Consider the following 72,089-nt stretch of genomic DNA (forward strand, 5'->3'; position numbering starts at 1 on the left):
ATTCCAAAGTCACAAGTCAATATAAATAGTTACCAGCAGGATCCAAGGAATTATCACTTATTTATTAAGGCTGGATTTCTTCTCCCAAAATGTTCATTAATTCTTTAACTGGAGAATTACTACAGAGCAACTAAAAACACAATTCAGTAGCTCTCACAACTATACTGCCTTCTGTCCTAAACCAAGGCCATACCAGTTCAAAATATGATTTCTTGTTCTGTCAACATTGGCTAGCTGGATTTTGGATTCGTGGTGCTGGAAGAGCACAGCAGTTCAGGCAGCATCGAGATCGGTGTTTCGGGCCCTTCCTGAAGGGCTTTTGCCCGAAACGTCGATTTCGAAGCTCCTTGGATGCTGCCTGAACTGCTGCGCTCTTCCAGCACCACTAATCCAGTATATCCTCTGCCCTCAAGAGAGTTTGATACCAACTCAACCTCCTGCTCCTTTCTCCTTTGGTACCTTGTGATGTTCTACCCACTTCAGGTCCTCTTCCCATTCCAGGCAAGATGTCAGAGACCAAGAGAATTTCCAGAACATAGTTCAATAGAGAATGAGTGATGTTTTAAAAATATGTTAAAGAAAATCTCCCAATGTTTTTCAAAAGTCCAAAGCAAAAGATAGTCTTACATTAGGTAGAGCTAGAGATGTTTTAGCAAATGTTATTAAAGAGAATGAAAAGACAAACTGAGCAATGGTGGTCTGAATTCCACAAATCTCAAAACACTTTAACTGGAAATGGGAAAATTCAGTCTCTTCGGTTCAGAATTCAGCTCTAACGGAGGGTCACTCGACCCAAAACATCAACTCTGATCTCTCTCCACAGATGCTGCCAGATCTGCTGAGTTTTTCCTGCAATTTCTGTTTTTGTTTGTGGGAAAAATTCAGCCATTTGATTCAAAAACTTAGAAATGTTTTATTTTGCAATTTCAATCATACTTTTCCACATTCCACAAGTCAGACATCTATGTAGGTGTTACAAGGAAACAAATTGTCACAATGTTTTAGTTTCTCCAACAAATTGTGTCCTTTTCTCTAAAACAAATACCGAGAAGCAACAATGACATAGTCTTATACTTTTGTTTTTTCTTGATTTAAATTTAACAAAAATCTCAATTTTATAAATTTATCTTCAGTATATCAGCACCAAAGTCGGAACATTTTCACCATTTAGAGCCATAGAGCCATAGAGATGTATAGCACAGAAACAGACCCTTCGGTCCAACCTGTCCATGCCGACCAGATATCCCAACCCAATCTAGTCCCATCTGCCAGCACCCAGCCCATATCCCTCCAAACCCTTCCTATTCATATAACCATCCAAATGCCTTTTAAAAGTTGCAATTGTACCAGCCTCCACTACTTCCTCCAGCAGCTCATTCCATACCCATACCACACACTGAGAGAAAAAGTTACCCCTTAGGTCCCTTTTATATGTTTCCCCTCTCACCCTAAATCTATGCCCTCTAGTTCTGGACTCCCCAACCCAGGGAAAAGACTTTGTCTATTTATTCCATCCATCCCCCTCATAATTTTGTAAACCTCTGTAAGGTCACCCCTCAGCCTCCGACGCTCCAGAGAAAACAGCCCCAGCCTGTTCAGTCTCTCCCTGTAGCTCAAATCCTTCAACCCTGGCAACATTGTTGTAAATCAAATTAGTTGTAACATGGATTAAATTCAAGGTGAAATGTCTTCTAGCCTTTCTCAAGAATAAGCATTAATTTTGATGTAGGAAAATATGCTAATTGAAATAATATGACAAGTCTATTTCCATAGCTGTCAACTTTATGTCTCAATCAGACTCTAAGGTTAGTTCTGTCAATTTTGGCTGTTTACCATGCTGACTAAGGACTGTACTGTGACTGCAGAAAATAAAATCACCTTACTATCACGAAATATATTCAGTTGATGAGTTCCAGGCTGAATTTGAACCCAAGTTACAAAATGAAATGGGTAATGTGCTTACTCATGCCCATTAAATAAATGTGATCTTTCTTGCAAATGCTTGTTTATTAAGAAAGTAATGAATACTATTCTCAGTGGTCTTTGAAAACCACTGCACAGATGCAGAAGTTATGTGACAGCATTTGGACTAGTGCACTTACTGTTTGTGTTAAGATATAGCTTTTTCATCTTAGTTTTAATGCAGCCACTCTAAATGTTTGCTTACTTTCAAATTGTACTTGTTTTGCACACCCTAATGTACAACTTAGCATAAGAATTTTTTTTGTTGTGAATGACTTGTTAAATCTGCAGTTAATGAGGACCATGTGAATTCATTCATGCTTGTCTTCAATTACACAGCGTGGTAATGAAACACTAATAAAATCAAGAATTAAAGAGGGGTAGATAGCTGACAAATATCCAGTTCACAACAGCATCTCAGATTCCTTAGTCCATATAGCAGAAACCAGGCTTCTGCAAATGTCAGTCTGTCATACATGTTGGAAGAGGAAGAGAAGCTGCAGCATTCAAAAGTAATTGAGGTCAAATACAGTAAAAGATAAGCCATTAGCAATAACGTATTCCCTAGCCGGTTGGTCTTCCACTTATGATGAAAGGTATGCGATTTATATACATGATGACATGATTGTTTGGAGTTTAAATTAGTTGCATGTCAAAGTCCGTAAGATGTGGGGTGCATGAGATTGCTGTCAGTGGAGCATTCCCCAAAATGTTGGTGCTGAGTGCCTAAGATGAACATCTGAAGAAATGAGCTGAAGATGGCATTGTCAGGTACCCACTTAGATGTTTGTGTCAAGAGCTTTTGGTATTTGGCTTCTAACCAAGTAGATGGGAGTCTACAGATTAATGAGGTGAGATTAGCTGGTATTGAGGGTGATAATAACAGGTAGTCCCTTTCAATAGGCCTTTTATCACTCATGAATGCAAATCTCATCTTGATATCCGAGACTTGGTTGGGAAATACAATTTGTCAATCTCAACATTGGGAAATGCCAAAGACTACATTGCACATAATTCTCCAAAATTAATCATCATATTCCATGTCATTAAGAGTCTGGGAAGTTTATGCCATGGGCATGCGAATCTTCTTTAACAATCAGACATTTATTACACAAAGCGACAAAAAATAAGATGAAAGACTAAGCTATCAAAGTACCAAAAGCATTATGAAATATCTTAAAATGCAATAAAATAAAATTTAATTGATTCCCCACCATCATCACTTTATAGTATTTCAAATCCAGGGAAATTATCCTTCTGCGTCAAATCTCTGGATTTGACCTATTTGCTTCTATCCAGTCCTTTTCTGTGAACTCTGAATTCTTCTTACATGAATACTCACAAATCCGACAGCTGAGACTTTTAGTCTTTTAATAATCTACTGATTGCTAGCCAAGATCTCCAGGTCTGGAAGATTCACAAATTAAACTTTTATGCCAAGATTATTGAGTTTTCCCTGAACTGTCCTACACTTTTTTCCAGGCGAGAAACTACATTTGCTTCTTATCCCAGTCACGTCTCCTCTAAAACTTACCCTAAAAGCTTCATCTAAGCTAAAATCAATTCTGGATTACTCTAAACCAAGAGCAAGTGAATGCCTTCAATGTTTAATCCCTGTCATAACACCGTATCAACAAACAATTTTCCATTTACCCTTCAGGTGAATTGATGTCACCTGCCCTCTTACACTTAATGGATTAGGTCACAGTTCAGGAAAGAACTCTCTGACCTTGTATTTTTTTCTAAACCCCACAAAAATCAACACTTATATGCCATGAGTTTGGAACCCAAACGCTAAAAATTATATGTATGTCATATAGAAGTTAACCATTATTACACTGTTGCAGAACCATTTCCTTTGAAAAGGAATGTGAAAATATGGATCACAAAGCAAAGGGTTCACAGCTCTGTTTACATATGTTTAGATAAGACAAGTGCATACCCAGTCCAATAATGGAAAGTAGAACAGCAAATTCAGCGTCAAGAGGCTTATGGGACTATAGCTGTGCAACATCAAGGAGCAAATGAAGGTTTTCTTCATCAGTGAACATCTCCATTTCTGATTTTACAATGAAGAGTAGATCATTGATGAATCAGCTGATGAGAATTGAATCTAGCACACTATCCTGAAGAACTCCTTCAGTGATATCCCACAATATTAAGAGGACAGAATGATCTAGACATACCGTACTTTATTTGGGAAAGATATTTTGGTAGTATAAGTTAAAACACTACTATTTGTTTAAACTAAAACAAAGAACTGCGAATGTTGGAGATCTGAAACAAACAGAAATAGAAATTGCTAGAGCAACTCAGTAGGTCTGGCAGCAGCTGTGGAAAGAAAATGGAGTTAAAATGGAGTCCAGTGAGTTCAGAAGTGAAGAAGGGTGACAGACCTGAAATGTTAAACTTCTTTCAAACTTTTTGACACTGGACTCCTTTTTGTTTGGGATAAGGATTTCACTTTTCATTCCTGAAATACTGGATTTAAATTTTTAAAAACAACAGGAGTGAAATATCTTCTTTCTGGGCTTAACTCACAACAACTATAAAGGTAAATCCTGCTACTGAGAATATCTACATATATTAAATGTTTGCCGTTGGTATTGTCCCTGATAAATCTGTTGTGGTTTTTGTCACAGTGAGAAAGAAGAATATTGGGACATATTCACTATTTTGATGTTAACTTTGGAGGGAAGTAGAAATTATTTATTTTTTCTACTGACAGGTTAGAGATTTTTGGAATGATAAAAAGGAATATTTTGGAAGCAAAGTTTAAAAAGTCCAAGCCATAAAAAAAAAGAGTTTGTCTCCATCTGTAGTGAGTAACACAACATTGTTAAATCACTGCCCTTATTTAACTGGAGTTGTGGAGATGATTCTTTGTTTAGCCCCAAAAGGTGGAAAAGATCCAGATTGGTTTACACTCAAAGAAATAACTGAGATGAAGGCATGAGATCCATATTAGCTGAACTCACCTCATCTTAAAGATCTGAAGGTTATCATTGTATTCATGAATCATTCTTTATTACGTGTGCCACAGTAGGCTGTCATAATTGGTTTCTTTATGAGACTGCCAGTGATGAAGGATAGATTCACAAGTAGGAAGTGGACATGCCAAAAATCCAAAAAGTACAAAAGCAAAAGAAATATAATCAGGAATAGATCCACTTGGTCCTCTGAGCCTGTTCCATGATTGATTATGATCATGGCTGATCTAATGGGGCCTTAATTCCATTTTCTTGCCTGCCTCTTTTAACCTGTGACTATATTGCAAAACATGCCATGCACAGTACTGACGCATCACCAATTTCATCAGGATAGCTGAATTCATATTGTCAGTTATTAATTAATGGAATAACATAGCAAGATTGAATATGTATTGACCATATTCTCCTAACTGGTTGCCTTATGAAATACAGAACCATATTTGATTATTAAAACATTTAAACTAACCCCAATGTACTTTATTAGACATTTGCAAAGCACTGTGAACTGTCATCTGACAATACAATTATCCTGTTAGACAATCCAGCATGATTAATCTACAACTAAGCAAAGTAGAACTTCCTTTGCCTGATGCACATATCACTCAGTAAAACTTAAGACATTGAAACAATAACCAAACATTGTTCAACTTATACAATCAAACCAACAATAAAACACTTTAAAAATACATTTTTATAGCCTGCCTACCAAAAGAGAGCCAATGATTTCAGTCAATCAATTCCTGATTCAAAATACATGCAGTGCTGGTCTAGGACCAACTTTCCACCTCAGCAAGCATGAGGTAGGTGGCAAAGAGGGAACAAAACCACAGCAGAATCTAACAAAAATTACATATGGCTTTCCTTTTTTGGACAGTATCTCTTCTGGATCCAATTTCCATCAGGACAGCCAGCTGGTGAAGACACAGATGTTTTGACACCCTGATCTCAAGCCAAGATTGCATTGACATCATCAAGGTTTGATGTACATTAGAAAACCAGGCTAATAACAGGAACAACAGGATCAGAGGAAGTGATAATTTCAACTGCCAATCCTCCCTGTTTCCAGTGTCCCCAAATTACTCATATAGAGTTACCAGAGTAAATCAGCACTGCTAATTCACTGTAATTAGCAGTGTAAATCGCTATTGCTAATTCACCATTATTAGACATGTACAGAGGAATCTCAATTATCCAAATATCAATTATGTGAATTTCGGATTATCCCAAAAAGATCCCAAGGTCATGCAAAAACGTTACATCAAAGAGGTAAGTGTATTCGATTTACCTGTACAGAAGAACTTGTGAAAACGCTGGCAGAAACAAAGAAACACAAGCACCTTAAGCATCAGCAACTGAATATTTTTTAGGTAAGGGTTAGTTAGATAGCCCTTTGCAAAAGTAAGTGTTTTAAAGTATTCCTATCACTTTACCAGGCGATTCATGAAAAAAATGGCCAAGAAAGACAACGCATGTGCGAGGCAGTGCTGCTGTCTTTATATCGTGACACTGAGTTCCCGAAAAATAGCAAATGCTCTTGCGATCATAGAAACTGTTCAGGACCTTGTTTAATACTGGGATTTCAGATACAATACAGTATTTATGTGATGTTAACGGTATGGTCCTTTTCAGTTTAACCTGTAAGTCGCAGAATACAAAGATTAGTTTGTTTAAATATCAGCCTCATTAAAATGATAGATTTAAACAAATTCTCTGGTAAATCATAGTGTTAGATCAGTTTGGCTTCCCTTATTTAAGATAAAATCAATTATCCAACTAATCAATTATTTGAATGAAAAAGTACCCGCCCATCTCAGTCGGATAATCAAGGTTCCTCTATAAATCAGTATTACTAATTTACCATAATTAGCGATGTAAGTTAGTATTGCTAATTCACCATAATTAGTGGTGTTAATCAGTATTGTTAATTTACCATAATTATCAGTGTTAATCAACATTGCTAATTCATTATAATTAATGTGGTAAATCAGCATTGCTAATTCACTGTAATTAGCAGTATAAATCAGTATTGTTTGTTTACCATAATTAGTGGTGTAAATCGATATTGCTAATTCACAATAATTAGCAGTGTAAATCGATATTGCTAATTAGCAATGAAAATCAGCATTGCTGATTCACCACAATTAGTAGTGTAAATCAGTATTGCTAATCCACCATAATTAACAGTGTAAATTGGTACTGCCAATTCACCATAATTAACAATGTAAATCAGCATTTCTGATTCACCATAATTAGCAGTGTAAATTAGGATTGCTAATTCACCGTAATCTACAGTGTAAATCAGCAGTGCATTTCACCATAATTCTCTGCACATATCTGGGGACAGGATTGCAGTGCAATTATAGAAAACACAAACTTGCATTAATATTGACATCCTCATGATATCCTAAAGACTGTATAACTAATAAATTATTTTGAAGTTCATCACTCTTGTTAAATTGGTAAATATAGCAATTGATTTGTGTTTAAGATCTTGGAATGAGATAAATGGACAATAAACCCATTTTGGAGGTGTTTGGTCAAAACGATCAAGTATTTTATACCATCTCTCTGGCTTTCATTGATCATCTATCAAACCTACAGTCTCAGATTAAAATAACTTTGTAGAATTTCAAGACTTAACTATTTCTTTGAACTGTTTTATTGAAATAATTGTTTGGTCCTCAAAGTAAACTTTCATCTGAATGATAGTGTGAGGATTTTTTCCAATTCTAATGTTATGTCTGGTTTAAGGTATTTAATGACTGGAATTAGTTCATATTTGGTGATCCGTGCTATTATCTCGATACATGCAACAACACACGATCTTCTATTCTGCTCATCTTTATTTATCTAAAGTAGAGAAAAACAGCTTTCTTTATTGACAAGTCAAAATATTGTTATTCTCAGCAAAAGAGTAGTTAAAACGCATTGAAAATGTTTTTATTGGAGCATATTTTGCCTTAATCACAATTGCTCATAATTATAGTTGTCATATTAATGAACCTCCTCATTACAGTGGAGCAGTAACACAAGCAACATATCTATGTTTTAACATAACTTAGAAGACCAACAGTATTTAAATTTGAGCCTGTGCTCAAATAAATAGTAATATAGGGACAAGAGGAGACCACTCAGCCTGTCAAACCTTCCTAGTCATTCAATTTGATCATAGTTGGTCAAACACAATAATGCCTTTTACCCATCCCACCCCCTTAACCCCATACACAACAGAAAATCAGAAGTCTATTAATCTCAAGCTCGGGCGATTTACAGTTCTCTGTGTAGGAGAATTCCAAAGGTTAACAAGCTTCTGAATAAAAAAGAAAATGTCCTCGTCTTGAACTTAACTGGCAACTCCACTAATTTTAGATTAGATTCCCTACAGTGAGGAAACAAGCCATTTGGCCCAACAAGTCCACACCGACCCTCCAAAGAGTAATCTACCCAGACCCATTTCCCTCTGACTAATGCACCTAACACTATGGGCAATTTAGCAATGCCAATTCACCTAACCTGCACATCTTTTGACTGTGGGAGGAAATCAGAGCACCCGAAGGAAACCCACACAGACACAGGAAGAATGTGCAAACTCCACACAGATAGTCATCTGTGTCTGGAATCGAACCTGGATCCCTGATGCTGTAAGGCTGCAGTGCTAACCACTGAGCCACCGTGCCAGCCCACAATTTTAAATTGTGCCCCCAACCATGGAAAACATCTTACCTCCACCTGCCCTGTATATCCCTTCAAGTATTTTTCATGATTTGATTAGATCACCTCTCATTCTTTGAAACACTAGTGAATACAAGCCCTGTTTGCACAAGACATAAGACAGCTTCACCATCCTGGCAACAAGTCTAGAGGACCATTGTTGCATTCCCTTGATGACACTTATACCCTTTGTGAGGTAAGGAGACCAAAACTACATACGGTGTTCCAAGTTAACCAAGATCCTGTACCATGAAGGAAGACTTTTTTATTGCTGTACTCAAATCCTCTTTCAGTAATCTATCATTCCATTAACCTTCCTAATGGATTGCTGCACCAACATGTTAGCCTTCAGTGACTTATCAACAAGAATACCAAAGTTCCTCAACCTCATGCCATTTAAGAAATACTCAGACTGCTAACACAAGGTCGATCCATTTATTCCTACTGCCTGTCTTCTGTCCATGAGTTAATCATTAATCCATATTAGTACATTATGTCCTATCCCTTATATTTTAACTTTTCTAGTCAGCCTCTTTGGAAGGCTTTATCAAAAGCCTTTTGTAAATTAAGAATACTATGTCTGTCAGTTCCCCTCCAAAAATATTATTGGTAACACCTTTGAAAGATTAGAAAGGATTTGTCAAATTTCCCATTTGCAATTCCATGCTGACTGTGCCAATCAGATTATCATCATCATCCAAGTATCTGTTATTCCTATATTCATAATGGAAAATAAATAAATAATTAATCAATATGCATTTCTCTACTACTGAATTAAGGGTAACAAAATTTACAGTTCCCTGTGTTTTCTATCACTCCTCTTATGCAGCGGGGTGACATTTGCTACCTTCCAATTTGTTTTCACTTGTGGGAATTGGCTATCTCCAGCTGACTAGTATTTATTGGCCATCCCTAGTAGTCCCAGAGAAGTTGGCAGTGAGTTGTCTTCTTAAACCATGACAGTCCATGTGCTATAGGTAGACCCACAGTGCCACTAGAGAAGGAATTTTATGTTTCTGACCCAATGACACAGAAGGAATGGTGATATATTTCCAACTCACAATGGTGGAGCTTGGAGGGGAACTTGTAGTCGGCATTGTTAAAGATGCCGGTGTTGGACAAGGGTGGACACGTTTAAAAATCATACAAAACCAGGTTATAGTCCTTCATCAGGTGGTTGTGGAGTATAAGATTGTAATGCACAGAATTAAAGCAAAAGTTTACAATGTAATGTAACTGAAATTATATGTTGACAAATACCCGAATTGTTTGTTAAGTCTCTCATCTTTTAGAATGACCATGTTGGTTTCAGTTCTTTCATATGTAAATCACAAAACCTTTTTCTTAAAAGTTACATTCTCAAGTGAACTTTAACAATTGGTATCATGTCAGCCCAGATAATGCATTTAAGGTGTGAGGTGCCCTGTGTGAGACTGTCTGTGCCACAGTGTTCAGACTAATTCTAATCTAAAAAACGGATTTACAGAATCTTACATGGATTCATGCAGTTTTTGAGCAAAATAAAATGTAATTCTGCAAGTACAAATTCACCCCACAAATGTGTGTGTGTGTGAGAGAGAGAGAGAGAGTGTGAGTGTAAAGGGGTATAAGTCTGTGAGAGGGTGTGTGTGTGTGCGTGTGAGTGTGGGAGTGTATGAGAGAGAACCTGTGTGTGAGAGAGAGTATGCAGGAGTGTATGGGTCTGTAGGATTATGTGTCTTTATTCCCATGCCCATGCCCTTGTCCTTCATGAGTTTGGAAGGTGCTGTCTAAGAATCTTTGATGAATCTCTGGAGTGTGTCTTGTAGAAAGGACTGTGCATTGATGGCAGAGGGAGTGGACGTTTGTGATTGTGGTGCCAATCAAGTGGGTTATTATCCTGAATGGTGTCAGAACATTTCTGAGGAAGGATTATTGGACTTGAAATGTTAATCCTGTTTTCTTCCCACAGATACTGCCAGCACAATACAATCTTTTAACCGATGGCAAGCACAGATATAGTTGCTGCCCATCGTGGAAGAGGCAATGGAGCTGCTGAAGGTGTGGTCCCTTTGCCTGGACTGGTCTCAAGGGGGCCTCTAGTATAGCCCACCAGAGTGCACTGCATTATCCTAGTGGGCTGTGCTCTGCTCAATTAGAGCAGGAAATGAGGTGATGTACTGGATACTGAGAAACTGGGAGAAAGGAAACAGTCTTCCAAGCAGGAGGATGAGGATATGGAGCAGGAGGACGCTGACATGATATGAATTCAGATGCATCGGGTGTACAACCCAAACTTGCTCTCAATTATCAATCAATGAGAGCTGGGTGTATCTGACTATTGTGTACTGTAGTATATCTGTTGGTCATGATGCTGAAATCTGGCTTGCATTGTCAAGGCAAACTTTAGTCTCAATTTGTTTAGTTTGTGTTTTTTTTCATGTCTGCATTTAAAAATTCATGTTTGGATTTGTCTATTTGCTTACCTGAATGTGATGTTCTCCGACTGAATAATGACAAATTGTAGGTCCACAGTGGGCACTGAGGACAAAGTAATAATACCTTTGGGGATGCTTAGGTGTGATGTAGCTATGGCCAAATAATATAGAGTCATAGAGCACGGAAACAGACCCTTCTGTCTAACCAGAGTGTGCTGAACATAATCCCAAACTAAACCAGTCCCAACTACCTGATTCTGGCCCATAACCCCCTCCCCGCTCCCCATCCCCCCCCACCCCCAAACCTTTCCTATTCATGTACCTATTCAAATGTCTTATAGACATTGTGATTATATCTATATCCACCACTTCCTCAGGAAGCTTTTTCCACGTAGAACAACCCACTGTGTAAAAAAAATTGCCTCTGATGTCGTTTTTAAATCTCTCTTTTCTCACCTTAAAAATGTGCCTCTTAATCTTGGAAACCCTATCCTAGGGAAAACACAACTGCCACTAACTCAATCTGTACCCCTCATTATCTTGTAAACTTCAATCAGGTTACCTCTCAACCTCCTACACTCCAGTGGAAAAAGTCCCAGCCAATATGTATGGTGTGGTGGTTAAACAGTGACAAGTGAGAGAGAAGAGGGTTATCTATTTGAAAAAGTGTTTTTTTTCAAGTCAGCCATGTGCCAAGCATAATGCAGCCTTGTGACTGCTGTGCCTTGATGTTGCCAGAGATGTGCAACCTCGGATTTGCTAACTCCGTGTGCACCATGGCCTTTGAAAGATAGCGTGGGTGCAATGGATCTTGGTCTTCTTGCATGTATCTGATAAGTGGTTAGCTTTTATGAGCTAGGGACTTAGTGATTAGATGTAAGGAGCACCATAGGAATGTGATTAGTTGTTAATGAGATAAATTTGGTAAGATATGATGAGAAAGCCCATTAGGCTTGGAGGTGGAAAACCCTCCAAAAAACACAACACTACTTGGACTTAAAAGTGAGATTCAGCCTTTTTGTTTCCTGGCAGCTGATCAATCTTCCCATCAATACTATTATGTTACTCCAAGCTCACTTCCACCCCTGTCTCCTACACCATGTTATTTGGTGTACCTACCTTTGACATGGCACTTTATCAAACACATTTTGGAAATCCAAATAAACCAAATGTTATGGATCCTCTTTATCAGTGCATGCAGATTTTCTGAGTTCCCACAGCTTCCTCAACAAAAAGTTCTTCTTGTTTCTCTATGAAGTTAACAATTTTTTGATTAGAAATGTATCCACACTACATTTATTTTTCAAGTCTATGTGACATTCAACCTTTGGATTTATAATAAAATATTGTTGTTTATGTCCTGAAAATGTTTTTTCAAATTTTGATGGGTCAAATTAATTTCTCGCAAGATATCTTATAGTTACCTTGCCTTGCAATGAAATTTGGATTTGAGTTTTAATGCTGAAATTCACTTTCATTCAATTCATTGCCATACAAATTAATTTCTTTTTATTTGCTAAGTTTTGCCAGTCTTTATCAAAGCTGCAAAATATTTGTAGCGCACAGGCATTCTCAGTGAAAGAAGAAAATTGTCGAACCACAATTAACTGCATGGAGTTTCACACTGGGTTGCATATTCACAAAGAGAAGCATTTCAACCAACCCACCACAGAAGACATGGGGGTTAAACCGCCAGTATCCACTCAATGAAAAGATGATGATGGGTCTGAATGATTAGAGATGCAAAACGTTCAGAATTTTCCTAAAGAGCATGTAATTAAAGCTGCTGCAAAGACTAACACTACTTTGGATTGTGTATGTAGGAAGATCAAGTACAAAAGGAAAAGACAAATGATAATTTGATATAAAGGATCTGTTAGACCTTTGTTCTGGGTGGCCCATAAATAAGACCTATCTTTAAGTTATATAAAGTGTTAGGTAAGTCAAGCATGGAAAACTATAGTGATACAACAAGATGATGACACAAGAGCCATTTCTACTTTAACAGCAAAGACTTACAGGAAATTTAAAACTAAAGATCTATGATAAACTAAGATGCATAGTATGTATATTACATACACAAGACATTAGTTTATACCATATGTAGGCTGAGCATTGAAACCTAATCACAAGTCTTGCTTGATTTGTATTTGTATTATATTGTAACTGGTTACTTGGTTGAACAGAATTTAAACATTACTATATAAAAAGGCACAATTTGTGGTACCTTTCCAATTACACTCGTCAAGATGATTCACAAGGAATACCAAAATATTTTTCGATATGAGTGGGAAAGTAGCAATTGACATAGATGCATGGCCATTAAAAAATGCCCAGCTGATGATGATCGACAGTTAACAGCCATGATTTGATTAAATTTTAAATAAGGCAGGTTGAATCTAATAGGCCAAGAAATTGCATAGGAACATGCAACAGAGAATAGCTGCACCAATCTTATTGAGTTTAACAACTATATGTGTGCATGTTCTTTCTGTCTGCTCAGAGCTGGGCTGTCTGTTAATATATACAGCTTCGAGCACACACTGGTTCATTCTGCAACGAGCCTCACTGACACTCCAAACTTAGTTGTCATTGCCAAATAAGCACATAGACATTGCAGTGATATTTCAGGCCTGACAGCATCCAATATTAGATATGATTCTGCAATTGGACAATGCATTCTATATAATCCTGAGTGTACCGAGAATTATACTGGAAACAATTTAATGTTGCTAGTTTTGTTTAAAATTTGATAGTTATCTGTCAATCATCATTAACTAATGCATTATACATAACAATGCTCTACCAATCTGAGACTATTTGCCAACCAATCCATGCTATCTTCTCATACAGTATAAGAGTTGTTTTCCTTTCACATTGCACTTTGTTGGGGGTTTTTCAAATGAGTACAAAATGAAAAGCTGTCATAAAATGCATCTTTTTTTGCAACAAGATTAAATTGTACTTGTTCTGAGGGAATATTTAGCCTTAAATGGTTAAAATTACAAATCCACTTTAAACTCACTGATTTTCATCTTAAAAATAGCTGCATTATATGACTGAGACAATTGAATTAAATTGTAAGCATTTCTTGAATGTTGTGATTAATTTATTAATGTTCTGAAATCTTGAACAGTAAAATTCCCTGAAGTGTTTTATTAAATTTTTATAGCTTTCTTCAGAAGATGAAACTTGTCTTAATTATAAGGCCATTATAATAAGAGTATATATAATTAGATTGTTCATTGTATTGTGTGATGTGTGAAGGTTCAAACATATTTCAGGGGCAGGATATTTTTCTCTATTTCTAAGTTCACATATTGTTTAGACCTGATTCCCAAAGGCAGATTAGTTAATACCATAACGATCTGATTCATGCTGCTGAATAAATATATATGAACTAATTAACATGTGTACTGCTGAATGGAGCTTTATGGTATCACTTACAGACCACCCAGCTGTGACAATGTATATTGAAGCCAAATTGTGTTCTTAAAATATAAGATTAACACTCTCCTTTCATGCTTAAAAGATATCCTGGATAACACAATCTGTAATGGACAATTCTATTCTGAAGAAGGGTTGCTGGATTTGAAATATTAGCTCTGCTTTCTCTCCACAGGTGGTACAGACCAGCTGAGATTTTCCAGCAATTTCTGTGTTGATAAAGGGTGGCACTAGAAAAAACACTGAAGGTCAGGCAGTAGTTAAGGAGCAGAAGAGTTGACATTTTGACCCTTCATCAAGCCTGAAACATCAACTCTCTTGCTCCTCAGATACTGCCTGACCTGCTGCCCTTCTTCCAGCATCACACTTTATAGACTCTGATTCTCCAGCATCCGCAGTCCTCACTATTTCCTAGTTTCAGCAATTTCTGTCTTTGTTTGAGATCTTCAGTATCCATAGTTCTTTGTTTTATATTACTGCAATGGGCAATGCTTTTCTCAGATGCACGATTGTAACCATATCTCAACATGAAGCAAAAAGTCATCTGTGCCACATTTCAAATAGAGAGATTAGATAGATGTATGCCTGAAAGTTATAGCACATGACCAATAGTAAACTATGTACGCTGGGAGTTTTGATTGTTCCACATTAAGTGTTTCTTAAATATAGAAAACCTTAGTGGGATTGATACATGGTGACATAACAGCAAAGATTGTTAATCACAATGGCTGTGATTACAGTTACCTGAAGTACCAGGTAGTGGTGAAGCAAATTGTCAGGGTTTCCAGAAATATTCTTCATTACAATTTCCTTTAGAACATCAACTTAAGACCATAAGACCATAAGACATAGGAGTGGAAGTAAGGCCATTCGGCCCATCGAGTCCACTCCGCCATTCAATCATGGCTGAAGGGCATTTCAACTCCACTTACCCGCATTCTCCCCGTACCCCATAATTCCTTGTGACATCAAGAATTTATCAATCTCTGCCTTGAAGACATTTAGCGTCCCGGCCTCCACTGCACTCTGTGGCAATGAATTCCACAGGCCCACCACTCTCTGGCTGAAGAAATGTCTCCACATTTCTGTTCTGAATTTACCCCCTCTAATTCTAAGGCTGTGTCCACGGGTCCTAGTCTCCTCGCCTAACGGAAACAATTTCCTAGCGTCCACCCTTTCCAAGCCATGTATTGTGGCTACATTGAGTATTCTTCATCCAGATATTGTGAGAAAACATATTATTATCCATCTTCATTTCCTTGGCTGATAGATTCAATCAGATACTGAGGTGGCCATGAATTTTAGGTCACCTGGATGTTATTGTTCCCTTCATCGCCATAAGAATATTTTAGATCATTGAGGTCAGCAGACTGTAACCACAAGATCACTGAAATGTTATAGCCCAGAAAGGGGTCATTCTGCCCATCAGGTGTGCACTGACTCTGCAAGTAAGCCCTTCTTTTCTTGAGCCTACACATTGCTTTTTTGAACAGCAACAGTCTCCCCTTCGTAAGTGATCCCTTGGGATTGAGGATGATTCTTGCCCCCCATCCGTCCCTCACACAATACCTGAGTTATAGGTTCTGAGGTGACTGAATTGTCCAGACCACCCTTCCACAACTGAGAGGCGGACGTTGTTTTCTGAGGTGGGAAGGGTGGGTTGCTTGTGTTTTTCCAGGCTTCTACCTTGGCCTCCACCTGAGCTGTTTGAGATGCTTGAAATGATTGTCACCTTCACAGATGCAACTTCTCCAGTTTGGCATGAGCCAATGGAGATGATGCATTTTTTTTAGGGATGGCTTTGCAGATGTTCTTGAATAATTTCCTTTCATCTCTTAGTAGCCTCTTACCCTGACGAAGTTTGGAGTGAAGAGCTAGTTTTTTTAATTCTTGAGCTTGGCATGTGGATATTGTGACCTGCCCAGCACAGTTGGTTGGTCACAACCAATGCCATAATGCTGAAAGAATGAAAGCAGAGAGAGAGAGAGAGAGAGAGAGAGAGAACAGTCTTACTTGAGCAAATCTCCTGCCATTGGATTTTCAGGATTTTGCCATCAGTGGTGATAATTCTCCAGAAATTTAAGACGTCTGCAATACATTGTCCATGATTGTGATATATTGTCCATGTCTTTGATAGACGTAAATGAGTTGTTTGAAGTAATTCTACTACTGCCCTGTAGATCATGAGCTTAGTGCTCGATTTGAGGTGTTCGTCATCAAGCATTTTATTCCTCAGATGGCTGTGGACCAAGCTTTCACACTGGAGGTCATGTTAAGTTTCATCAGCATTGTTGATCCTTTCTGAAAGAAGACACCTAAGATATGATGATTGATCACATTCCCAGTGCCTTACTGTCAATTCCAGTGGGGAAAGGGGTTTGGAATGGAGCAGTATTGTATCACAAGCACAAATGGTAGAAGCACTTTGTCTTCTAAATGTTTAGCCCAAGGTCTATTCTGTTAAATATTCAACGCATCAATAATGTTTTGAAGCTTAGCTTCAGTGTGCAGCCACGCAAATATCATTTGCATTCTGGATGTTAACAAAGAGGTTGGCAAGGTCTTAGTTCTGGATTGGAGGTGATGCAAGTTGAACAATTTCCCACTCAACTGACAGAGATGCTCCAGTCCAGTGGGAGCTTCAGGCAAACAAGGTGGAGTGTAAATGCATGGAAGATGGAAGAGCGTGTTAGTGCATTGACCACAACTTTGATTGACTGCAGTTTAGGCTTATATTGAAACTATAGTGGTTCTCATGCAGCAAATGGGGAAAGGTGACAAAATTATGAGGGAAATCAAATTTAAGAAAGGCATTCTATAAACCGTCCAAGGGTGACAGAGTCAAAGGCTTTTATGAGATTGAAAAAGACCATGTATAGAGGTTGCTGCTGCTCTCTGCATTTTTCTTGGACTTGTCTTTCTGAGACAATCACTACCACTGTGCCTGTTGATGGTTGGAATCTGCCTTGTTGCTTTGAGCATCACTTCAGTTGCTTCATCAATAACCTTCCCTCCATCATCTGGTCAGAAAGCAGGGATGTTGTCTGATGATCACTCAATGTTCAGTACCATTCTCGACTCCTCAGTTACTGAACATGAAACTGGTGTCTATGGGAAGCTGGCAGGTTTTCTTTCCAGAAAGGGCATTAGTGAATCAGTTGGGTCTTCACCATATTCTTGGAACATTAAACTAGCTTTGTTTTCAATTGTAGATTTATTACTTGAACTCAAATTTCCTCCTTCTGTTGTGATGAGATTCAAACACAAGCCTCAAAGAATTAGCCTGGGTATCTATATTAGGTGTTCAGTAATAACATCACCACACAATCACCTCCCAAATGTATAATATCTGAAGTGCAATCATGTTTGTTTGTCTAGCAGCATCTGTGGAGAGAGAAACAGAATTAATGTTTCGAGTTTAGAAGAAGTCCTGAAATTCTCACTAAAAATCATGAACATTAGCTCTTTTTCTCTCTCCACAGATGCTCCCAGAACTGCTGAGTTTCTCCAGTAGTTTATGTTTGTTTCATGTTCACAATATTTTAAGTTGCTTCTGTCATATTTGTCTGTATTGCCAACCCCAAATCCGTCTTCCTTCTGCAATCTTGGAAAACGGTCAGAATTCCACAAGAACTTCTATCTTGAAAAATGTCCTCATTTAAAGTGAAAAAAAATGCTATTACCAAGAGCAGTGTGGGGAAGAACTGGTTAATAAAAAGCTCAAAATTGTAAATTAATAGAGCACAGAGGGAGGACATTTGTTTGATCGTAGCTGTGCAAGGATGGGGGGCTGGGGGGAGAAGACTCAGCTGAACGCCACAATGAAGAAACAACTAAACTGATCTAGGAAAATCAAAAATAAATTAAAAGTTTCTGTCCATTGAAAACTTCAATACAGCTTGAAGCAACCATCTTCTGAAAGCCAGGCCAACATATATTTCACACAAGCAAGTTCTGCTCTGGGAAAGCAGGTGGTGAAAAACACACAAAATCCAGTAGGGGACTAATTGGCATCATATTCAAAGGTTTAATGAGATTTATGTTGATCAGTCTCAGAAAAATATGAATGCTCCTTTACCACAAAATTCATGCCACTGCGCATCAGGCATTCAAATGCACAACCAGCATCTGTTCGGGTTGATGCAGAGTCCAACAAGGCTGCTGGATCACAGTATAGTCACCAACTACACTCACCTATCACATTATGTTCTGAGCAAATACTGGCCATTTACTACTGAACCAATCAGACTTTCTACCACCGATCCACTGAAATACAAAGCAAAAAGGAAGTACCAAGAATGGGGAACAAATGACAAGCTAAGTGTAGTAAACGAATAATTTTGTGCCATATGCTTGTAAACACCAACTGTATCAGAACCATACTTTGTCAGAGAAGTAAATTAACTAGAAACTTTCAAGTACCTTAGCCAAGGAGTAGCATTTCATCTGATGCACTCTGAATTTCTTCTGAATTTCTTTATAATTTTCAATGGTTCTGAAGATCCACTACACTCAAACATTTAGTCTCATGTTTACTATACAAAGTGAAATAGTTTGAAGTTAAAGCCTGCAGAAACTGAAATTGAGTGAAGTTAATTTTCTAATCAACAGTGTAAAACAAATTGTTTTGTTCACAAAATATTCGAAAACTATTTAAACTCCTTATCATATAAAATCTCGGGACCCCAAAACAACCAGTACACCCTACAGAAACAAATCTGCTGAGTCCAAAAATGCACAGATTTTCTACAAATTTGCTTTTCTGCTCTATTTCTAGCCACCTTTTTTTGTTACAAATATTTACATAGAACATTGGAAAAATCAACAGGCCTGGCAGCATCTGTGGATAGAGAAACAGATTTAAGTTTTGAGGGCGGTATGGTTGTTCTTCACTTGTAAAAACATGTCCCATTCCCTAATGACCATTCGGGAAGGAAAACTGCTATCCTTCTCTGGTCTGAGTTGCAACTGACTCCAGATTCAGAACAATGTGGTTGACACTTAAATGACTCAAAATGGCCGCAAAAGCAATTTGATTCATAGGCAAATAAGGATGGGCATCAAACACTGGCCTGGTCAGTGAATTCTGCATTACATTTAAAACAATAGAAATAAAGCACACAGTTCAGAACTGGAAAAGATCATTTTGACACTCCACCATTCGAGAAGATTATGACTGATGTGATTGTGACCTCACCTCCACTTTCTTGCCTTCTCCCTTGTTAGTTAATAATTAATCTACCTTTAACTTAAAAATATTCACTGCGCTGCCTCCACCACTGTGTAGAATTTCAAAATTTCATGACACTCCACGGAAAATATGTTCTCCTCATCTGTAATTTTACCAACACACATTCGGTCCCTTCATCCAAATTGTTGATATAGATTGCAAAGGTTTACTAGGATGTTGTAACAAATTACTGTAGATGTTCGAATCTGTACTGGAAACAACAAATGCTGGAGATCACAGCAAGTCAGGTAGCATCCATGGAGAGAGAGCAAGTGAACATTTCACATTCAGATGACTCTTCATTAGAGCTCTGATGAAGAGTCATCTAGACTCGAATCATTAGCTTGCGATTAGTTTAACAGCATTTCCATGTGACACTCCACATGTTACAACTGACAATCCAATTGTACACCTACTCCCTTTCCTTTTAACTAACTGATCCTCTTGCAATGTTCATAGGTTACATTATTACCTCGTAATTTATCAAGTTATCTTTGATATGGCACCTTGTCAAACACATTCTCAAAGTCCAACAGCACCAAATCTAAGGGTTCCAGTTTAACCACATTCATTATTATTTCCTCAACAATATGAATAAATTAGTTAAGCACCATTTCACTTTCATGAAACCGTGTTGATCCTATAGTTTGCATTAAGATTAAGTGCCCTGTTGTAACCTTCTTAATAATACTTTCCAGCATTTCCCCAGTGACAGATGTTAAGTTCATTGATCTGCAATTTCCACTTTCTTTCTTCTTCCTTTCTTGAATAAAGGTACTATATTTTCTATTTTCCAATCTGAAGGAGCTTTTTCAGAATCAAGGGAATATTGGAAAATTAAACTCACTTGGCATAATCTTATAGGGGTCCAAGCAAAATAAGCTTTGGCAAGATTTGTGATAGAATTGGACAAATCCTACCTCGACATTGGGAGCATCGTGCTCCATCTTTTATGCATTTGGTGAGGGTCAAGGTAAATTTCTTGCCAGCCAACAGGGATTCGCCAGTTAAGGGGAATTGCAGTTTGTTAAGCACATAGTAATGCCACATCTCATCTCATTAACATTCAAGTTCCCATCTTACAAAACACGCCAAACAAGTTCATCATCGAGAAATGTCATCCTGAAAGTCAGAGCTGCTACCTAGTGACTTCAGCTCATAGCTGGCTGTAACCTGGGGTAGGCAAAGGCCTAGTGAAATTATTACTGTACTATCAATCCAGAGATCCAGGTAATGCTCTGGGAGTCTGGGTTCAAATCCTGTCAAGGCAGCTGTCAATAATAATCTGTAAATAAAGGTTTCATGATGACCATGAAACCTTGCTGATTACCAAGGAAAAACCCAATTAATGCCCTATTGGGAAGGAAATTTGACACGCTTACCTGGTATTACATGTGACTTCATACCCACAGCAATGTGGTTGACACTTAACTGCCCTGTGGGCAATTAGGGATGGGCAATAAGTGATGGTCCAGCCAGCAATGTCCAGTATGGAAACAGACCCTTCAATCCAGCTCATCCACGCTGACCAGATATCCTAAATTAATCTAATCTGTCAGCATTTTGCCCATATCCCTCTAAATCCTTCCTATTCATATACCCATCCAGCTGCCTTTTAAATGTTGCAATTGTACCAACCTCTACCACTTCCTCTGGCTGTTCATTCCATACACTCACCACCTTCTGCATGAAAAGGTTGCCTCTTAGGTCCCTTTTAAATCTTTCCCCTCTCACCTTAAACCCATGTCCTCTATTTTTGAACTCTCCCATCCTAGGGAAAAGACCTTGTCCATTCACGCTTTCCATGCCCCTCATGATTTTGTAAAACTCTATAAGGCCACCCCTCAGCCTCTGATGATCCAGGGAAAATAGCTCCAGTCTATTCAGCCTCTCCCTATAGCTCAAACTAATCCCATGAATGAATAAAAAGAAACAGCCTTCATGTTGATCAGCTCCAAGCGTTATGTCAGGGCACCAGTCATTTGCGCCAACTGTGCACATTCCTCATCAATGTACTTCGACATTTCCCAAACACCCACGACTGTCATGGCATCCCTCCAGTACATTTGCAATATGTTTAGGAAGAATTGCAGGGTCCAACAAAACTTGTATTGAAAAGCCACAGCCCAGTTCTCAGGGCCACTAATTTGCCATCTGCATGTTTCCTCATGCAGCACCTTCCTTCATGTTGGCTTTGCCTGCCTTGCCATGTCACACATTGGTACGTCAACAAGAACCATTGCACTGCCATACTGATGGGCACTTTTGCTCAGATGCACCGACAGTCTGCTTGTAAGTAAGGATCTGTCTGGGGTGAAGGGTCACTTTAATGAATGTCACACTGAGAAATCAATCTCACACCTATAGCATCTGCCAGCTGTCTCCGTGCCAAACATGCTGCATGCTTTTTTCAACCAAATGGTCATGTCAGAAAGTGAATGGGGTCTCATCCAAAGTAAAGAAAGTCCACTCTTGACCAGGGTTCCTAGTACCATCTGTCAGTGGTGTAGTCCACACATAGACCAGGGGCTTGACCATATCAACATGGGATATTCAACTTTGGGGAATCTGTCCATCTGCAGTCCGGGGAGTGGGTAATAGCCCATCCTGTCAGGCGAGCAGCAGAAGTTGGGGAGTTGTGTTTCATTCGTCAGGGAGCTGCAAAGACAAAGGTCAGGTATCTGGTCAATCATGTCTAGGTGTTGCTTGTTGAGATCAGTCACAGTTCTTGGGTGAATGCAGTGGGTTTGCCCATCAATAGTTTCAGAGGATGCAAAGAAATCTGAGCAAAGAACAAAGAACAATACAACACAGGAATAGGCCTTTCGGCCCTCTAAGCCTGCCCCATTATACTTTGCTCTTCCATACTAAAACTACCTACACTTACATAATCCATATCTCCCTGTTCCTTTCCTATTCATGTTCGCATCATGTTCGCTTCTTGAATGCTGCTATTGTCTGCTTCCACCATCTTATTTAGCAATGCATTCCAGGCACTCACCATCCTTTATGTGAAAAACTTGCCTCACACAACTCTTTTAAACTTCCACGCTTGCACCTTGAACCTGTAACTCCCCAGTAACTGACCCCTCCAGCCTGGGGAAAAGCCTCATACTTTCCAATATATCCATGCCACTCACAATCTCATAAAGTTCTATTAGGTCACCCCTTGACCTCCTGTGCTCCAATGGAAACAAACCCAGTCTATCCAACCTTTCTTCATAGCTAAAATCCCCCATACCAGGCAACATCCTAGTAAACCTTTTCTGTACCCTCTCCAAAGCATCTACATCCTTCAGTTAATGTGGTGCCCAGAATTATATGCAATATTTCAAGCAAAATTTTAATATATTGTTCTAGAACTTCAGAACAAAAGTTATAAAAGACTGCCGCATACCTTGTCCATCCTTATGTCAATACCCCTTCCAACAAACACAAGCATGCCAGAAGCCTTCCTTACTCCCTTATCTACCTGTGCTGCTATTTTCAGTGATCTGTGGATCTGCACACCCAGATCCCTCTGCATATCAATACTCCTAAGGGTTCTGCCATTCATTGCATAATTACTACCTGCACTTGACCTTCCAACATGCATCACCTCACATTTGTCCGGATTAAACTCCATTAAACTCCAGAACAACTTTATTTTTCTGCCCTTGCCTCCAACTGATCTATATCCTGCTGGATCCTCTGACAATCCTCCACACTATTCTCAAGTCCACTAAACTTTGTATCATTCTCAAACTTACTAATTAAGCCAGCTACATTTTCCTCCAAATCATTTATGTAAAAACAAATAGCAGAGGTCCCAGCACTGATCCCTATAGAACACCACTAGTCACAGCCCTTCATTCAGAAAAGCGTCCTTCCATCACTACACTTTGTCTCCTATGACTACGCCTGTTCTGAATCCATCTTGTCAGCTCACCCCTGATATGATGTGAATTCACATTTTGTATCATGAGGGACCTTGTCAAAGGCTTTACAGAAGTCTATGTAAACAACATCAACTGCTTTTCCCTCATCAATCATCTTTGTCACTTCCTCGAAATACTCGATCAAGTTAATGAGGCATGATTTCCTCTGCACAAAACCATGCTATCAATTTGCTTCTAAATGTGTGCAGATCTTTTCCATGAAAATCTTTTCCAATAATTTCCTTACCACCGACGTGAGACTCACAGACTTGTAATTTCCAGGATTATCCCTATTTTCCTTCTTAAACAATGGACAACATTGGCTATTCTCCAGTCCTCTGGGACCTCATCTGTGGCTAAAGAGGATACAAAGATGTCTGTCAATGCTCCAGCAATTTGTTCTCTTGTCTCCCTCAATATTCTGGGATAGATCCCATCAGGACCTGTGTACTTATCTGCATTAATACTTTTTAAGACGCACAACATCTCTTCCTTTTTAATAGCAACTTGGCTTAGAAACTCGACATTCCCTTCCCTGAGATCATCCTCCACCAGTTACTTTGCTTTGGTGAATACCGACACAAAGTATTCGTTTAGGGCCTCACCTACCTCTTCTGGCTCCACAGATAGATTCCCTCCTTTGTCGTCAAGTGGGCCAACCCTTACAATGACTGCTCTGTTGCTTCTTATATATGTATAAAAAGCCTTGGAATTCTCCTTAATCCTGTTTGCTAACAGCTTTTCATGACATCTTTTAAGCCTTCTAATTTCTTGCTTAAATTATTTCCTACTTTCCTTATATACTTCAAGGGCTTCATTAGTTCCCACCCTCCTAGCCCTAATGTATGCTTCCTTTTTCTTTCTGACCAAGATATTAACATCCCTGGTCATCCAAGGTTCATGTAACTTGCCATACCAATCCTTCATTCTCACAGGAATGTGCTGCTCCTGAACTCTTATCAACTGCCATTTGAAATACTCCCATATGTCTGATGTAGATGTATCCTCAAACAGCCACCTCAAAACAAAATTCTCCAGTCCGGCCTAATATTGTTATAGTTCTCCTTCCCCCAATTTAATACCTTCACCTGAGGACTGTTGCCATCCCGAGTCATGAATATCTTAAAACTAGTGGTATTACGGTGACTACTTCCAAACTGCTCCCCCACTGAAACTTCACTCACCCGGCCTGACTCATTTCCCAAAACCAGGTCCAGTGTAACTCCTTCCCTGAGGTAAGGTCACCATACCCAAAATGTTAACTTTGATTTCTCTGCACAAATGCTACCAGACCTGCTGAGCTTTTCCAGCAACTTTAGTTTTTGTATCTCCTTCCCTGGTTGGACTGTTTACATGTTGTGTCAAGAGTCCCTCCTGAATGGTCCTTACAAATTCTGCCCCAGCTAAGCCCCTAGCACGTGGTGAGTCCCAGTCAAATAGGGAATGTTAAAATCACCCGTCACAACAACTCTGTTGTTTTTACATCCATAAGGGTCAATTGGAGGAAGTCACTCTGAAAGGGGTCGAGGAAGGCAAGGCTGTGATGGCTAGGGTTGGGGAAAGACAGAAGCATTTGTGTAAGTAGGAACAAGGATGGTGATAGGACGTATGGAAAACAGTATCAGAGGACGTGATAGGCTAAAGGAGAGATGGTATTGACAGTATCACTAGTGCGGGTTCCACAAGGAGATCATGGAGGAGCAGACATCATTCATGTCAGGGTGCAGGGATAGAGAGGACAATTCATCGAATCATAGAATCCCTACAGTGTGGAAGCAAGCCATTCAGCTCTTCGAGTCCACACTAACTCCTTCAAAGAACATCCCATCCTTGTAATCATGGCGAATCCATCTCGACTGTACATCCCTGCATACAATGTGTAATTTTATCCAGCCAATCCACCTCAGCTGCACATCTTTGGGCGGTAGAAGAAAACAAGAGCACCCAGAGGAATCCCGCACAGACACAGGGAGAATGTGCAAAGTTCACGCAGACAGTCACCCAAGGGCGGAATCGAACCCGGGTCCCTGATGGTGTGAGACCACTGAACCATTGGACATTGTAGTGGATCTTCACACTGGAGAGGCTGGTTAGAAATGGGTTGTCGGTATAGGATGAGGTAAAAGGGGGTATGGAGAGTCTGGGAGAGTGTGTGGCGACCAGGTGCACCCCAGTGCTGATGGTGTCCATTGCAATCACTTACCATCACTTTGCCACAGGCACTCCCTTTGGATATAATATGTTTGTCATTCAGCTGACCTGGCATCTTCACCAAGTTGATGCCCACATTGCAACTAGGGAATGGTGGCAGATGATAGGCCCATTGAAGATGCAGCTGCAGGGCCTGGTGCAATGTTGGGGGTTGGAGTGTGAAATGAAGGTCCTCCAGCATAACCCAGACAGAATATGCCACTGTGCTAAAAACAATGACTGCAGATGCTGGAAACCAGATTCTGGATCAGTGGTGCTGGAAGAGCACAGCAATTCAGGCAGCATCCGAGGACAGGCAAAATCAACGTTTCGGGCAAAAGCCCTTCATCAGGAATGCTTGTAGAGAGAGGAGGAAAACTTCTTCAAGGCAGGCACTTGTAGAGAGAGGAGGAAAACTTCTTCAAGGCAGGCCCTTCTTCCTGATGAAGGGCTTTTGCCCGAAACGTCGATTTTGCCTGTCCTCGGATGCTGCCTGAATTGCTATGCTCTTCCAGCACCACTGATCCAGAACCTGCCACTGTGCTGCACCTTGCTCTGCACATTTGCAGCAGTGAGTGTGATAGATGGTGAGAAGCCAGAGGAAGAGAAGCTGTTGTCCCGGGACAGGGGCAAGGACATTGAGCTGGAGGAAGCTCTCTTTGTAGATGAAAGAGCTCAGCTGCATTAGCTGCTACAAGGCAGACAGAACCTGATTGACACTCAGCTCCAGTAAATGTGAGCTGAGTATGGAAAACCATCATAGACTATCAAGGTCACAATGCCGACATTTGGTTCAAATTGTGTGTGTGAAAATAGCCTGTGTTCAATGCCTTTGTGTTCCCTTTTGCTGTTTGTCAATAAAAACTCATGTTTTCCTTCTCCAAAGGCCTGCCTGTGTGAGATCTTTACCCACTGGGTGATGACCAAATGTGGGTGATCACTGGACAATGAGGTAGCAGTAGCAGACACACAGAGAGTCTTCAGAAGGGCTGGAGCAAAGGACAGGTAAACTCTATGGCCTGTTTATTTACTAGGGTGAGACAAATGTGTTGCATATATGAGGCAGAAGCAACCATACCTGCCATGTGCCATGGGCAATATGTGCCTGTGGCCTTTGTGCCAATGAAGGGAACCAATGCTCATTTCTCTAATTCTTTTTCTTTATAATTACAGTAATAACTTACTTTTTTATATTCCTAACTAGGTTTCCATCATATACTAATTTCTCCATCATTTTTTAAATTGTTCTTTGTGTTTTTTCCTTCAATTTTATGTAATCTTCTGACCTGTCACTCATGTTCATAATATTATTATTTTTCCTTCAAATGGTCCACTTTTAACTTCCTTGGTTAGCTACCGACGATGTGTCCTTCCACTACAGTCTTTTTTTTCTCACTGTCCTATATCTTAACTAGGTATTTTGAAATATTTCTTTGAATAAGTCTACTGACTTAACCGTTACCAAATTTCCCAATTCCTTTTAACCAGCCTTGCTTCTGTACCTTCATAATTCAATTTTAAATACTAGCCCTATGCACATTCTCCTATACCTCACTGCATGATCACTGCTTCAAAGGGAGCTTTTACCATGAGGCCGATAACTGATCTTATCTCCATGCACATTGTCAGATCTAGAATAGCCAACTCTCTGCCTGGCTGTTGAACATGCTCCTCTAAGAACATAATCAATTAAACCATTGTGTGAGACCATGGAATTTCAAATGGAAATGAGCTCCTGCCAAAACCACATGCATTCATATTCTTCACAAACTTCTGTGTTGGTCTAAGACTCAAGATAGATCAGGCTTTGTCCATGGATCTGATCTGTCCCTTTAGGACAAGAATTTTAGGTTGCACTCACTAGACAAGGCTCTTCAAGTTCCAATCGCTTTCTAAGGCAAGCAACATACATTATAAAATATTTTCAAATCCAGTGATGAACTCACTCATTTATAACAAAGCAGAATTGAATGAATCAGTATAACTTTAACATTAAAACATAGGACAGAGAACATCTGAATAACTTGAAAATCAGAGGACTGAAGAGTTTTATTTCAATTGGTTATGTTTGTCTAAAACCCAGTTCGAAGAGAATAAAAACATTTACTCCAGGTTATCAGTCTTAAGTATATTAATACAGGTTAATTTGAAAGGAAAAGTAAACAGTTGCATTTTATATGACTTTGTAGATTTTGCTGATTCATTGAAGACTTTTCATTTGTGATAATGCAAATCAACTTTGCCAAAACTGTTTGAAATATTGTGGCAAACAAGTGCATTTTTTCTATATACCCAAAGTGCAAATTTAACCATAATATTGTCATCCTTTTTTATTTCTCAAATCCTTTATTTCCCTTGTTGGAGATATTGAAAACTGTTTACATGCTGCAACTCTGAGCAGTATCAGCTGGTGATTGGGGTAGTTTACTGCCATCATCTGTTTTCCTTGATTGAGTCTAAAGGCCAACGGGGGGTTTACAGTGATTCAGGAAAACTACTGTTGACGAGACTTAAAGGGAAGAACCTTGTATCTCAAACAAGATGTAATTGAATGCATGACAGCCATCAGGTACAAATTACATTCGTAAGCTAGATTCTGTTATTACAAAAACAGAGGATTTTTGAATATAGATCTTTCATACTTCAAAATCGTAAGGTGTTGGAAATACTTCTACTTTCCTCTCCTTGCTGTGAGAAGTGCTTGGCTTGCATTCAATATTTTAACTTGGTGGTAAAGCTGAGGTCAGGAAATTTCCGCATGAAATACTGATGTGATTGATTATATTTCCAATAACTCTGGGTCACAGTCTGCTTTACTACCAATTGTCTGGATGACCACTACAGTGTGGCAACGATGAAATTTGTTTGATTAGATAGGTTTCTTTAGAATAGACACAACTTCATAATTCTGTAGACAGAATTGGATTAAGTTATTTATCATAAGTGGGTTGTTAACAATGTATAGTTTGACTATCACTGAAATGACAAGAATCTCAAAACAAAAAGCTTTATGTGTAAATGTACCAGTCCTAAATTCCTTTTTTTTTGTTTCATTTATCCCATGATAAACTGTGCTTCCTCTATGGGTAATGTTGCTATTCAAGACCTTGAGTTTCTATATCATTAGCATAGGATAGCTGTCAAATTCAATCAGATATTAGTGACCCTATCCATCAAATGTAGTATCTGCTTGCTGACGCTTGACAGTCTACCTCACAGCTCACTGACTCAACCACCTTCAAGGCTTTGATTTGAACCATTCACCTTGCTGAGCTAGACATTGATTGGTAACTCTTTCCAGCATATGTCTGTTATATGATACTAATTATGTATTGAAAATAATGATACTGGATCCATGCCATTTATAATCTAGATTGAAGTTGCTTCTGTAAGTACAGAACAATATATAATGATTACTGTAAAAGTTTAGGTCGGAAGGATTGATTTGGTTAGGCTATAGTTTATGCAATTCACTCTAATCGGCAGAAAAAGAAATTATTATTAGCCTTTTTATAAATGAACAAACTATGATCACAGTGATAGTGCGATAGATGCAAAGGCTTCAATAGAAATTGCAAAACTGACCTAAGGAATGGTTTACATAAATTTATGGAGAAAAACCATGAAAGTGGAAAAGAAGAAATTAATAAAAACATGTTGTTGATACCACTAAATGTTTTGAATAATATTAGAAGAGGACATCATAGAGTTGTCATGAGGATATGAAATAGACTATTGGTTTTTGAATTACAATGGACTATTGATCATTGAATTACATCACCCAGTTTAACGTCTGGGGCTTTCGTAGACAGAAATGTTTTCAATATAGGAGCCAAACATGGTCACTGGCCCAGCCACAAGAGGCCAAACTTTAATGCGAATTTGTCAACAGACAGGTGAACTAAAATTAACATAGTTTAGAAAAGATTTCCTTTGGTGAAGCTTTCCATCCTGCACGCATCAGGATGTTTGAAAGGAATACCAATTCAAGGAGAAGCCAACAATGATACTGCATGCAAGTCATGGTGATTGGTTAGCAAGTTGTCTGATTGGTAACTGTGTTGTCATTAATGGTGATTGACAGTTAACAGGCAGGCTTTGCTCAATTTTGAACCAAGATTAGAGTGGTGCTGGAAAAGCACAGCAGGTCAGGCAGCATCCAAGGAGCTGGAAAATCGATGTTTTGGGCAGGAGCCCTTCATCAGGAATGCTGCCTGACCTGCTGTGCTTTTCCAGCATCAATCTAATCTTGACTCTGATCTCTAGCATCTGCTGTCCTCACTTTCACAATTTTAAACCAGGCAAATTGACTCTGATGGTCAGGGCACTGCCCTGACAAATGAGCCAGCGAAGAGCTGTCACTAATTGTTTAGAGTTGAAACAGACAGTGTGTGTATATGTCTTTGCTGACTGCAAAGCCCTCTGTAGTTATATATGTGTGTGTGTGTGTGTGTAGCTTCCAGTACATATATGTATATCATAGATAAGCTGACTAACAATCCTAAATTGGCAGTCAGCATAATTTCTGGCACATTTAGGACTATCCTGCATGTTTTGTCCAGTGGCAAAATCATATTTAATGCAAGTTTTATAGGCGTTGGCTGGTTTGGTCTGGTCAGTACCTTGATTTTGTGCGAACGGGCAAAGGGATATCCACCCATCTTTGGAATGCATGGTCTATATACCTGGTATCATAACTGAAATTCATATAATTCTTTACTCATTTGTGTGATAAGCAGAACATCTGATGACAGCTCATCTGTTGCTTAACATTTGGGATACTCTTCTAGTGCAATCTGAGGTGGACAGGTCTCTTTACAGGACCAAAAGGGATCACTTTAGGGCCTTCTATGAGTTTGCACAATATATAGTGAGAAATTATCCAATCAGGGTACACTTGTGTGTACTGAAATCTACGTATGTTAATCCAGAGTGCTGTTCTTTGCGAACAGAAAGAATATGTAATGCATTGCACCTGCTTTAACTCAACAGTTCTGGTGAAGAGTCACCGAGCTCGAAATGTTAACTCTGCATTTTTCCCACAGATGCTGCCGGACCTGCTGAGTTTCTCCAGCAATTTCAGTTTTTATTTAAAATTAGCATTTTATCCAACTGAGTGCAACCACTTAGCAAGCCCCTCTAGAGACACTCAAAATGTCATTGACTTTTATTTACACCTGTATAAGAATATCTATATGTTGGTGAGGAAATCACAATAACAAAGCTTGAAAACAATGAACTCACATATGGGGCTGCACAATAAGCTTGTATTTCAGGCAGCAATGAAACAATAGGAGTTGGAAATGGAATTGGAATTAGTTTTATTGTCACATGTGAAAAGTTTACAAGTCAACACTTGCAGCGCCTAAAGTACCTAAGTACAGATTCTTGTGTATAAATTGTCAAGAAAAAAATGTTTTGTTTTTACTTATTCAGTCAATGAAGGCATCACTGGCCAGGTCAATATTTATTGTCCTCCCTAATTGCCCAGTGAGTAGTTAAGAGTTCAACCACATTGCTGTGGGTCTGGAGTCACATATAGGCCAGACTGGGTAAGAATGGCAGTTTCCTTCCCTAAAGGACATTAGTGAACCAGATGGGATTCAGCAATGGATTCATGGTCATCATTAGAGTCTTACTTTCAGATGTATTGAATTCAGCTTACACCATTTGCCATGGTGTGATTCAAACACAGATCCCCAGAACATTACCTGTGCTTCCAGATTAATAGTTGATTGATAATACCTCTAGCCTACTGCCTCCCCTTAATAATAAATGAAGAAATAAGACATCCAGCATTACAGACCTTCAAAAGTACAAAATCTTAGTAATACATTCTGATTGCAGAATCAAAACCATGTGGAGAAAGCTCTCTGCTTCTCAAGAAGGAAGATTGAAGGAAACATCAGTATTCGCTACTGTTTATGATTCAAGGCACTGCCTAAACTGACTGTGATCTCAGGGTAAAGCCTTATGCCTCAAGGATATCCAAAGCATTTAAACCTGTATATCCCTTTAATCTTCCTTTTGTGCTGGTGAACCCTATCCCTTTTTACTTTGCACCATGTGTGCACGAGACTATAAAGATTATTATTGAGTCTTTGCTATTTTTCCCCTCTGCTAGCAAATAATAAGATGGCTCTTTCTTTCACAATAAAAACACTTGTGGTTGATCCTCACTGATAACTAATTTTTAACGTAATTACATTTTAATTAGAGTTGGAGATAAATTTGTCCTAATAATAATTTAAATATTTATTTCAGGCCAACCAGAAAGACTAAAAGAGGGAAGTCAATTACTTCTTACTTAGTCAGAACAGGGTTTTGAAAAAATCAACAAGGATGCCTGTAGAACACAAACTTATTTCTGCAAACCTTATTATATGTTAAAAGACAGAGATGGGAAATTATCATCCCTATTCAAAAAGAGTAAACAATGTGGATAATACATGCCAGCCTGAAGCACAGAACATGATCAATTTTCAGATAACTTAATCATCCTGAAGAGGAACAGGTTCCAATAATACACAATGAGTGGCATGTCAATTTATTCCTTTCGAAACAACCTAGATCATGATGGTTGTTGTCTTTTTGCTCAATGGAATCAAAATCTAGTAGAAGTCAAACCATTGAAGACTTCAGGATAATCAATACAGTTTTATGGTCAAAGTTGAGGTGTTGTAATGCAGGAATCAAAATGCAGAAGTCACGTCTTTGAAGATTCCAAGATGGTCAAGAGAGTCTTAAGTTCATGTTTGAAGTGCTCTAATATAGGAAACTGCACAGCAAATTTGTATTCAGATAGGGCCCAAACATATGAGCAAGATCTAATAAACAGTAATAAGATAACTAGGTAAAAACAATGACTGCAGATGCTGGAAACCAGATTCTAGATCAGTGGTGCTGGAAGAGCACAGCAATTCAGGCAGCATCCGAGGACAGGCAAAATCGACGTTTCGGGCAAAAGCCCTTCATCAGGAATGGGCTGAGGAAATGACCTGGGAGTTGCAGTGGGAGAGAGACTCCCTGAGATTCTTGTAGAGAGAGGAGGAAAACTTCTTCAAGGCAAGCATCCTTGCAAGAGGATTCGCAGTAGGGTTAAAATCACGAGGTAAAAACAATGACTGCAGATGCTGGAAACCAGATTCTGGATTAGTGGTGCTGGAAGAGCACAGCAATTCAGGCAGCATCCGAGGACAGGCAAAATCGACGATTCGGGCAAAAGCCCTTCATTCCTGATTAAGGGCTTTTGCCCGAAACGTCGATTTTGCCTGTCCTCGGATGCTGCCTGAATTGCTGTGCTCTTCTAGCACCACTGATCTAGTAATAAGATAACTACTGAGTAAAGCATAGGACTATAGGACTACAAGATAAGGATGCAGAACTGGGCCATTTAGCCCACCGACTCTGCTTTGTCATTTAATCATCGCTGGTACGTTTCTCAATCCCATTCTCCTGTTTTCTCCCTTAACCCTTGATACCCTTACAAATCAAGAACCTATCCATCTCTGTCTTAAGTACACTCAATGACTTGGCCTCTACAGCCTTCTGCGGCAATGAGTTCCACAGATTGATCACCCTCTAGCTGAAGAAATTCCTCCTCATCTCAGTTCTAAAGGGTTGCCCCTTCACTCTGAGGCTATGCACTGGGCTTAGTCTCCCCTCGTAATGAAAACATTGTCTCCACATCCAGGCCTCTCAGTATTCTGTAAGTTTCAATGAGATCAAATCCACATTCTTCTAAACTCCACCAAGTACAAACCTAGAGTCCTTATCCCCTCCTCATATGATGAGCCCTTCATCCCGGAAAACATTCTTGTCAACCTTCTCTGGACTGCCTCCAAGACCAGCCGACCCCTCCTTAGATATGGGAGCCAAAACTGTTCAAGATATTTCAAAATTAGTTTGACCAGAGCACTATACAGCCTTAGCAGCACATCCCTGCACTTGTCTTCTAGCCCTCTCGAAACGAATGTTAACATTGCATTTGCCTTTCTAATTGCTAACTCAATCTGCATGCCAAAGGAAAATCCTGATCTAAGACTCCCAAATCACTTTGTGCTTCAGATTTCCGAAGCTTTTCCCCATTTAGAAATTAATATATCCCTCTATTCTTCCTACCAAAGTGCATAACCTCACACTTTCCCACATTTTGTTTCATGTGCTACTTCTTTGCTCAATCTCCTAACCTGTCCTTGTCCTTCCACAGTCTCCTTGCCTCCTCAATATCACCTGTCCCTCCACCTACCTTTGTGTCATCTACAAACTGAGCAGCAATGTCCTCAGTTTCTTCATCGAGATTGTTAATGTATGACTTGACTCGTTGTGGTCACAATATTGAACTCTGTTGAATTCTACGAGTCATCTGCTACCATCATGCAATGGACCCCTTTATCCCCTCTTTCTGCCTTCTACCAGTCAGCCAATCCTCTATCCATGCCAGTACCTTACTCTGAACACCATGGGCTCTTACCTTATTTAGGAGCCTTGTCAAAGGCCTTCTGGAAGTCCAGATAGATCATGTTCACTGGTTCATCTTTATCTAACTTGCTCATTTACTCCTCAGAGAATTCTAACAGATTTGTTAGGTATGACCTCCCCTTGATGAAGCTGTGCTGACTCAGCCCTAATTTCCCATACACTTTCAAGTACTCCACAATCTCATCGTAATAACGGACTGTACATTCTTACCAATGATCGAGGCCAGGCTAAACAACCTATAGTTTCCTATCTTCTGCATCCTTCCCATCTGAAACAGGGTGTTACATTTGCCTTTTTCAAGTCTATTGTCACCCTGCCTGACTCCAGTGATTCCTTAAATATCACCACAAATTCCTCCACAATCTCTTCAGCTATCTCCTTCAGAAACTCTGTGCTGTAGTCCACCAAATGGGGTTATTTACCCATGTTCAGACCTTTCAGTTTCCCAAATGCCTTCCCCTGAGTGATAGTTAATGCACTCACCTCTGCTCTCTGCTCTCTGCCTCTGTTAAAGTTTTGGTATGCAACTGGTGTCTTCCACTGTGAAAACTGGTGCAAAACACCTATTCAGTTCCTCCGCCATTTATTTGTGCCCCATTACTACATCTCCAGCCTCAGTTTCCAATGGTCCAATGTCTATTCTTGCCTCAAATTGCCCCCAGAAACTCTTACCTGTTATATATTTTTTTTAAAACTCTCGCAATGACCTTCTATATTACCAGGTACTTTACCCTCAGATATCAGTTATTTTATGTGTTTTTTAAAGGCTTTCCAATCCTCTAGTTTCCCACTTATCTTCACCACATTATATGCTTTTTCTGCAACTTTAATGCTGCCCCTGATTTCCCTTGTCAGCCAGGGTTGCCCCATCCTCCCTTTAATATGTTTTTTCTTGGGATGAATTTCTGCTGTGTCTCTCAAATTGCCCCCAGAAACTCTTGCCATTGCTGCTCCACTGTATCCCCTGCTAAGTTCCCCTTCCAATAAACTCTGGCCAACCCCTCCCTCATATCTTCGTAGGTACCTTTACTCAATTGTAATAACATGACATCTGATTCCAGCTTCTCCCTTTCAAACTGCAAGATGAATTCTATCTTATCATGGCCATTGCCCTTTACAAGTTCCTTCACCTTAAACTCCCTAATCACATCTGTCTCATTTCACATCACCAAATTGAGAACTGCTCGCTCTCTCATGGGGTCTATCACAAACTGTTCCATTCGATGAATTCCTATTTCTGGGAACCACTACCAAGTTGATTTTCCCAGTCCACCTGCATTTTGAAGACCCCCATGATTATTATGATAGTGCCTTTCGTTCATATTTTTTCTACCTCCTGCTCCACATCCTGACTACTGCTAGGAGTCTGGTACATAATTACGACCAGGGTCTATTTTCCTTTACAGTTCCTCAATTCTGCCTACACAGATTTTGCACCTTCTTATCCAATATCACCTCCTGCTAGCGATTTAATTTCTTACTAACAAGGCAACCCTGCCCTTCTTCCCATCTGCCTGTCCTTTCAATAAGATGTTTATCCTTGGATATTTAGTTCCCAGCCCTGATTTCCTTGCAGTCATGTCTCTGTGATGCTCAAATCATCATACCTGCCAATTTCAAACTGCATGAGAAACTAATTTATCTTGTTTCATATTATGCACACATTTAAGTCCAACACCCTCTGTCCTTCAATGACCATCCTTCTCTCCCACACCACTCCTTTAACACTCAATAACCACCCAAGTTTTCTCATCTCCACACCAAGGTGGTTCAGGTAATAATCCAAAGATTACAACCCTTGAGGTTCTGTACTTTAATTTTGTTCCTAATTCCTGATAATCCCCACAAGATGTCTTGCCTACCCTTACTTATGTTGTTGCTATCAATATGGACCACAACAAGTAGATCGTCCCTTCCCTCTCCAATATCATTTCAAGCAGACTTTGCACCAGGCAGGCAGCACACCATGCTGGACTCTCGATTCTGTTGACAAAGGATGCAGGCTGGATCGCCAATTGTTGCATCTCCTACCACTGCCATTTTTCTTTTGCTCCCACTTCTTGAAAGACCTCCTGTATCCTAGTGCAGTGGTCAGTTAGCTTAATTTCTCAACAGTCTTCTCCATTATCCACACAGAGATCAAGAACAAGGAACAAAGAAAATTTACAGCCCAGGAACAGGCCCCTCGGCCTTCCAAGCCTGTGCCGATCCAAGTCCACTGTCTAAACCTATCGCCCAATTCCTAAGGATCTGTATCCTTCTGCTCCCCACCTACTCATGCATCTGTCCAGACGCACCTTAAGTGAATCTACCGCACCTACCTCTACTACCTCTCCAGCAACGCGCTCCAGGCACCCTCTGTGTAAAACACTTGCCACGTGTTTTCCCCCTTAAACTTTTCTCCTCTCACCTTGAACGCGTGACCTCTCATTATTGAATCCCTCACCCTGGGAAAAAGCTTATCTCTATCCACCCTATCTACACCTTTCATGATTTTGTAGATCTCAATCCGGTCCCCCCTCAATCTCCTTTTCTCTAATGAAAACAATCCTAACCAACTCAACCTCTCTTCATAGCTAGCACCTTCCATACCAGGCAACATCCTTCTAAATCTTCTCTGTACCCTCTCCAAAACGTCCACATTCTTTTGGTAATGTGGTGACTAGAAATGTACACAGTATTCTAAATGTAGTTAAACTAAAGTCTTGTACAATTTTGACATGAACTGCCAGCTCTTATACTCAATACCCTGTCCAATGAAGGCATACATATTATATGTCTTCTTGACCACACTATCTACCTGTGCAACCACCTTCAGAGTGCAATGGACCTGAACTCCCAGATCGCTCTGCTCATCAACTTTTCCCAAGGCTTGTCCATTTACAGTATAGTTCGCTCTGGAATTAGAACTTCCAAAATGCATCACCTCACATTTGCCTGGATTGTACTCCATCTGCCACTTCTCTGTCCAACTCTCCAGTCTATCTATATTCTCCTGTATTCTTTGACAGTGCCTTATGCTTTCTGCTACTCCACCAATCTTTGTTTCATCTGCAAACGTACTGATCAGACAACCAATGTCCTCTTCCAGGTAATTGAGGTATATCCCAAACAACAGTGGCCCCAACACTGATCCCTGTGGAACACCACTGGTCACCTTTCTCCATTTTGAGAAACTCCCTTTAATTACTACTCTCTCTCTCCTGTTGCTCAACCAGTCCTTTATCCATCTAGCTCGAACACTTTGCACACCATTTGACTTCACTTTCTCTATTAGTATACCATGAGGAACCTTATCAAATGTCTTACTAAAGTCCATGTATATGACATCAACGTCCCTTCCTTCATCTATCAACTCAGTCACTTCCTCAAAGAACTCTATTAAGTTGGTAAGGCACGATCTCCACCACACAAAACCATGTTGCTTATCATTGATAAGCCCGTTCTCTTCTAAATATAAACAGATTCAATCCCTCAGTACTTTATCCAGTAACATTCTCACCACTGACGTCAGGCTCACTGGCCTGTAGATACCTGGAATATCCCTACTACCCTTGTTGAACATAGGGATAACATTAGCAACTCTCCAAACTTCCAGCACTTCACCTGTGTTTAAGGATGCCACAAAGTTACCTATCAAGATCCCAGTTATTTCTTCTCTTGCCTCCCTCAGCAACCTGGGATAGATCCCATTGAATCCAGGGGATTTGTCCACCTTAATATTCTTTAGCCTACCTAATACATCCTCCCTCCTTATGCCAACATGATCCAGAGTAAACAAACTTCTATCTCTAATCTCAACATTCATCATGTCCCTCTGCTCAGTGGACACTGAAGCAAAGTAATCATTAAGAATCTCACCCACTTTCTCAGATTACACACAACTTTCCTTCGTTATCCTTCAGTGGACCAATCCTTTCTTTAGTTACCCTCTTGCTTCTTATATAGGAATAAAAGGCTATGGGATTCTCCTTAATTCTGCTCACTAAAGTTATTTCATGACCTCTTTTATCTGCTTGATTCCTTGTTTAAGATTGGTCCTACTCTCCCGACATTCCTCCAAAGCCTCAAATATCTGATACCTATTCAAAAAGGTAAGAGCTGAGATGTTAAATTCAGGATCCCCCTACCTGCCTTATCCTCCTGTCCCTGACCACTGGCCACATTATCATATAGAGCGCGACCGCCTTCTGAAACAGAGTATCGAGTGAACTCGTTCCCCTACTTCTTGTGTCACAATGGTCAAAGCTCAGACTTCAGCTTTTTTTTATTTCAAAAATATACTTTCTTCATAAAATAATTTGATAGTCTGTACAGTTGGTCATGCCATACTTACGTAAACATTTACATACAGAGATCAGAATTTATCATTTTTATATACAAGTCTGTACGTTTATCAATCATATATCCATATATTTAGCTGAGGCGTCAGCAGAGCCCAAATGACTGCGTGGACCTCCTATTCTTCTTAAGCAGGCAGATGTTACACGGTGGTCTTTCCCCACCGTGCCTTGGCAGCAGATGTTACACGGTGGTCTTTCCCCACCGCACCTTGGCAGCAGCTGCCCATCAACGCTGAGCTAGAGTTCCTCAAGCAACCAATACATTGAACCACAATGGGGTCCACCAGTTCTTATACCATGTAAATACAACATATTGCCTGGCACTGCATCTCCAAATTATTTAAATAGTTTTTAACTTGTATATTTAGATTTCCTATTTGATCTTTAGTTTTAAATCTGTAATATTTCTCCAATTACCTTTAACCTGAAAGGAACTTGAAATAGGTATTCAAATCAGCAGTTATTTGCCAACGAATGGACTTCTGGCTTTTCCTGTGCTGTCACTGTGTTTCAGATCCCTGAGTCTCCTCCCCTACTGGCTCCTCCTCTCTCCAGACTCCCAGCTAAGTGTGTCGGCCCTGATTTTTATTTCCTGGTCAGTATCATCCCCTATTAATTTCTCTTTCCCCTCAGGTCCCAAATTTCCGAAGAACTTAATTGGATATTGAAGAGTAGAACCACTCACCTCCTCCATCTATTGTCCAACTTGCTGTTTCACCAAACTCCAATCAAACTGTAATGCATCAAAGCAACACTCCAGTGCATTTTTTAAGTGGCATAGGTTCAGGGAAAAGTATTAGCCTAAACACTACTGGAACTTAACTGGTGTTCAATAAAGCACCACTGAATTTTTCAGAAGTCATAAATCAGTTTAACATCTGAAAAGCAGTATTTTTGATTGCATTGTCATGTAAGTCTTGATTATGGATTCAAATTTCTGGAGTATAACTCATAGATAATTCATATTATCATTGAATCAAGGCAAAAACCTTAATAGTTACAGAGATAATCAACAGTCGAGCAACTTTTCCACCACTATTGTGTCTTTCTTGTTGGAACTAAGAACATTTCTTGCAGAGCAGCATAATGCAGACTGTTATGTTTGCTGAAAAATGTGTTACTGGAAAAGTGCAGCAGGTCAGGCAGCATCCAAGGAGCAGGAGAATCGACGTTTCGGGCATAAGCCCTTCTTCAGGAATTGATTCCTGAAGAAGGGCTTATGCCTGAAAAGTCAATTCTCCTGCTCCTTGGATGCTGCCTGACCTGCTGCGCTTTTCCAGCAACACATTTTTCAGCCCTGATCTCCAGCATCTGCAGTCCTCACTTTCTCCCAGACTATTATGTTGGCTCAATTTCCAGACATTTGATTCAATTACTTGCAGAAGCCAGAGAGAGAGAGACTTCTTGGAAATTATGCATTGAGACACTGTTTGGCGTCTACACAGATGGCCCAATTGATTCTCTTCACAAATAAGATGTACAGTCCCACAGCACCAATGTATTAACATAAGATTGTGCTACGCCAAAGCTTACTTTTTCTATTTGCTCCTTGGTATAGTTCTCTCAAATTTATTCACTACATAGACCATTATGTAAAATTTTGCTTGAGGAGTCATTGCAGGGTTAGTCAGGCATTGACAAAGGTCTGGATATAAACTGCTATCTCTCCTTTCCATCAGGAAAACTGTATTTGATTTTGGTGTAGGAGGCAAGAATAAATTAATTGGCTCACTACACTTACAGGGTTTATTTATAAAGAAGACGAATTTTGTTTTTGGTGGTTTCTAGATAATATAACTTCTTATCCTAGCCAGTGTCAGTGACATGAGCTAACTTAATTAACTTAATCAGAACAATAGAAATGAACACTTCTAGTGACTTCTTTCATTTCAAGATAACCACAAATTCTTAAAGTGTTCATTTCTATTGTTTGGATCTTTTACCATTGAAATCAATAAATAGAACAAATTATTTTTATGCTCCCTACACTTATTTGAAAATATATCTTAAAGTCATACCTTACCTTCTAATGACTTCTTTCATTTTAAGATAACCTCAAATTCTTAAAGGTAAGGTATGATTTTAAGCTATTTTTTCAAATAAGTGTAGGGAGGATAAAAATCACTTGAGCTATTAATTGATTTCAATGGTAAAAGGTCCGTTTTACTGTGATAAAGATGTATTTGCTACTATTTATTGGTTCCATAGAACATGAAACAGTACAGTACAGTCTCTTTAGCCTTTGATGTTGTGCCAAACTTTTATCTTACTCTAAGATCAAACTAACCTACATACCCTTCATTTTACTAACTTCCTTATGTCTATCCATGGAATGTCCCTAATGTATCTGACTCTACTACCACTGCTGGCAATGCATTCCGTGTACCCACCACTCTCTGTGCAGAGAAGTGACCTCTGACATCTCCTCTAAACCTTTCTCCAATCACCTGAAAATTACAACCCCTTGGGATAGCCATTTCTGCTCTAGGAAAACGTTTCTGACTATTCACTTTATCTATACCTCTTATCATTTTGTATACCTCTATCAAGTCACCTCTCACCCTTCTTCGTTCCAATGAGAAAAGCCTTAGCTACCTTAACCTTTCTTCATAGCACATGCCCTCCAGTCCAGGCAGCATCCTGGTCAATCTCCTCTGCACCCTCTCTAAAGCTTCCATATCCTTCCTATAATGAGGCGACCAGAACTGAACACAATATTCCAAGAGTGGTCTAACTAGGGCTCTGTAGAGCTGCAGCATAACCTCACAGTTCTTAAATTCAATCCCCCGGCTAATGAAAGCCAACACATCATATGCCTTCTTAACAACCCTATCAAATGAGTGGCAACTTTGAGGGATCTATGGACATGGACTCCAAGATCCCTCTGTTCCTCCACACTGCCAAGAATTCTGTCTTTAACCCTATATTCTGCATTCAAATTCAACCTTCCAAAATGAATCACTTCACACTTTTCCAGGTTGACCTCCATCTGCCACTTATCAGCCCAGTTCTGCATCCTTTCAATGTCCCATTGCAACCTACAATGGCTGTCCACACTTTCCGCCACTCCACCAACCTTTGTATCATCGGCAAACTTAGTAACCCATCCTTCCACTTCCTCATCCAAGTCATTTATAAAAATCCCAGAGTAGAGGTCCCAAAACAGATCCCTGTGGAACACCACTGGTCACCAAGCTCCAGGCTGAATACTTTCCATCTACTAGAACCCTCTGTCTTCTCTGGGCCAGCTAATTCTGTATCCAGGCCGCCAAATTTTCCAATATTCCACGCCTTCTTACTTTCTGAATGAGCCTATCATGGGGAACCTGATCAAACCTTGTCAAACCATTTTGTTGAAGACATGTCAAGTTTGAATCACCAGTTTTCTGCTTGTTTAATTCCTAGAGTGCAAATTTAATGTGTACATATTATTGTGCAATGGGGCATGTGAATTATAATATGCTTGTATCCATTCAGATTGAGGTGAGTAAGACACAAAATTCATGTACATAACACGTGAATAATTTCATTGCTACTTTCTAACATTGGATACTACTCCCTCAACACAGTTCATCCATGCTGTTGTAATACAGTAACATGGCTCAAATCTTAAAGACTTACTTCAGGGGCATGTAAGCACAATGTCTAATGTGCACATTGACACTCTGTTCTATTAATACAAAGGTCAAAGGCTTTTATCCTGTGTTACAAATTATTTTGATTGTTTGATAGTATTCTTGCATTTACCTTGGTAAGTCCAAAACAAAAAGCTTCCATAGCTATTTCTCGTTATTGTAATTTTCAAGTTCTGTGCTAGCAAATAACTGAAAAGTATTAAAAAGCAGCTCTGCTTTCTGCCTTTCCAATGAATTCCCACTGGTATCTCATTCCCAAGTTAGCACTCAATCTGTGTCTCACTCAGTTTGCATTGTCTTCATCCTGCGTTCCCATCTTGTACAATTGGAAAACCCCCTACTTTTATTGAGAACTTGTGATTCACACTCAAGTAGTAACTGTTAAGTTATTTTCTTGCTATAGTGATTAGTATCTATTCGGCCAAATACTTTTAATTGATTGACAGATAACTGCCACCTCTGGCTGTTAAAATCTTGAGGTTTTGAAGTTCCAAATCCAATTCTACCTGCTATGAAAGAAACTTAGCAGAATTATCCACTTGTAACAAATTCCAAGTTAACTCTCCTTTATTTTACCCAATCCTTATCACTCCACTCTATGCTTCCACTCTCCACAGGTTGTGTTCCATTTCTGTGTTGTATCTGCTTCAGCCTTTGTATGAACAGGCCACCACTCCCCTATTTCCCTGTGAAGGTCAGCAACAGTCTCTGGAAAAATATACTAAAACTCATCCAAAAACACATCAGCACTTTCAGACAATTTACAACAGAAAAAAGTTCTGAAGCTCACAGCTGCCAGCAGAGTACTTTATCCTATAAATTATTATATTACAGGGCACAACTTGTTATTTCATGCCTGTATATCCAAGAGTTTAGAGCACAAGTGTTTTCAGCACCTGTGTTATCCAAACTTTAAGTCCTGGCTTCATGTCCATTTGTAAAGCCCTATGAGCTCGGGATAGTGCCATCACAGACAAGCGTCAACACATCTGCATGCAATCATGTCACTGGCAAACAACACATGAGCTGTGCATTCAGCAGCCTACAACACAGACAATGCAGAGGGAAGCAATATATGCCTCGGAATGTTATTAAAGATGTCTACCTCTGTCACTTCAACAGTCAGCTGTTGAATTGAATTGAGTTGAATTTATTGTCATGTGTACCGAGACACAGTGAAAAGCTTTGTCTTGTGAGCAATACAGGCAGATCACAGAGTTAAGGAGATAGATAGTAAGTAAGAGGTAAACAGCAGCAAAAAAACAAAAAAACACAGGTACAGGTGAATGTTAAGAGTTTGTGAATCCATTCATTATTCTAACAGTAGAGTGGAAACTGATATGAAACCGGCTGGTGCGTGTATTCAGGCTTCTGTACCTTCTCCCTGATGTTAGAGATTGTAGAAAAATATTGCCAGGTTGGGATGGATCTTTGAGAATGCTGGTGGCCTTTTCTTGACAGCGGGCCTGGTAGATAGATTCTACAGATGGGAGGTTTGCCTTTGTGATTGTCCAGGCTGAGTTCACTACTCTCTGTAACTGTCCACAATCTTGAATGGTACAGTTGCCAGACTTGTTGAAAGTATAATAAAGTTTCATTCTTAAGGTTGACATCTCTTAATTTGATTAGCACAAAATCCTCTTTTTTTTCAATCGAGTTAAGTATGGATTTTTTAATTAAAGCGATAAATGAGTATGAGGGGAAAGCAAGGACAGGGGACTGAGTTGGAGGATCAACCATGATCATATTGAAAGGCTTGAAGGACCGAATTGCCTACTCTCATTCATATTTTCTATGTTTCTAACCAACATTCTAGAAGTGCTGATAATATTGTTGGCTTATGAAAAGTTCTAATAGTATGAAATACACAGTTTTTCCACCTTTGAGACAATAGCCTTAATTTTTCCCTAATATGGCTGTTAGTAATTCTTCGGTTTTGTGTTGAGTCTCTTATCAGTAAATCTATTTATTTTATTGTACTTACTTTAGATCATAACAGTCAAGGTTGTTTCTGGAATGAAGACAACATTGTTGTTCCAGATTATTAGGCTGATCAGATTAGATTAGGTTAGATTAGATTCCCTACAGTGTGGAAACAGGCCCTTCGGCCCAACAAGTCCACACCAACCTGCCGAAGCGTAACCCACCCAGACCCATTCTCCTACATTTACCCCTTCACCTAACACTACGGGCAATTTAGCATGGCCAATTCACCTGACCTGCACATTTTTGGATTGTGGGAGGAAACCGGAGCACCCGGAGGAAACCCACGGGGAGAATGTGCAACCTCCACACAGAGAGTTGCCTGAGGCGGGAATTGAACCCAGGTCTCTGGCGCTATGAGGCAGCAGTGCTAACCACTGTGCCACTGTGCCACCCACCGTGCCGTGATCAGGGCAACCAGATTAAAGAGTGTCGCTACTCTACCCTCACTGGACATGAGTAGTCAACTCATTATTAAAGGATAGGATTGCTGTCCTCATGCCCCATTATTGTTAGACTGGCAGACAATTTAAATAACTTCAATAATAAACTCCCTGAGCCTTTCATAGCTTGGCTTGTGGATAGACCTTTCCCATGCTATAGGATGTAATTACCTTGCTATTTTTACACACACACCTTCTTTATCTCCCTGTTCCAAACACCCTCAAAACATGTTATGTTGCTAATTTTTCCAAGTTCTGATGAAAGGGCGCAAACCTAAAACATTACCTCTGTTTCTCTCCTCATGGATGATGCCAGACCTCCTCAATATTTGGCACAGAGCACTGAGTGACAGACACTGATGGCCAGAGCCTCTGGAATTTGACTGTCTGGAAGAGCATTGGAAGTGATGAAGAGAAACGATAAAGCTCAGCTAATTGAGAAGACAGCCTAGACAAAATAAAGGCTGACAAATTGTGTCCCTTCTCCACTTATGCTACAAGTATGACACAGACTGCTATGCCAGAGAGGAGCTCTGTATACTTAACATGGAGTTGACCACAACAATGCAATGAGATTGAAAATAGCCTAATGTGATGACGAGTATGTCCAGCATTATCTGCTTTTATTTCAGATTCCCAGCATCCACAGAATTTTGCTTTTGCAGAGGAAGTGACGTAAAGATACACCCACAAAATCAGTTTTTACATCTAACTGAAATCAATGTCAATTGCACAATACTGCTGAATAGACGCAGGGATCAGATGAGACAATATGGAAGATGGATTTAAAGCATTTCAGCAAAATAGGAAGCATATAATTAAAAGTAATTGCTTCAAGTCAGAAAATAAAATAGAATTTTTTCATAATAGATTCAAATGAATCTGTTCATAAATCACTTTTGCATGCCAATTAGCAGAAATGGCATAAATAAAACAACTTACACTTTAAATGTAGGATAGATGATTTAAATGAAAATATGGAACCATCATTAGTAAGTTTGCAGATGCCACTATAGTTGATGGTAAAGTGGACAGGGAAGAAGATAATCTAAGATGACAAAGAGATCTTGATTAATTGGGTCAATGGGCTGAGGAGTGGCAGATGGAGTTTAATTTGGATAACTGCAAGGTTTTGCATTTTGGTAAAACAAACAAGGGCAGGACTTACACAATTAAAAATAAGGCACTGGGTAGTGTTGTAGAACAGAGAGAGCTAGGGGTTCTGGTAGATAATTCTTTGAAGTTTGCATCACGTGTAGACAGAGTGGTTAAGAAGGTTTTTAACACGCTTGTCTTCATTGCTCAGACCTTTGAGTATACGAGTTGGGATGTCATGTTCAAGGTTGTACAGGACGTTGCTGAGGCCTCTTCTGGAGTACTGTGTCCAGTTTGGTCGCTCTGCTGTGGGGAAGGATATTATTAAGCTAGAGAGGGCTCAGAAAACATTTACCAGGATGTTGCCAGGAATGGAGGGTTGAAAGGAGAGGCTGGATAGGCTGGGACATTTGTCACTGGAATGTAGGAGTTAAGGAGTGACCTTATAGAGGTTTATACATTTATGAGGGGTATAGATAATGTGAATGGCAGATGTCTTTAGAGTGAGGGATTCCAAGACTTAGGGGCATTTGGAGGGATATGGGCCAAGCAAAGGCAGGTGGAACTAGTTTAGTTTGGGATTATTATTCAACATGGACTGGTTAGACTAAAGGGTCTGTTTCTGTGTTGTATGACTCTATAAAATTGATAATGATTTGATAAAGAATTGACCCAACCAAGACTGCAGCTCAAAGCACAAGACCATCCTTTTATGACTCATTCTTCTTTAGAAGCTATGATAGAATGCATTGTTCTATCTCAGTTTTCCAATTGTCTCTGGATGCAGCAAGAGTCATAGATAAGACAAAGATAAATGCTGAATTAGTTCAGATGATTTGTGAATTATTGCACAAAAATGAAGGGAGAAATTCTGGTCTGAGCACAGGACTGGCAGACAGGCATGTACACACTTATTGTCCATGGATGTTCAGTTGAGATCTGATGATAAGAAATCCCAGGAGCTAGCTTATTTAAATAAAGTCTTCACGTCCCCTAAGCATATCAGGTCAGGAGAAAAGAGTGCACCAATGAGGTAGTTAGGTGTCATTAATGATGCTGAGTTACACAGGGAACTGAAGCAGAAATTAACTGGTGGGATAGGGTGGGTGTAAAATGAGATCAAATATAACTTAAAAGTGGCATAATCAAAAGCTAAGTGTATTAGTCATGTAGCAAACTTTTATATAGCTGTATATCAGTATCTTAGCCATGCTATGGCACCAGTCCCAGTGTCCATTTCTTAAAATGCTACAGCTCACTATTGCATCGTCATTGGAAATCACTGGATGTCATCTGTAATACTTTTCAACTAAATGTACTAGATTTTTCTTCTTTGATAAGCCCAACAATTACTTTCTGCAGGAGTTCTCATTAAACCTTTGCAGGATACAATAGAAAAAGGATAGTGAGAATGGAATAGGGAAGAAATTTAGGTCAATACAGAATATTTGTTCTATTTCCTGGCTTCTCATCCATGACATTTCATATCTTTATCCTTTTGTGTAAAGATACATGTCCCACTTCCAAAATATTAATTTTCATTTTTATTAGAATAGTTTAATATTGGTTCAAAGCAGAGAAATACCTTTAAAGAACCCTAAAGGAGAGAAACTGAGTTGTATTTCTGAGTGTGAACAAAAGACAGTTTGCGATTTTAATGACGGTGAATAGACAGGTGGATTGATTAGTGAGAAATTCACATGACAAAAGACTGGAAAACTGCGACTGGTAGTAAATCAGTATTGTAAAAAGCATCTGCTTTGATTTTTAAGGTATTTTTTATTGTAAACATTAATGGGAAAAGGACTGTTTTAAAAACAAAGGGGTGTGGAAAGGGTTGCTATAACCTTTAAAAGCAATGTCCCGATACTAATTACAAGGTGTTATAGAGTCATACAGCACGGAAACTGACCCTTCGGTCCAAATCATCCATGCTGACCAAGTTATCCAAACTATAACTAGTCCCACTTGCCTGGGTTTGGCCCATATCCCTTTAAACCTTTCCTGTTCATGTATCTGTCCAAATGTCTTCTAAATTTGGTAACTGTTCCTGCACTTATCAGTTCCTCTGGCAGTTCATTTCACACACAAACTACTCTCTGTGAAAAAGCTGCCCTTTTAAATCTTTCTCCTCTCACCTTAAAAATATGCCCTCTAATTTTGAAGTCCTTATCCAAGGGATAAGATCTTTGCTATTCACCTTATCAATGCCCGTCTTGATTTCAAAACCTCTATAAGGTCACCCCTCAACTTCCTATCCTCTAGTGAAAAAAAAAGCCCAGCCTATCCAGCCTCTACTTACAACTCAAGCCCTCCAGTCCCGGTAACACCATTGTAAATCTTTTCTGAACCTCCAGTCCCAGTAACATCCTTGTGAATCTTTTCTGAACTCTCTCCAATTGAATAGTATCCTTTCTACAGCAAAGTTACCAGAACTGTACTCTAAAAAGTGGTCTCACCAACATCCTGTACAACTGCAACACGATCTCCCAACTCCTATACTTGATATTTGGACCAATGAATACAAGCATGCTATCTGCCTCCTTAACCACCATGTCTACCTGTGACTCAATTATCAAGGAACTATGTAACTGAGCCCATTAGTCTCTCTGTTCAATAACATGACCCAAGGCTTTTTCATTAACTGTATAAATCCTGTCCTTGTTCATTTTACCAAAATGCAATACCTCACATTTATCCAAATTAAACTCCATCTGCCTATTCTCTGCTACTTTCAACACTCATTATCGCTTATTTGGCTTCTCTTCTGTCCTAACCTGCCATCCATAATCCCTTCATTTACCTACTCCTTTCATATCTTTCTCCCTCTCTCTGGATTCCATTTCCACCTATCCACTCATCTCTCTTTCTCTCCCTCCACCCCTCTACCCATTCCAACCTTGGCTTCAGTTTTTCCAAACTGCTATTGGTCCTGATGAAGAGCTTACGTTGAAATGTCGATTCTCCTGCACCTCGGATGTTGCCTGACCGGCTGCGCCTTTCCAGCATCACACTCTTCGACTTCCTTCCCACTGGTGCTGCCAGACCTGCTGAGTTTCACCAGCAGTTTCTGTTTTTTGTTAGAATTCTAACTAGTAGGGTTAAACATCAGCAGGTCGATAGCTGTTTACCTGGAGTGATTACTTGTTGCAAGCAGTAACACTTGTTAAGCATAGAAACCTGGTCCACGTTTTCTGCTAATCTGGGTCTGAAGAGACAGGCCAAGTAGATTTTTCCAAAATTCCGTTTAACTTTGTGATAACTCTGGGAACAGTAGGGCATGTGTTCCTGTGCAGTGACAGTATTGTGAAACCTGAAGTTCAAGTGTTGGATTGGGCTTTCACAACTGAGGCAGATAGCTAGTGTTGGACATCCCCTGACTCGATAGACCTGCCTCGTTTAAAAAGCCTGGAATTGCACACTCTTTGTCCCAGGGGGTCAGGACAGGGTGGGATGGGAACAAGAGCCACGCAAGTTGTTGAGAGAAGATTCAAATCTCCTCTTAGTCTTCTGACACCTTAAATCTGTGTCCCCAGTTTTACAGCAAGGTTTATATTTCTCAATTGAAACTTGAATTGAAAAACAAACAGCCTTTTCCATGGATGAGTTGCCTATATTGATACAATAGTTCTGACAGCTTGTATATAAGATCAAAACGAATATTAACAGCCAACTTTAGGCAGGGTAAGGGCCTATTGGTCAAGGTGAGCTTTGCCTGTACAACCCAAAAATAGTTTAAATTTTCACTCAATGGGTCATACCTTTAAATCCCACGGATATCACCTGTCTGCCATTGTTTCCTGCAAATAATGATTCTGAATCTAAAGTAATACAATGGATTTGAATTCAACTTAAATAGAAAACGTGAAGGCGAACTATCATTCTCAAATACCAAAAGGAAAATATCACAAATAGAAAAAAATCAGATTCTAAACATTTCTGCAAATTGGACAACAAAACCCAGCACTACGTATCTGCTGTTTGAAGAGTTAGAACAGTCATAAGCTATTTCAATCATAAAGACTGCATCACACCCTTGCCCTCACCTTTTTAGATATTTTCTTAATCAACCTGTTCAGAGATGTTATTACATTCACCCGGAGCAGGTAGGGTTTTAAACCAGGGCTTCCTGGCTCAGAGGCAGGGCACTACCCGCTGTGCCACAAGCACTTTTACACCCCACAATTTTATTTCTTCCCCTTTGATTGGCTACTGGGTATGATGTGTGGACAAGAGGTGGATCTATCTAGCCTGGCCTCACGGTCCCTGAGTTTACTGGTTCAAATCACGAAAAGAGCTTGGTAATGTTACACACAGACAAAAAAAACTGGGGCCAGTACAGAGACACAGTTCTCACCTTGAGCCACCTGCAGGAACTGATGTAGCTGTCAGCTATAAACACCACTCTAGAGGCTTTTGGAAATCTAATAGTTCCTTAGGAGGGAAAATGATTTCCTTTTCAGGCCTCCTTTGCATTGCACATTCAGATCATTAGATCAGAGAGGTCCCTGATGCACCAGGCAGACACCATTGGAAATGCAGTTCCCATGAGTGAAATTTGAGGAAATGGAGGTTGCGGAGAAAGGCTCCTCACTTCCTACATGCTTGCTGAAGCAATTGCAAATATTGGTCCAAACGTCTTTTGGGAAATTACCGGAAACTCTGGACAATAATAAAGGGATTGGAAAAGCAACCTCGTTGACCTTTATCTCTCCCTCATGCTCCTAAACAGGTCACCAAGGAGAGCAATGTCATCTGTGTGATACAACGAGGCTGTGATACAATGAGTTATTGTGTAAAGTACACATTGCCAAACGTTTCATTACTCAACATAAAATTTGCCAAGCAATGCTTGACGTGGTATTCACCCTTTCAATGATCCTGTGTAGCATTACTGCGTTAAATCCACCAAAATCTGCCCTGATCATACTGATTATGCTACCACCTGTCCTCTCAGACTTTGCATGTTCCTCAGGCCCCCACATGAATTAAGCAACCAGCTGTTGATTACTTTTTCAAAGCTTCTGACAGAAAAAGACCAGCAGTGTAATGAAATAGGAGCTGCAGCTACACAAAGAAAGGATGGCAAAAGACGAAGGCTATGGTTTTATTCAGTGCAGCAAACTCTATTAGGGACGTGGTACAACCGTGGACCATACTAATTAAATCTGGCATTTATAACCTTTGCCCTCATCACAACAGCAACAGTACACCAATAGTGCAGCTTGATGCATGAGAAATGAAATTCCCCATTCAAAATATATACAATTCTTTAAGGGAGAAATTAATGCAACCAGTTACTTGAATAAAAAATTTACCAGTCAGTCATTTGGTTTGAGTGCTTTCAAACAATGGATAACTGGTAGTGATTGCAAGGCAGTAATCTCATTCAGCGGTTCAGTTAACACCATTAAACACATGATCAAAGTTGAAGTAGTTTTTAGCTGTCACGTCAACCTCAGTACTGGAATATAGCCTTGAAGTCATCAGATTTTTGTTTGTATATTCTGTAGTGTGAAGTGCACAAGTTCACTTTATTCCTTCGGATTCTTTTGACTGCTATTGATGTTTATTAAGCTTCATGACTTTGCTAAAGATCGAACTCCACACTGAAGGTTAACAAATGAAAGCTGCTTATTTACAAATAATGTATACCGAGCTGTTATGATTATTCATCAAACATAAATATTCTGGCAATAATAAAACCCAGATGATGTGAAGGCCAAGAAGGAAACCTGTACCACTGCACATTATTGTCGGTTTTTTTTTAATAAGTTTTTTCTAGTTGCAAGAGAAGGCCATGCATTTTTCATTGACTAAATAATCACTGTCACTTCACAAAATCATCACCAGCAAATCTCTCCTGAAGATCAGCATCTATACTGGTACTGATAACTCAAGGAAGAATCCTTGAAGAGCAAAACTCATTTATGGCAAAACAAAGTATGAGACCATTTTGTTTTAAGCTATTGCCTGCAGCTAACATCTGGTTCTGCTCAAAACCTCTTTAGATAGATATACTGGTAGATATGCCTCTGGAGTCATATCTGACACAGAGTTGTGGTTGTTGGAGATCGGTTATCTCAGTTCTACAACATCTCTGTGGGAGTTCCTCAGTGCTGTGTCCTAGGCCCAACCATCTTCAGCTGCTTCATCAATGGCCGTCCCTCCATTACAAGGTCAGAGGTGGGGATGTTTGCTAATGATTGTAGAATGTTCAGCACCATCCACAACTCCTTAGATACTGAGCAGTCCATGATCAAATGCAACAAGATCTGGACAATATCCAAGCATGTAACATTCAGGAAATGCCAGGAAATTACCAAATCCAATAAGAGACAATCTAACCACCGTCCCTTGACATTTAATGGTGTTCCCATCACTCAATCTCCCACTATCAACATCCTTGAAGTTACCATTAACCAGAAACTCAACTGAACTCGCTACATAAACACCGTGGCTACAAGAGCAGGTCAGAGGTTGGGAATACTGCAGCAAAAACTCACCTCCTGACTCCTCAAAGCCTGTCCATCAACTACAAGGTGCAGGTCAGGAGTGTGAAGAAATATTCACACTTGCCTGGATGGGTGCAGCTCCAACAACACTCAAGAAGCTTAACACCATCCAGGACAAAGTAACCATTTGATTGTCAAACCATCCAGAATCATCTACTCCCTCTACCATTGAAGCTCAGTAGCAGCAGTGTGTACCATCTACAAGATGCATTGCAGAAATTCACCAAAAATCCTTTGACAGCACCTTCTAAACCTATGACCACTATCATCTGGAAGGACAAAGGAGGCAGGTACATGGGAACACCACCACCTGCAAGTTAACCTCCAAGCCACTCACCATCAAGAACTGGAAATATATTGTTGCTCCTTCACAGTCACTTGGTCAAAGTCCTCCCTGAGGGTATTATGGGCCAGTCTACAACATGTGCACTGCAGTGGTTAACCTATCAATGCAGATTAGTATTACAAGAGGCCTGATGGAAGCATATTTGTTTTATTTATTCATGGAATGTGGATATCGCTGACTGGCCAGAATGCATTGCTTGTCCCTAGTTGCCCTTGAAAATGTGGTGAGAAGAAGGCAGCTCACCATTTAACAAAATCCACAGAAGCCTGTATCCATCACCAAGTCAACCTTTATTTACATGTGGAGAGCCCTTGACACCGATTCAGCTCCCTCAGAGCCAGCTGTCAGAGTGAAGGGGGTGCCTGACACTCCGGGTCTTACCTGTGTGCCAGGGCTCCCTAATTAGACTAGATTAACAACCCTAATCAGGGAACGCATATTGTATGAGATCCACCTTGTTGAACTTGGTACAATCACGACAACCACCACCTTCTCAAGGGAAACCAGGGACAGGTAATAAATTCTGGTCAGTCAGCAATATTGAGGAATTTCTTCTCTTGGAGGACATTGAATCAGTGGAAAGGTACTGCAGAGAGCTGGTCAGGCTGGGTGAATCAAGAATTATGGGGAAAAGGCAGAAAAATGGAGATTAGGATGTCAGAGAAACCATGATCTCATTGAATGGTAGAGAAGAGTCAATGGACTGAAAAGCTTGTGTCCAGTCTTACCTCTTATGGTTTTATAGCTATTTCTGTAGCTCGGCATGGCGGCATGGTGGCACAGTGGTTAGCACTGCTGCCTCACAGCGCCAGAGATCTGGGTTCAATTCCTGCCTCAGGCGACTGACTGTGTGGAGTTTGCACATTCTCCCCGTGTCTGTGTGGGTTTCCTCCGGGTGCTCCGGTTTCCTCCCACAGTCCAAAAGATGTGCAGGTCAGGTGAATTGGCCATGCTAAATTGCCCATAGTGTTATGTAAAAAGGGGTAAATGTAGGGGTATGGGTGGGTTGCGGATCAGTGTGGACTTGTTGGGCCGAAGGGCCTGTTTCCACACTGTAAGTAATCTAATCTAATTTAAATAGGAGGAGAAGAGGGCCATAGAGGCTGCTCAGCTTTTCGCTATTGATCTGACTGAAAACACTAGTGGCACCTAAAGACCTGGCCTCTACTGCTTGTTGATGAAGGGAATTCCAAAGAATAGCTATTCTGGGAGAAAATATTCATTCTCATCTCTACCTTATAGGGGAGTAACCTTCCTTATAAATATTGCCCATGAGAGAAAATATTGTATCAGTATCTGCTTTGTCAAGCCCCCTCAGAAACCTACAAGAAGATCCTGCGTTAATCTTCGAAACTCCAAAGAGCATGGGTTCACCCTGCTCAGCCTTTCTTCATAAGGCAAATCCCTCGTCACAGAAATGAGCTTAAATGAACATTCCTTTTAATATTTCAAATGCAAGTATGTCCTTTCTACACAAGGTATACAAAACCGTACCCTGTTCTTTAGGTATGTTCTCACTAATAGCTTGTACAATTATAGCAAGACTTCCCCACTTTTATTCTCCATCTCCCTTGGAATAAAATCCATCAATTTATCTTCTTAATGAACTGCTTTACCTACATGCTGACATTGTGAGATTCATGTGCACTGATGCTCAGACCCCTCAGTACTATAGCATACTGCAGCCTTTCTCCAATTACATAATATCCTGCTTTTCTATTTTTCCTGTCAAAGTGGACAGTGTCACATTGTCAAACATTGTGCACCACCTGCCAATCTTTTGCCCATTCACTTAAACTTACACTCTCGCAGGCAATTCGGAATAAAAATAAATGCTGGTTGAGTTCATGATGTCCCATGAATGAATGAAAAATCCCTGTCTTTGTAGACTCTTTGCATTCTTCTGCCTATCTTCCCATAATCAGAATATTTGGCTATAGTCCCTTCATCCAAGTCATGAATATGGATTGCGAATAGTTGAGGCTCCAGAATCAAGCCCTCCACCAATCTGAAAGTTCATCATTTATCGCAACTCTGTTTCCTGCTAATTAGCCAATCCTCCATCCAAGCTAAAACAAAATCACCCTGATGCCATAAGATCTTATCTTGTGCAATGACCTTGTCAAATGCATGCAGACCATTGTTTTCTTTGTTTTACAGATTTACCAGTTAGAAATGAGCATGCATGATTTGGATTTGTGATTTCACTTTGAAATTATCCCTATGCTCAAATTATATATTCAGATCCAGGTCAGTCATCTTCAATATGAATTCAAACAATCTGTACATCTTTTGTCATTGGTTCGTCCCTCTGAAGACAAAGTTCAGATAGCAGAACCCGAATGAAATATCCTGCCCTACGCCCATGGACTGAATCCTCACAGTTATTTAGTGCAATGTTTTCTCAAAGTACACTACTGGCCTCTACAGGCTAGACCTCGGAAAACAGCATGTCTCTCTTTATTTCCTCTCACAGCATTGGTTTTACAAATCTTTTCAATTGTCTGTCATTCCCCTGAAGTTCCCTTGTGCTTTACACTTCCTTTAGCTGAGCTGATGGGCTGGAAACAAACTCTTAATAGTGTCAACGTCATTCTGTATCTATCTGGGTGACAAACCCTCTGTTATTTCCTCTTCTTATTATGATTCTGTCACAGGATGTAAGCATCACTGTTTAAGCTAACCTTCACTGCCCATCTTTAATTGTCCTCGAAAAGGTGCTGTTGATGTGGCTTCTTGAATTATAGCTGTCCATGTGTTGTGAGAATACTCACAACGCTTGTTAGGAAGTGCGTTACAGGATTTTGACCTAGTAACAGTGAAGGAATGGCTTTCCAAAGCAAAATGGTGCATGGCATGGAGGGGGAGTGGCAGTATTCCCATGAACCCAATGACTCTGTCCTTTTGTTATAGCTATCTTTCCACATTTGAAACCTCCACATGACTTTATGATTGAAACCAATGATTATTGTAACCATGGTACTTTCAGCTGAAAGACTTCAGATGTACTTCATGATTCTTCAGTGATTTTTGCAGATTACATTTATAAAAATCCCCCTCCGTCTTTAAAATATTCAATAATTTCACATCCACTGTTCCCTGGGAAAAAAACCTCCACAGACTTAAACAGTTCAGAGAAAAATACCGTCTATCCTGTCAAGTCCAATAAGATCTTAAAATCATAAGACATAGAAGCTGAATTAGGCTATTAGGCCCATCGAGTCTGCTCCAACATTACATTGTGGCGGATATATATTTCTCAACCTGATTCTTCTACCTTCGCCCTATAACTTTTGATCCCCTTACTAATCAAGAAACTATCTACCTCTGTCTGATAAAGGAGCAGCGCTCTGAAAGCTAATACTTCCAAATAAACCTGTTGGACTGTAACCTGGTGTTGTGTGATTTTTAACTTTGTCCACCCCAGTCCAACACCAGCACCTCCACTAAATAACTTGGCCTCCACAGCCCTCTGTGGCAATGAGTTCAATAGATTCACCACCCACTGGCTGAAAAAAATGTTCCTCATCTCATCTAAAGGGTTATCCTGTCACTTTGAGGCTGTGCCCTTAGGTCCCAGTCTCTCCTACTAGTGGAAACATTTTCTCTATGTCAACTCTATCCAGACCTCTCAGTATTCAGTAAGATAAAACAAGATTTCCCCTCATCCTTCTGAACTCCATCGAGTACAGATCCAGGTTCTTCAACCGCTCCTCATATCAAAAGCCCTTCATCATTCTTGTAAACCTCTTCTGAACCTCCTCCGATACTAGGACACCCTTCCTAAGATACATGGCCAGAAAGAGCTTGCAACATTCAAAATGTGGTCTGGCCAATGCTTTATACACCCTCAGCGGTACTCTGCGGCTCTTGTTTTCTAGCCTTCATGAAATAAATGCTAACATTGCACTGACCTTCCTAACTGCCAATTGAATCTGCATGTTAAGTGTAGGAGAATGCTGAACTCGGACTCCCAAGTCCCTTTGCGCATCAGATTTCAAACACTTGTCCCCATGTAGAAGATAATCTACACCTCATTCTTCCAAACAAAGTCCATAATCTCACATTTACCCCCATATTTTGTTCTGTCTACCACTTATTTGCCCACTCTCCCAGCTCATACACTTCCTCTTCAACCTCCCCACTTCCTCAATACTACCTTCCCCTCCATCTATTTTTAATTCATCTGCAAACTTGGCAACTCAGTTCCTTCATCCCAATTGTCAATCTATAATGAGAATAGTTGTGCTCCCAATGTTAATCCCTGCAGAAACTCCACAAGTTACTGACTCCCACACTAAAAAGATCCCTTTATCACTACTCTCAACTTTCTGCCAGTCAGGCATTCCTCTATCCATGCCATTATCTTGCCCTGAATACCATGGGCTCTGATCTTGTTTAGCAGCCTCCTATGTGGCACCCTGTCAAACGACCTCCGTAAATCCAAATAAATCATGGCCACTGATGCTCCTTTGTCTAACATGCACATAACCTCCTTGAAGAATTCTAACAGCTTATGCCCGAAATGTCAATTCCCCTGCTCCTCGGATGCTGCCTGACGTGCCGTGCTTTTCCAGCGCCACACTCTGATCTCCAGCATCTGCAGTCCTCACTTTCTTCTGACAGATTTGTCAAGCAAGACATCCCCTTGATAAAGCCATGCCGACTCTGACGATACAGTTCTAGATACTCTACAATTTCATCCTTAATAATGGACTCGAAAATCTTCTCAATAATTGAGATCAGGCTAACTGGTCTATAGTTTCCTGTATTCTGTCTCCCTCCCTTCTTAAACTGGGGTGTTACATTAGCTTTTTTCCAGTCCGCTGGGACCTTCCTTGACTCCAGTGGTTCCTGAAAGATCATCAATGCCTCCATAATCCCCTCAGCTATCTCCTTCGGAACTCTGTGATGTAGTCCATTTGTCCAGGTGATTTATCCATCTCAGACATTTTATCTTTCCTAGCACCTTCTCTTTAGTGATAGCCATCACAATCACCTCTGACCCCTGTCTCTCTTGAAGTTCTGGTACGCAACTGGTGACTTTCTCAGTGAAAACTTATGTGAAGTACCTATTCAGTTCCTCCACCAATTCTTTGTTCCCTATTACTATATCACTAGCCCCATTTCCCAGTGGTCCAATGTCCAAACTTGCTTCTCTCTTATCTTTTAGATATCTAAAAAAATACTCTCGTAATCTTCTTTTATATTATTAGCTAGCTGATTCTCATACTTAATCTTCTTCCCACTTATTGTCTTTTTTGTAGTTATCCTCCATTGGTTTTTAAAAGCTTTCTAATCCTCTGGCTTCACACTAATCTTCACCACATTGGCAGCTTTCTCTTTCGCTTTTATGATACCCCTGACCTCCCTTGTTAGCCGTGGTTTGAAATAACTCCACAGAGGTTGATATCTAATCACTAAGTCATCCTTAATTTCACATGAACAGTCCTTATCTTTAGTACAGCCTCTTCAGAGTCAGCTAATCTGTTATCTGGGACCAGATTAAAAGCCCCAATCAGGGAACTTAAATCCTATGCGTTCCAGCCAACTGTCCTTACAGGCCCCACAGGCTGCCTCACTCCCACCTTAGTAATGCTTCTTCTGTGGATGAATTTATGTTGTATTACGCCCAGAAACCCCTGTTATTGCTGCTCCACCATCTTCCCTGCTAGTGTCTTCTAACAAACTCTGGCTAGTTCCTCCCTCATGTCAACTTTAGTTCCTACTCTTCAAGTTGTAATACTGTTACGACTGATTCCATCTTTTCCCTCTCATACTGCAGGATGACTCCTGTCATATTATGGTCCCTGCCCCTTAAGGTTTCCTTCACCTTAAGTTCACTAATCAAGCCTGCCTCATTACACGCCAAAACCAGACTTGCTTGTTCCCTCGTGGGCTCTACCACAAGCTGCTGCAAAAGAAAACCCAACTTGTAGATGTTTCACAATTTCCTTTTTTTGAGATCTGCTATCAACCTTATTTTTTCAGTCCAATTGCATATTGAATTCCCCTATAATTATTGTAACAGTGTCTTTCTTATATGCCTTTGTCATCCTCCCATTTATTTTCTGTCCCTCATCCTGACTACTGCTTGGAGGTCTGTTCAAAACTCCCAACAGGATCTTTTTCTCCTTTACTGTTCCTTAACTCCATCCATATAACTGTAGATTATCTGCCTTCTGACTCCATATCACTTCTCCCTGAATCTTTTATGTTTCATAGGATAGTTCCTATTCATCTAAACTTCAATTGAGACAGGTCCAGCCTATCCAATCTTTCCTTCTAGCACCATCTGATCCAGATATCAGTTGAGTAAACCTCACTGAACCGATACAATTATGTCCTTTTACATTAGAAAGCCAAAACTGTCCACTGTCGTCCAGTTATCCAGATGCAGTTTCACCAGTGCTCTGTAACAAAGCATCCATAGTTGTATATTATATTCCCCTTGTACTGGAGCATAGCTTCCATTTTCCTTCCTAACTGCTTGCTGTACTTTCATGCCACATTTATCAGGACATTTATAATTTATGACCCCATTTGACTGGTGCAAATGCAATGAGTGAAAAGCCCTTTTCTGTGCTCTATGACTCCATGATACTCAGATCCCTCTGTAGCTCAGAGTTCTGCGATCTCTCCATTTATGTAATATGGCATTTTACTATATGTCCAGTCAACTTCACATTTTCCCACATTATACTTCCTCAGCCAATCTTTAACTTTTCTATATCTCTTTGCTTATGTCCTTTCCACAATATATTTTCCTTCATATACTTATGCCATCAACAATTTTAGAAATCATTAAGCTACTCTTTCCATTCAAGTCATGATGCAGATTGTAAAGAGTTGAAAGCTCTGCTTTCAGCCTTGCAACACTCTACTTGTCACATTTTGTCAACCTGAAAATGATCCATTTGTGTCTCTTCCCTTTCCTGTTCTTTAACCAATCCTCTACCCATGTTAATATGTTACCCCACCCCTACACATGATATTTTATTTTATGTAGTAAACCCTGATGTAACTGTTGTCAAATGCTTAAAACAAACATAGAAAATACTGGGGAAAAAAGACTCTGTAATTCTGCTGACAGACCTGCTGAGTTTCTCCAGCATTCTCTCTATTTGTTTCAGATTTTCAACATCCGCAGTATTTTAATTTTATTCTTGTCAAATGCCTTCTTGGTATATGATATCAACAGATGCTCATTTACCCATGTTGCATGTTACTTTCTCAAATAAAAGCTCCATGATGTCCCTTTCAAAAATGATGTTGATTCCATCTGATTGCTTGAGATTTGTTAAGTACCCCTACTTTATCCTCTTTTCGAACAGATTGCAACATTGGCATGGTGGCACTGCTGCCTCACAGTGCCGGAGACCCGGGTTCAATTCCCGCCTCAGGCAATTGACTGTGTGGAGTTTGCACATTCTCCTCGTGTCTGCGTGGGTTTCCTCCAGGTGCTCTGATTTCCTCCCACAGTCCAAAGATGTGCAGGTCAGGTGAATTGGCCATGCTAAATTGCCCGTAGTGTTAGGTAAGGGGATGAATGTCGGGGAATGGGTGGGTTGCGCTTCGGCGGGTCGGTGTGGGCTTGTTGGGCTGAAGGGCCTGTTTCCACACTGTAAGTAATCTAATCTAATCTAATTTTCCCTCTGCTGGATGTGCTGGCCTTTTTTTAAATTTCCAATTCCCTCCTTTCTTGAATGGACAAGTCACATTCACTATTTTCCAATCTGTTGTGATTTTTGCAGGATCTAGGGAATGGTAGAAAATTACCACCAATGCAGTCACTGTCTCCACAGTTAATTCTATTACAATCCGAGAATGAAGTGTATCAGCAACTGGGGGCTAGTCAGCTTTTAGTTGCAATGTTTATTTGTTTCCTTCTCCTGGTGAATTTATTTGTTTCCTTCCTCCTTTGTCTTCCATCAATTTCACCTCTTGATTCAGGGCTATTTCTGGGATGCCATTTGTATCCTCTGCAGTGAGGACAGCTGCAAAATATGTCCTATCTGTTGCTACATCTTATCATCTAACCTTAGATCTGATTTTCACTCCCTCAAATTAAGTATCATTTTCAGTCATAGATGTAGGTTTGCTCGCTGAGCTGGGAGGTTCATTTCCAGACATTTCGTCGTCTTACTAGGTAACATCTTCGTGGGCCTCCGGGCGAATCATTGCTGATAATTCCTGCTTTATATCTATATGTTTGGGTTTCTTTGGGTTGGTGATGTTATTTCCTGTGGCAAGTTCATTTTCTGTGGTGTTGCCATTTCCTGTTGTTTTTCTCAGGGGGCGGTAGATTGGGTCTAACTCGATATGTTAGTTGATAGAGTCCCGGTTGGAGTTAAACCCCAAACGAGAAAACGAACATGAAAAGCCATCATTACAGGAAATGACATTACCAATCCAAAGAAACCCAAACATATAAATAGAAAGCAGGAAGCCTGGAGGCCAATTGAAGGAGTTATCTAGTAGGGGTGACGAAATACCTGGAAATGAACCTCCCAACTCAGCGAGCAAACCTACATCCAGAACCTCAACCCGAGCTCCAAATCTTCTCAAAACTCACCATTTTCAATCATATTATGATCACTGTTAGTTAGGAGCACCTTCATTGTGAGATAATGATTTAATCCTGTTTTGCTGCATATTACAATATCTAGTATAGCCTACTCTCTGGTTGACTATATAGTATTTATTTTGTAAGACATTGTCCCAAAAACAACCCATGATCTCATTGTCCAGACTATCATTGCCAATTTGACTTGTTGAATCCACATGTAGTTTAAACCCATGGTCATCAGTATACCTGTCACACATCTGTCTACTATTTCTGCCTGTATGCTACATTCTATAGTGTAATATTTGCTCGGGGTTATGTTCCACTGTCACAAGCTCTACAGTCATAGAGTCATAGAGGTCTAGAGCATTGAAAAAGGTCAATCAGCGCATTGAGTCTGAGCTGGTCAAAAACAGCAACCTAACCTTACTAATCCTTCTTTCATACACTTGGCACATCGCCTTGTATGCTTTAACATCACAAATGTGCATCTAAATATTTCTTAAATGCTCTGATGGTTTCCATCTGTACCACCCTTGCAGGCAGTGAGTTCCAGATTCCCACCACCCCCTGAGTGAAAGAATTTTTCCTCATATCCTTTCTAAACCTCTACCTTAAATTTATATCTCTGGTCCTTTCCATCTATCCTGTATGCTCTTTATAATTTTATATATCTCAATCATGCCCACCTCTTAGTCTCCTCTCTGTATCCAAACTGATTTTGAACTTAGATCTCCAGAACTGAAGTCACCTCCCCTCATGTGCCCATGTCATTCTTAATAAACAGATATATCTTTCCATCTTTTCCTAGCTTACTCTCCTACCTTCATGACATGAGCCTTTGAATATAGAGGAACCTCGATTATCCGAATGAGATGGGTGGACACTATTTCGTTTGGATTATTCGGATAATCGATTTTAGCTTAAAAAAGGGAAGCCATATTGATCTAACACTGTGCTCTACTGAAGAATTTGTTTAAATCTATATTTTAATGAGTCTGCCATATAAACAAACTAATCTTTTCAGTCTACAAGTTACAGGTTAAAATGATAAAAGCTAAACTCTTACCGCGAATTCCCAGCATTAAAGAAGGTCCCAAACAGCATCTATGATCACAAGATCATTTACAGTATCAGTTTCCAGGAACTCAGTCTCGCGATAGAAAAATGGAAGCTTCGCCTTGCGCATGCATTTACGTTTTTGTGCTTTTTTTTCATGAACAGCCCGGTAAAGGACCGAGAATACTGTAAAACACTTTCTTTTGCAAAGGGCTGTGTAACTAACCCTCACTTAAAAATATCCAGTCACTGATGCTTGAGCTGCTTGTGTTTCTTTGTTTTTGCCAGCGTTTTCACATCTTCTTCAGTACGGGTATATCGAATACACCTACTTCTTTGATGTAACATTTTTGCGGTGCCTTGAAATCTTTTTCGGATCATCCGATATTCAGATAATCGAGATTCGGATAACCAAGATTCTTCTGTATTCAGATCCCAGTCTTTGTCACCTGTAGCCATGTCTCTTTCATATCTACTGGATCATACACACTTATTTCTTTTTGCATTGCCAATTAATTTGTTTTGTAATGAATGCTACAGGTTTTCATAAATAGAGATCTTAATTCTGTCCTTGTATGATTTTTGTGACCCCCTATCCTGAGGGTTGTACTAATATTCTGGACATGAATCGAAAGCTATTGGATTGAAATTCATTATTTATGAAAATAGGGTATTTAAAAAGCCAGTGACAGCAATGGTAACCAGAAAACTACCTATTGTTGCAAAAATCCAACTGGTTCATGGAAAATAGAAGGAAGAGTAGGTCCTTCAATCCTTCTCCTCTGTTCAACTAGATCCCAATGGTTTTCCTAACTCAGCACCCTGCATTATTGCCATATCCTTTAATATCTAAAAAGCTCAATCACTGACATGTAATAATCAATGTCTGAACCTCCATGGCACCCTGGGATAAAGAATTCTCAAGATTAATTACCCTCTCAGTGGACAAAATTCTTCTTATCTCAGTCTTAGACAGCTTACTTCTAATTCTGAGACACTATCCCTTTATTCTAGACTCTCCAATCAGAAGAAACATCTTTCCTGCATCAGCACTATGACCGTGTAGAATTTTGTATAGTTTGAGGAAATCACTTCTCATTGTTCCAGCTTCGAGAGGAAATAGATTAACAGAATCTCTATAGTGTGAAAGCAGGCCATTCAGCCCATTGAATCCACATCGAACCTCCAAGGGGCATCCCAGCCAGAATCACCCCATCCCTGTAATCCTGCATTTCCCATGGCTAATCCATTAGCCTGCACATCCCTGGACAACCCACCTGAGCTGCACATCTTTAGACTGTGGAAGGATACCAGAGCACCCAGAGGAAACCCATTCAGACACGGGGAGAATGTGCAAACACCGTACAGCCAGTTGCCTGGAGTTGGAATCAAACCTGGGTGCCTGGCAATCTGAGACAACAAGCTAACCACTGAGCCACCATGTTACCCCAATCTATCTACAGAAATAGACTCAAGCTCCTCACTCTCTCCTCAAAGGACAGTCCCATTGTTTTAGCAATTAGTTTAATGTAACTTTATCACCCCCTCCAGCAGCTATATTAGTTCTTCAATAAGGAAGGAAGATTGACCTTTGCCAGTCTTGCCTCTGGGTAAGAGAGGCTGAATAGCCTATTCCTGTTTCTATTTCTATTTGTCTTACAAAATTTTGAGAAATAAAAGGTCAATGATATGCTGTTATTTATTCCTGTTGTGAAATATTAGATTATTAATAAATTATTCACTAGCTCATTTCTTAATAAATTTGTGTAACATTTTTAATTAACCAAGAAATCTGCAGGGAGATGTTCACTGGTTGAAATTGGTCAGGAATGCATTAACAATTATCTACAAGAAAGAATGATTGTCCTACTCAGTTTTCCTCTTCAAAAGTATTGTCTCTGCACCTCCAGGATGACCCATTCAGGTTTTATAATCGGATCTGGGATGTCATTTTGGAAGGCAAGTGAGTTCAGACAAAGAAGACCAAAATAGTACATTTAAAATGAATTATTCGGTGCCTAAATGAGCAGTATTGTTTCCCCAACACTTCACAAGAATCAGGTTTATTCTGGTATCCCGGAGATTGTCTCCCCTTTCCTACATTAATTGAAAACAAAGTTGAATACAATATAGGCAGTGCCATGACAGAACCTGGCAGCACTGATGTGTAGGCCCCACCTCCCCTGGTTGCAGTGATCTGGAGCTGGCAAGATTGGGCCAGCATCTGGTTATGGTGTCCACCCCACAATGTAATTCCAGGTTCTCATTAGCACCTCGAGTGGTCAGCTAAAGTGATGTTTTTGCCTTTTCGTGGACTGAGAAAATGAAGGCAATGGGTAGTCCAGATACAGTAATGAATACCAAACCGATTTTGCTATTCACATTTCTGGGCTGGTAATGAAAGGGGGCATGATCTCCAAGCCAGTCACTTTGGAAAGGCTTTAGAGCTGAAATTCAGCAGTAAAATTAACCAGCACAAGAAGATTCTCAAAGATACAGTATTGTAAACAGGAGGTTGTAGATTCTTTCTGAAAGAACAAACTAGAATTGCAAAACAAGTTGTTCCAATTTGCATGCATTTTGTGCCTTTGTGATCTTGTGAACGCAATTTATACTTTAAGTGGAATTAGATGTGTTCACAACTTAAACAGAATGAGCAGGATTTTGCCAGTCTTTTCCCTGATGTCAGGGCTATAAAGAAGGCAACTGGAACTGTAGTATAGCATGGCAGGGAGGAGAGAGCTCCTCATATTTGATTCTGCCTAATATTACATTCATTCCCATTTCTCGGCACCACCTCTACTGGAAACAAGGTGATAATTAATGTTCCAGAAACACTGGGACGAGGTGATAATTACAGGGTACCTGCAGGTAAAGGAGGGAAAATAGGTCGCCAGCATTGCCAGATTTGTGGGTGTTTTATCTGAGATGCAGATATACGCCATGTCCCCCAATTGGTGCTGCTACATCTATTAAGTTGCAGCAGAGACTTTCACTCTCATCCCCTTCATCCCTGACCTCTGCCCTGCAATTTCCATTCACAGGTAGGAATTTGGCTGGAATTTTACCAGGAACATCGTGACCAGTCAGAATTCCTCTGAACATTATGTTGAAATTGAAAAATCTCAGCTAAGATTTGACAAAGGCTCCTCACATGCCTAAATCAAAATACAGGGCCACCTCAATTATCCAAACAACATGAGGAGGGAGGATTTTGTTTGGTTCATCGAATGTTCAGATAATCGATTTTTCAGATAATACAGTTTACCCAAGCTCCAGACCTTGAGATATTGTTCGGATAATCCGAAGTTCCAATAATCGATGTTCAGATAATCGAAGTTGCCCTATAAAGCACTGTGGATGCCGGAGATCTGAAACAAGCAAAAACGGAAATTGCTGGAAAACTCAGCAGGTCTGGCTGCAGCTGTGGAGAGAAAACGTGTTGAGACTAATGACTCTTCTTCAGCAGAAACTTTCTCCAGCATTTTCTCTTTTGTTTGTTCCTCTTCACATTCCACTTATTTCTCACTGTACGCTGCTTTTACACTCATTTTATAATTTCATATTTTTCCTTTCTAAAATATAAAGGAATATTTTTATCCTCACAATGCACAATCTCTTTTCCTTATTTTTGCTCAGCCTTTAGCTTCTTATCATCATCCTGAAACTTGCAGTTGTCTCATGCTTTCTTTTAAGTTCTGTATATATTTATTCTGCATCTTTGCAATCTTCCTTAAAAGAAATGTCTTTATCTCACCACTGCCATTTTTGCAGACCTATTCAAATGAGAAATATATTTATAACCATTACTTAAGAAGCCAAATGGAGTGAAGACTGGTTGAGACCTTGAAGATTAAAGGTAAAGTCTAACAGCCCATTTCCTGCAACAATCATTTATGGGTTCAGACAAGGGGAAGCATATTCCAATGTCAATTCCACTTAACAATTGTCATCCTTCACACTTGTTCATCCCTTCAGCCAACAGCAGGAATGTAATATATTATCTAACATTGCTTTGCAGAACTGAAAATGACAAGACAGGCTCTGGGACTATAGAAAAACAATTTGCTGCAAATGGTGGAAATTCTGAGACAAACACAGAATGCAGCAGAAGCTCAATCGGCTACCGCAGCATCTGTGGAGACAGAAAGAGAGTTAACGTTTGGACTCCAATATCACACTTTTTCTGAATTTTTTCAGAACCTCAATGTTATAAATTAGCAATCAACTTTGCAGGGAAGAACTAAGAACATTTTTAGATTAAACTAACCAAGACAATAAGTAAAACAAATCATTTAACTGAAAGTAGAGCAATCTTCATTAAATTATCTTTAGCAAATAATTATTTGCCCATTGTTCACAAGCACAGCATTAATCAAGAGAAAGTGGGCTTCACCAGACTTCGCTCAATTGACAGTGGTGAGATAAAACGATCTGTTTTAAAAGAGATTGCAAAGATGCAGAATGAATACACATCATGTTAAGATGACCATATTTCCTCAACAGACTCAATGGGTTTCACAGGGTGAAGTATAACTAAGCAGCTAGGATGGGAAAAACAAGTTCCCAGTGTATCAAGGAAGTAATCCCTGGGAGTCTGTATTTTAACAAGAGTACATATGCAGTGTAAATGTAAATTGAATTTGCAGCGAATTATCATTGAAGCACATTGATAAATAATATATTAATACTGTTCAGGAATCTCACTTTTTCATATTCCCTATCTGTATGGAACATTCAGAAAATCTATTTCTTCACATCACTGGCTTAGTCATTTATTTTTCATAGATTAAGGGTTGTCCCTGCTTTTTCAGCAAATAAGCATCATGATTTTGTTGCTTCTGCTCCTGGAATACATTAGAGGATATTCTTCATCAACCATCACGCAGCCAGCAATAATGACGATGAGAGCTGGTTTCATTTGAATGGAAATTAGCAGAGGTGACCTCCTCAGTGGCGCATGACAAACCACAACTCCCCCGCGGAGAGACTTGTTAGTACTGTTGGAGTTGGTTTAAACTAGCTTGTCAAGGGGATGGGAACCTCAGGGTTAATCCAAATTGGAAGGGTGTTATGCTGTTAATGGGAACTGGAAAAGCACCAAGGGAGATTAGAAGACAGGAGAAACAAAGCCCAGCATCACATTTGCATGGAATGCTGAATAATGTCAAAAAAACTAAAGTTAAGGGTGCTCTGGCTGAATGCACACAGCATTCACAGCAAGAAAGATGATCTGAAGGCATAAATTGAGGTGAATATTAATGATGCCATTGTATAGGCCATTACAGAAACATAGCTGGATGGTGACCAGGATTGGGAACCATGCATTCAAGAAAGTCAGACAAGAAGGGAAAAGGGCTAGAGTTAAGCTAACTATACAAAATGGAATAAGTACAGGGGAGTAAGAGAGGATCTCACCATCTGAAAGACAATGAGTGGGGTCACTAAGGATAGAATTAAGAAACATTGGTTGGCATTATTTAAAGGCCATCAAAGCATTATGATAGCGTGTGGAGAATGGCATAAAACAGGAGTTGAGAGAAGTTTATAGATTGTGCAATATCATAATCAATGTTCATATTGATTAGGTAAACCAATTGAGCAGTAAAGCTGTGGAGGATGAGTTTCTGAAGTGTCTTAGGAATGGTGTCCTGGAGGAGCATGTTGAAGAATTGACTAGAGGGCTGTTTATTTTGAATCTAATTATTATGTAATGAAAAAGGGATAATTAATAATCTTCTTAAACAACCTTTGAGGATGAGTGTTCACAATATATTGTAATCGTTTCAAAGTGAGGTGGTTGCATCTGAAGCAAGAGTGCTAAATTTGAATGAGGGAAATTATAAAACTATTTTTTATTCATTCATAGGATAAAAGCATCACTGGCTGGGCCAGCATTTATTGCCCATCCCTAATTGCCCAGAGGGCAGTTAAGAATCAGCAACATTGCTGTAGATCTGGAGTCACATGTCGTCCAGACCAGATAAGGATGCGCGTTTCTTTCCCTAAAAGACATTAATGAACCAGTTGTTTTTTTCCCCAACATGGTTTCATCATCATCATCAGATTCTTAATTCTAGATTTTTGTCAAATTTAATTTCCACCATGCCTTGCAGACTTCGAGCCTTGTCCCCAGAACATTACCTGAGTCTCTGGACTAACAGTGCCGCAATAATACTACAAGGCCATTGCTTCTCCTACTTATGTGGCACAAGTTGGCTGAGCTGGATTGGGAAAGACATTAAAAGGAATATCTGTACTAAGGCAATGGATCATCTTTGAAGAACTACTACAAGGTATACAGAATGTATGCACTTTTTTAAGAAGCAAAAGGTAAAACAAAAGGTCAGTCAATCGTGGCTAACAAAGGATGTTAAGGATTCTATAAGGGGCTTATAAAGTTGGCAGAAATTGTAATAAATCTGAAGGTCATGAAGTTTTTAATAATAGAGCAAAAGTAGGCCAAAGAATTGAGCAGGAAAGGAAGGGTAGAAGTTCAACACAATCTCACAAAAACATAAGACTGGACTGCAAAAGCTTCACGAGTATGTTAAAAGGAGACATTTACCTATGTGGGTCCATTGTGGATACATTGAAAGCAGAGTCAAGAGAAATCATAATGGGGAATGGAGAAGTAGTAGAGAAACTAATTCATTGCTCTATGTTTAATTTCACTGTGGAAGATATAAGAAATCTCCTGCAATTGTGATCCAAATGACTAGGGAAAAGGAGCAGTTGAAGGAAATTAGCAAGCGTAAGAATATTGTACTGGAGAAATTAATGGCGCTATAAGTTGATAAATCTTAAATGATAGAGTACATTCCAGAATGTTGAAGAAGGCATCTATGAAGATAATTGATGCGTTGGTGATGACCTTCCCAAGTTTCACAAATGTCACGATGCAAAGCAAACCATGATTGACAAACATGTTGAACCTTTTTGAGGATGTTATTAACAAAATTGATAAGGAGTGCATTCATAGCTCTATATTTGGATCTTCAGAAAGCTTTTGATAAGGTCCTCACAGGAGATTGATTAGCAACATTAAAGCACATGGAATAGGAGGTAATCTGCTTGCATATCTTAAGGATTGGTTAACAGACACAAAACAGAGAATGTGAATAAGTGAGTCATTCTTGAAATAACAAACTGTGATTATTAGGGTGCCACAAGGATCAGTACTTGGGCCCAGTTTTTCATGATATTTATCAGAGATTTGGATGTGGGGAGAAAATATAGTATTTCTAAATTTACACATGATACAAAGGTAAGTAAAAAGGAAGATGTAAAACAACATTAGGAGGATTTGAACAGGTTTTGTGATTCTGCAAGAACATGGCAGTTGGAATATAAAATGGAAGAATGTGAGATTATCTATTTTGGTAGGAGGAACACGTGCAGAGCATTTCTTAGAAAATGAGAGTTTGTAAAATGTAAATGTGCAAAGGGGCTTGATTGTCCTTGTCAATAGGTTAGGTGCAGCAAGCTGTTAGGATGGGTAACAAAATGGTAGCCTTTATTGCAGAGGATTTGAGTACAGGAGTAAATTGCTTCAGTTATGGAGATTGGTGAGACTGCCCATGGAGTACTTGGTTCTGGGCTGGTGGGACTGCCTTATGAGCAAACTGTTTGCTCGGTGAATATCTGGATAGAAGTCACCCGTGGTTATTGCAACATCTTTGTTGTATTTCTGACCAGAACTTCACACAGTATTCCAAAGTGGCCTCACCATTATCCTGTACAACCTCAAGATGACATCTCAACCCTTTTTCTCAACAGTCTTAGCATTGAAGGTAAGTGTGTTAAACACCTTCTTAACCATTCTATCTACCTCGCTAGACTTCATTGAAGACCATTCCCCTTAGACTTTGAGACATGAACATTTGCTTGCAAAACGTACAGTGTGTTTGCCATGTAAGCTATGGTGCAGCGGTCAGACTGAGGCAGAAATGTGCTGTACAGTAAGTTGTCTGCCCTCTCCTTGTGAGATGTCAGCTGACCACCACAACAAACAGCCTGGCTTTGCATTTGTGTTGAACAGCAAGGTAATACAGCAGTGCCGTGAGTCTTTAAACTGCAGCTGAAGGTACAAAGCACAAAAAGACAAGACAAGGCTGGAATGCTATGAGCATCTAAGTACATACTAAGTAAGGGAACCCTAAGAGAGCAAATGAACAGTCCTGAGATGTAACCTGGAGCAGTCTGTGACTGGGGTGCCTGTCATTACATCCAAAGTGTTCTTGCAGCCCCATTGCAATCATAGATGTCTGTGCATTCCAAGGTGCATCACTAAAATGCAGTGTTATGACATAGAAACAGACAACCAAATTTAATCAGCCTTTCTACTTCTGTATTCGCAACACCGTCAATTTAAATTATCAAAGACCTCCAAATAGTCACTCAAATGGTTCCTAACTAGACTTGTAAACATCCAAATAAAAACTTAAAGAATTACGGATGCTGTAAATCAGAAATTCCTGGAAAAGCTCAGCAAGACTGGTAGCATCTGTACAGAGTTATCGTTTGTATGAATTAACATTTTGGGAAGTTTGAGGAAGTGTCACTCAACCTGATTTAACTCTGATTTCTGTCCACAGATGCTGCCAGACCTATTGAGCTTTTGCAGCAATTTCTGATTTTGTTATAAATAACCAATCCCAGACTTTGTCAATAATTACTCCAGACAGTGGTTTTGTATCTCAAACAAAATACTTAATTATTTATATATAATAACTTCAGCAGTGGAAAAATTATACAACAAATTAAGCTAACTGATCTCTACACATTAAACCTAAGTCATTTGGTTTCAGCCCCATTCACTCAAGAGCCAAACAGACAAACAAACACAGCTAAGGGATAAATAAAAGGAAATAATAAAACTGGCCAGATTATGTAACTATCTTTCATGATGTGTTGTTTCACAGACAGAGATATGCACTCACTAGCTGTTTCCTTGAAATGTTATCAGGCTCACTTTCTCAGTTCACCCAGGTAAAGGCAGCAATACTTCTAACTCAGCTTTCTACTCTTCTGTCTTCTGGAAGCTGGTGTAGCAGATTGGACAAGGAACTTATAGATCTTCAAGAGGCAGCCTGGTTCATCTCACAGAAAAGATAGTTCAGAAATAAAACAACTTCAATTCTGGTTCCATACTGATAGACTGATCATTGCTCCCTGCGGCCTCAATTACAATTCAACAGCTGCCACTTGCTTGAACATAGGGTCACTTCTGGACTTGCCAGAACCAATTCCTAGCTATTGATCTTGTCAATAGCCAACTTTTGCTATCAATTTAAACATAATACTCTTCTCAATTCGCTGAATCTTTGGTCCAACTCATCCATGCAGATCAAGTTTCCTAAGCTAAACTAGTCTCACTTGCCTGCATTTGGCCCAGATTCTTCGAAACATTTTCTATTCAATTAAATCCAAATGTCTTTTAAATGTTGTAACTGTACCTGCATGTAGAGCTTCCTGTGGCAGTTCATTCCAAATACAATCCACTCTCTGTGTGAAATAGTTGTCCCTCGAGTCCCTTTTAAATCGTTATCCTCTCACTTTGCAAAATATCCCCCTTAAATTTGAACTCACCCACCTGAGGGGAAATACTTTTGCTACTCATCTTATCTATGTCCCTCATTATTTTATAAAAAATTCTATAAGGTCACCCCTCAAGCCCCTACACTCCACGAAAAAAAAATCCAGCCTATCCAGCCTACCCTTACAACTCAAATCCTCCAGGCCCAGTAACGTGGTGAA

Source organism: Chiloscyllium plagiosum, unplaced genomic scaffold (genome assembly GCF_037043375.1).
Source record: "Chiloscyllium plagiosum isolate Xiang-an unplaced genomic scaffold, Cpla_swu_hap1 HiC_scaffold_18, whole genome shotgun sequence".
NCBI lineage: Eukaryota > Metazoa > Chordata > Chondrichthyes > Orectolobiformes > Hemiscylliidae > Chiloscyllium > Chiloscyllium plagiosum.